The 72,089-nt window shown below is 41.6% G+C and overlaps 1 long non-coding RNA gene across 2 annotated transcripts; it reads left to right on the top strand.

Annotated features, from left to right (window-relative positions):
* Positions 1 to 13,496: 13,496 nt before the first annotated feature.
* Positions 13,497 to 39,948, top strand: LOC145354332 (uncharacterized). Of its 2 annotated transcripts, XR_013888843.1 has the most exons (4): positions 13,497 to 13,605; positions 15,202 to 15,320; positions 35,178 to 35,257; positions 35,404 to 39,948. It is a non-coding gene; the product is annotated as an uncharacterized LOC145354332 (long non-coding RNA). The 2 variants fall into 2 exon arrangements; XR_013888844.1 differs by lacking the exons at positions 13,497 to 13,605; positions 35,178 to 35,257 and having other exon boundaries at positions 15,207 to 15,320.
* The last annotated feature ends 32,141 nt before the right edge of the window (positions 39,949 to 72,089 follow it).

The following is a 72,089-nucleotide window of genomic DNA, read 5'->3' as shown; positions in this document are numbered from 1 at the left end:
GAAGGCAAGAAATGGGGGTGTGGGGATGGCCCTGGTGAGGTGTTCGTCTTCATCAATGATATGTTGAAGACTCCGGAGAAGATGTCGTAACTTCTCCGTTCCGGGGAAGTACTGGACGACGAAGGGTACTCTGTCCACTGTATCCCGTGTTTGTCTTCTGAGGAGGTCGGTGCGGTTTTTTGCTGTGGTGCATCGGAACTATCGATCGACGAGTCGAGCGCCATATCCTGTTCTAATGAGGGCATCTTTCAGCGTCTGGAGGTGTCTGTCACGATCCTCCTCATCTGAACAAATCCTATGTATACGGAGGGCTTGTCCATAGGGAATGGCTTCTTTAACATGTTTAGGGTGGAAGCTGGAGAAGTGGAGCATTGTGAGATTGTCTGTGGGCTTGCGGTACAATGAGGTGCTGAGGTGACCGTCCTTGATGGAGATGCATGTGTCCAAGAATGCAACTGATTCTGGGGAATAGTCCATGGTGAGTCTGATGGTGGGATGGAACTTGTTGATATCTTCATATAGTTGTTTCAGTGATTGTTCACCATGAGGCCAAAGGAAGAAAATGTCATCAATGTATGTAGTGTATAGCATCGGTTGAAGATTCTGTGCAGTGAAGAAGGCTTGTTCGAACCTGTGCATGAAGATGTTGGCGTATTGAGGTGCAAATTTGGTCCCCATGGCTGTTCCATGTGTCTGGATGAAAAACTGGTTGTTGAAGGTGAAGACATTGTGGTCCAGGATGAAGCGGATGAGTTGTAAAATTGCATCTGGAAACTGGCAGTTGTCAGCGTTGAGTGTTGAGGCAGTTGCAGTAATGCCATCGTTGTGGGGGATGTTGGTGTAGAGTGCCGAGACATCCATTGTGACAAGGAGTGTCCCTGGTTCATCTGCTCCATGTGTGCTGAGTTTCAGCAGGAAGTCCATAGTGTCACGACAAAAACTGGGGGTTCTTTGTACAATGGGTTTCAGGATGCCCTCGACGTAGCCGGAGAGGTTCTCACACAGAGTCCCATTGCCCGATACAATGGGACGGCCAAGTGTGTTTGCCTTGTGTATCTTTGGGAGGCAGTAGAGATCTCCAACACGGGGAGTATGTGGAATGAGAGCACGGCGGGTGCTCTGAAGGTCCAGATCAAAGATCTTGATCAGAGCGTTGAGTTGATGAGTGTGTTCTTTGGTCGGATCTGTGGGTAACTGTCTGTAGTGTTCCTCATTGTTTAGTTGTCGGTACACTTCTTTACAGTAATCCGTTCTGTTCAGGATGACGATGGCCCCTCCTTTGTCTGCTGGTTTGGTGACAATGTTGCGGTTGGTCTTGAGAGCATGAATGGCGTTGCATTGTGCTTGGGTGATGTTCAGAGCTGTCTTGTGAATGCAGCTGATGAATCCGGTGTTAATGCACCTCCTGATGGTTTGGGCATACATGTCCAGTCGAGGGCAGCGGCCTTCCGGAGGAGTCCAATTGGACTCCTTCCTCTTAGGTTGCTGCACTGCAGATCTCTCTGTCGGCTGTTCTGGTTCATTGGCTGTCTCAACGCCAGGGCCATCCCCACACCCCCACTTCTTGCCTTCAGACAACCACGCAACCTCAAACAGACCATTGTTCGCAGCAAACTACCCAGCCTTCAGGAGAACAGTGACCACAATACCACTCAACCCTGCCACAGCAACCTCTGCAAGACACGCTGGATCATCGACATGGATGACATCATCACACGTGAGAATACCATCCACCAGGTACATGGTACATACTCTTGCAACTCAGCCAATATTGTCTACCTGATACGTTGCAAGAAGGGATGTCCCGAAGCATGGTACATTGGGGAGACCATACAGACGCTACGACAACAGATGAATGAACATCACTCGACAATCACCAGGCAAGACTGTTCCCTTCCTGTTGGCGAACACTTCAGTGGTCACGGGCATTCAGCCTCTGACCTTCGGGTAAGCATTCTCCAAGGTGGCCTGCACGACACATGACAGCGCAGAGTCGCTGAACAGAGACTGATAGCCAAGTTCCGCACACATGAGGACGGTCTCAACAGGGATCTTGGGTTCATGTCGCACTATCTGTAACCCCCGTGACTTGCCTGGGTTTGCAAAACCTCACTTACTTTACTGTCTGGAGACAATACACATCTCTTTAACCTGTGATCAGTGCTCCTTCCACTCACATTGTCGGCCACTTTAAGACTTGAATAGCAGGTTAGATGTAAAGATTCGCATTCTAATCAGGAATCTGTAAACTGTCTGTGCTTTATATGCTCTGTCTGAGGCCAGAACTCTCCATTCACCTGATGAAGAGTTTAACCTCGAAAGCTTGTGAGCTTACTATCAAATAAATCGGTTGGACTTAAACCTGGCATTGTCAGACTTCTTACTGCGTTTACCCCAGTCCAACGCCGGCATCTCCACATCATGCCCACTGATGTGAACAGAGATTTCAAGGCTCACCAGTCCACTGCAGTGGAACTGGAAAATTTCAGTCATAAATTATGAGGTAAGTAAAACATTAGCTTATTTAGTCTATGTTTTAAATTTATTTTAAAAGGTATTTATTAATATAGGAATTTGGCAATATAAAGTATTTCAACTCACAGGATATTATGATCTTTCTGATAAGAAATGTCCTGCAAAACCTAAGTACAGCTTTTACATTGGATTTAATGGGAAAATCTTCTGGTTGTTTCACTTCAAATTGCAGCTTTCAGGAAGTCAACTTTACACTAAAGCTTGGGAAGCTTTAAGTTAGGACTTATTTTTACAATATCACAGATGGGGAATGATTTACTAGAAACAGTTAACACATTGCGAGAAATGCTGGAGCATCTAAAAGAGGAAATATGGAATGCAAGAAGTCAAGCCAAGCAGGCACAAGCTGAAAAATGGGTGGAAGACAGGCACATGGCAGCAGAAACACAGGGTTGTAACAGAGCTCAAGAAGGAAGTCACTGGCCGATGTCAACTGCCGCTTTAACTAGGAAGAGGCACAGCATGTTACCACCAAAGCAATACTGTGAATAATGTTTTTGAGAAAACAAGCTACTACAAGCCTCTTAATGTGTCCAATTTAATTGTAAAAGTTGTGTTAAACTTTTTTTGATTTAGACATAATAGAATAAAAGTAATGATTGGAAATTGTAAGAATGCATAGAGGCATTGTTTCTTCAAAGGAAAAGGAAAGTTATATTATTCAAAAAGATCAGGAACTATGATATGGTTCTATATTTAAAAAGGTTGCACGTTGCTTCAAAAACTGGTCCTGGTCCTATCACGCATTAAACTGAACTTTATTTTTGCCCTATAGGCAACTGCATCATTATATTCTGCACCCTATCCTTTCCTTTTCTCTGATGTAGTCTATGAATGGTTTGTCTGTAACAGCTCACAAGAAACAATACATTTCACTGAATTCACTGTGACAATAAGTCAATTCAATTCAATTCAATGAATTGATGATGATGTCATTAGCATGTTGCCACAAATTCTACTTTGCACAGGACGTCTTGTGACACAACACTGACATTGCAGCCCTGACTGAAAGTCGTCTTGCCAACATAGGTCAGTTGAGTGAAACTGGAGGTGGATACACTTTTTTCTGGAGTGGTCGCAGCAGCGATGAGCGTCATGATGCTGGAGTTGGATTCATCATTAGGAGTCACCTTGTTTGGAAACTGGATAGTCTACCCAAGGGTGTGAACGACCGGCTTATGACATTACAGCCTCCGCTACAGAACAGAAGTCAAGCCACCCTGATCAGCACCTATGCCCCCAAATGAACAACCGGACGAGATGAAAGACAAGTTCTACAAAGAACCAGATGCCCTACTATCAGCAGTGAGCAGCACCGATAAGCTGATCTTGCTTGGCGATTTCAATGCAAGAGTAGGGTGTGATTCTGCAATCTGGCAGGGAGTCATTGGGAAACATGGAGTGGGCAAGTGTAACAGTAATGGTAACTCTTAATGATGACCCGTGCAGCACACGACCTCCTCATCACCAACACAACCTTCCGTCTGCCTACGCGTAACAAGACCTCCTGGATGCACCCCTCGCTCTAAGCATTGGCATCTTATCGACTATGTCATTGTCAGGAGAAAAGACAGGCAGGATGTCAGAGTAACCAAGGCCATGTGTGGTGCTGACTGCTGGACAGATCACAGGCTCATTGTCTCCAAAATGAGGCTCTGCATCAGACCCAAGAGGCAACCACATGGAAGCAAGGTTATGAAAAGAATCAATGTGGCCAAGCTAAAGAACCCCAGCATAGCTTAAGCACTGGCTGAAGACTTAGAAATCAAGCTTGCTGACCTACACCTCACAGGTAGTGCTGAGGATGACTGGGAACGCTTCAGGGATGCTATCCATACATCTGCACTGAAGATGCTTGGCCCTCTACCTGCAAGCACCAAAACTGGTTTGATGAGAATGATGAGGAGATACAGGCTCTACTTGTTGAAAAGCACCGTCTTCATCAGGCCTGTCAGAATGACCCATCATCAGCTGCCAAGAAAAATGCCTTTACCAGTGCTCGCAGAACAGTCCAGAATAAACTGCAGGAGAAAAGACAGGCAGAATGTCAGAGTAACCAAGGCCATGTGTGGTGCTGACTGCCGGTCAGATCGCAGGCTAATTGTCTCCAAAATGAGGCTCAACATCAGACCCAAGAGGCGACCACAACGAAGCAAGGTTATGAAAAGAATCAATGTGGCCAAGCTAAAGAACCCCAGGATGCCTGGCTGAGTGCCAAGGCAGATGAAATACAGGGATACGTTGTCAGAAATGACTTGAAATGGTTCTATGAAGCCCTCAACATTCTCTACAGACCTCAATCTCTTGGGAGCTCCCCCCTCCTGAGTACAGGTTGTACAACTCTCATTACAGAGAGGGCTCAGATCCTGCAGAGATGGGCTGAACACTTTGAAGCCATCCTCAACCAACTGTCATCTATTAACGATGAGGCAATAGACAGGATTCCCCAGCTTGATATCAACAGAGCCATGGATGACCCACCGGTAGTAGCCGAAGTCACGAAAGCTGTCAGCCAGCTATCCAGTGGTAAAGCCCCAGGGGCAGATGCCAAACCCACAGAGATCTACAAACCTGCTGGTCCTGTACTTATCGAGAAGCTCACCAAGTTGTTCCAGTTCTTTTGGAAGCAAGGATCCATTCCTCAGGAACTTAAAGATGCTTCCATCGTACACCTCTACAAGAGGAAAAGCAATTAGCAAGAATGCAACAACCACCGAGGAATCTTGTGGCTTTCCATCACAGGAAAAACCCTCACAAGAATCCTGCTAAATCGCCTGGTCACTCATCTGGAGCTGGGCCTGCTTCCAGAGTCACAGTGTGGCTTCCGCAAAGGTCATGGGACTACTGACATGATTTTTGCTGTGCACCAACTTCAGGAGAAGTGTCAGGAGCAGAATTGCAAGCTCTATACAACCTTTATTGACCTCGCAAAAGCCTTTGACACTGTTAGCTAACAAGGGCCTGTGGACGATCATGTCAAAGTTCAGCTGCACCCCCAAATTCATACAGATGGTACGCCAGTTCTGTGATGGTATGATGGCCAGAGTACTGGATGGCGGAGAATCCTCTGAGCCGTTCCCAGTCATCAATGGCGTCAAACAGGGCTGTGTGCTCGCACCCACACTGTTCAGCATGATGTTTACTGCCACGCTGAATGATGCCTTCCAGGACAGTGTTGCTGGAATCAGCCTTAAGCATAGAGTGGATGGGAAGCTCTTAACCTGAGGAGACTTCAAACTATTACCAAAGTGAAGGAGACTGATCTGAGAGACTTCTTTGCTGGTGACTGTGCCCTGTATACTGGCTCAGAGCCAGAGATGCAAGTCAGTATGGACAAATTTTCCATGGCTTGTGACAACTTTGGACTCACTGTCAACATTAAAAAGACCGAAGTCATGCACCAGCCTGCTCCTCATGCACCATACACAGAACCCATAATCACAATCAAAGGGCAGAAACTACAGGCAGTGGACCAGTTTACTTATCTTGGCAGCACCCTCTCCCAAGCAGTGACTATTGATACAGAAGTAAACTGCAGAATAGCAAAGGCAAGTTCTGCTTTTGGTAGACTGCGCTCCACTGTATGGGAACGTCGAGGAATCAGCCCAGCAACAAAACTGAAGGACTACAGCGCTGTGGTACTCACTACCCTCCTATTTGCCTGTGAAACGTGGACTGTATCGAAGGCATGCAAGACAGCTCAATCATTTCCACATGACTTGTCTTCGCAGAATATTATGCATCTGTTGGCAAGACAAAGTACCAGACACTGAAGTTCTTTCAAGAGCAAGTCTACCATCAGTCCACACACTGCTGATGAGAGCGCAGACCCGGTGGGCAGGTCATGTCATCCATATGTCAGACAAGCGCATACCCAAGCAGCTCCTTTTTGGGGAACTCTCTGCTGGAAGATGCTCGCATGGAGGGCAGAAGAAACATTACAAAGACACACTCAAGGCCTCCCTGAAGTCGCTTGACATTGACACGACCACCTGGGAAATGCTGGCACAAAACCGCCCTACCTGGCGCTGCCTCATTCACAAAGGCTGTCAAGCTCACGAAGCAAGGTGTATTGCTGAAGCACAACTTAAGTGCAAGCTGTGCAAGTCCAGAGTCACCAACACAACAACTACAGTGTCTTCACAAGTCTGTCCAATAAGTGCCAGGACATTCCGTGCCCGAATTGGTCTGATCAGTCATCTTCCGACACACCGCAACCAGTCTCAAAATGACTAATGGTGTCGAGGTCCTCATCGATGACAATGGACGAACAACAACTTTGCAAAGGCAAGACCTCCTGGAATAAATCTGTTATTGTTAGTTTGAATCTACCTGTATAAACCATGGATTTTCTTTTTGTTAAAACCCACAACCACTAACATAGTTAGGACATTACAGGAAGAAAATGGGTGATGAGTCAGGATTTTGTTTCATCTAAAAAAAATTGAGAAAAGATCCTTAGTAGAAGACAAAATCATCGTGGGTCCTCACACTTGGAATATTAAAATGCTAGGGAAAAGCAATGATGGGATTGAAGATTGAAGTGTCAGTGTCGGAAGCCAAGTAAAAAAAAACTGGTTTTAAAAGAGGTGTTTTTTCAAGATCAGAGAAGGGCGAGATTTCAGGCATTATCTGATATATTTGAAAAGAGGTAACACTGGAACTGCTAAGTCAGTGGTCTGCAAGGTCAAAAGAGGAGTACTGGGAAGGAAGTATTAAAACAAATATACTGAGCTGTCTCAAGTTGCGAGTGTCTGCAAGAGAACTGGCGGGTCAGTTTGGATCCATGGGGCCTTTCGGTGAAGAAAATGAACCATGTAGAGTGTTTTCTATACTTCGTACAAATGAATAAAATTGCAAATGAATTGCTTGTGTCAGCTTTTTTCAGTAGAGTCATAGAGGTTTACAACATGGAAACTGGCCTTTTGGCCCAACTTGTCTCTGCTGCCCAGTTTTTACCATTAAGCTAGTTTCAATTGCCCGCATTTGGCCCTTATCCGTCTTTACCAATCGCACCCATATAACTGTCTAAATGCTTTTTAAAAGACAAAATTGTACTCACCTCCAATACTACCTCTGGCAGCTTGTTCCAGACACTCACACCCTCTGCATGAAAAAAGTATCTCTCTGGACTCTTTTGTATCTCTCCCCTCTCACCTTAAACCTATGCCCTCTAGAATTTGACTTCCTTACCTTTGGGAAAAGATGTTGACTATCTACCATATCAATGCCCCTAATTACTTTATAGATCTCTATAAGATCACCCCGAGGCATCCTACACTCCAGGGAGAAAAATCCCACTCTATCCTCTCCTTACAACTCAAACCATCAAGTTTCGGTCGTACACTAATAAATCTGTTCTGCACTCTTTCCAGTTTAATAATATCCATCCTATAGTAGAGTTACCAGAACTGTACACAGTATTCCAAGTGTGGTCGTACCAATGTCTTGTACGATGACTTGTAAAACATCCCAAATCCTGCATTCAATGTTCTGACCAATGAAACCAAGCATGCCAAAAGCTTTCTTCACCACCCTGTCCATCTGTGACTCCACTTTCAAGGAGCCATGAACCTGTACCCCTAGTGCCCTACCATTAATTGAATAAGTTCTGCTCTTGTCCAATCTATCAAAATGCATCATCTCACATTTATCTAAATTAAACTTCATCTGCCATTCATTAGCCCACTGGCCCAATTGATCAAGATCCCATTGCAATCCTAGATAACCTTCTTCACTGTCTACTATGCCACCAATCCTGGTGTCATCTGCAAACTTAATAACATGCTTCCTAAATTCTCACCCACATCAGTACATTAGAGAGTAAAACCTGTAATTTTCTCTGGAGGTTGGTTGATCTAGCAAAGTCTGAAACCAAAACTTATGATGACTTGACAAAAATCCTTGAAGAACATTACTCGCCAATGATACTGATCATTGTGGAATGATTCAGATTCCACTGAACGAATCAAGTGAAAGGTAAAAGCACTCCTGAGTTTGTGGCAATCTTAAAAAGACTGCACAATATTGTGAGTTTGAAGAGTTGTTAGAAAATTCTCGTTGAGATTGTCTGGTTTGTGGTCTCCAAAATGAGGCTATCCAAAGAAGATTGCTTACTAACATGCTTTGACTTTAAAAACAGCAGTAGAAATTGCAGTGTCAATGAAACTGGTTGCTAAAGAAACTTCACAATTTGGTGCAGTAATGAAGATTTCTCAATTGGAAACCCATAAGTCAAAACAGCAACAAGCATGTCATAGACATGTGAGTGAATGCTGGAGCAAGGATAGTCAAACAAGAATTGTGGCGAAATTGGTCAAATTGCAAAAGCTTGTTGGGCTAGGCCAGCTTCCCTTGAGAACGTTCTGCAAAAGGAGAATCTGGGTACCTTCAAGGAGAAGAACAAGGTACATTAGAGACAGTTACAACGAGTGACTGGTTTACTTCAATCATATCTGCCATGGAACCAAATGGTTCTGTTCATATTTGTGGTGATTTGATAACAACCATTAATCTGGTATTGTGGGCTGATCAATATCACTTCCTTTAATTGAAGATTTGTTTGCTGCATTATCAGGTGAGCAGAAATTCCGCAAGATTTATCTCTCACAATCATACTTACAGATGACTGTGAATCTCAAACAATACTTAACATTGAAGAAAATGTGGGACAGTGTCAATCCTTATTCAATGCTTGAATAAGAAATACACCATCATTGCCTCCTTTACATCCTTGCGAATGGCCTAAAATGCCATGGCAATGATTGTATGTAGATTTTGCTAGTCCATTTGAGGGTTATATGTTCTTAGTCATAACTGATGCACACTCAAAGGAATCAGAAGTTGTTATAATGAGATCGACTACATCTGGACAAACCATTGACAAACTTGAAATTTGTGCGAGATTTGGTAATTCAGAACAGATCATTAATGATAATGGTTCACAGTTTACTTCACAAGAGTTTGAGGATTATCTCAAAGTAAATGGTATTCAGTACATAAAATCCATACCTTACCATCCATCAACCAATGGATTAGCTAAAAGATTCATCCAATCACTGAAATATTCTTTAAAAGCTTCAAAAGAGCAAGGTTCGTTAGTGCATTGTGTAAATAGTTTTTGTCATCTTATACAAGCACTACTCATGCGACTATCCAAAGTTCATCTGCATTACCACTATTGAAGAGAAAGTTGACAACCACGTTTGACTTGTTATTTAGCTCCAGAAACTTCAGCAACAGTAGAGCGTCAACAACAAACTCAAGTTGTTAGATGAGAAGTGAAAGCAAAACAACACTCATTTCAACAAAGAGATGGAGAGTGCCTAATTTTGCCATAAGTAAGAAATAGGTATCGGCCATAGTTTTAGTAAAAACATCTCTAATTTCTTACACAGTTCAAACCCGAGATGAACTAGTTTGGTGATACCATGCTGACCAATTATTATCATCTCAAAATGATTTTTTAGAGTCATCTCCAGTAGTACCAACTTCTTTGGTCCCTAGTGTTGTGAATACTACCATAGGGACTGAACTGAATCTGAGTTGCCTGATGATTCTGTCTACACTGCTGCACCACATGAGAATGACACACAACTAGTTTCAAGAAGAGTGCCCACATAAGGGTGACCTAAAAGAAATCTATAAGATTATGAGGGGCATGGACAAAGTGGATAGTCAGAAGCCTTTTCCCAGGGTTAAAGAGTCAATTACTAGGGGAAATAGGTTTAAGGTGCGAGGGGCAAGGTTTAAAGGAAACGTACAAGGCAATTTTTTTTACACAGAGGGTGATGGGTGCCTGGAACTTGTTGCCGGGGGAGGTGATGGAAGCAGATACAATAGTGACTTTTAAAGGGCATCTTGACAGATACGTGAATAGGATGGGAATGGAGGGATATGATCCCCTGAGGAGTAGGATTTAGTTCAGTCAGGCACATGGTTGGTGCAGGCTTAGAGGGCCGGAAGACCTGTTCCTGTGCTGTAATTTTCTTTGTTCTTTATCATTCCAAATCATACTTCTAAGTTCAAGGACAGGCAAATGCCAGAATGTTGTATATAACTAACGAGGAATAGACATCCTCCTGATTGACTTTCTTATTAACTGTATAGAACAATTAATTTTGCATAGTACTGTGGCTAGAGTATTATTAATCCAATGTATAGCATCACAGTAATTTGTTGTCACGGCCACAGTATAAAGGGGGAGGCTGCTATACACCTAAAAGGGTTGCAGGTTGCTTTAAGAGCTGATGACATAATTTGATGGCGATGTCATTAGGGTATTGCCACAGGCTGTTCTATTTTCAGTTTGTAATCTGTACAGGCAAGACCACCTGGAATAAATCTTGTTTTTAATTTGAATTTACATATACAAACCACATCGTTTCTTTTTTGTTAGAACGATCAACCCCTAACATAGCGATTGCATTACAGTTCTCATGTGTATGTGTATATTTAGATCTAAATTGCCAAATCACCCCATCAACAATATATGAACTATATCCCATGGCAGCTTTAGCTTTTGTGTCTAAAATGTGTGATTATTTTGAACTTCTAGGAATCACAAGATGCAGAAAAAGTAGTTCGCTGCAATTTTCACCATATGTGCAGTAGCTCCTATTGCTTATGATAAAAGGTATGAGTTTATATATCATCATCAGAACTTTACTGAAATGATGTGATTTATTACTTAAAAATAGACTGGCAACAAAAGCATTTAAATACAAGGTGCTATGCTCATTTTCTCAGATTAGAATGAATCAAGTAAGGTTATAATTCAGAATAGGTTCATCCAAATCTGGATGTTTTGAAATTGGATGAATAAATAAGGATTTGGAGACAAAACATCAATCTTTATTTATTTTCTCTGTGTTTCATGCTCCAAACCCTCATTTGAACACAACAATAAACCAGTTCATGTTCAGCTGAAAATCTCCTATGATGAACATCACACACACACAGGCTGTGCACTCGCACATGATGTGGAGATGCCAGTGTTGGACTGGGGTAAACACAGCAAGAAGTCTCACAATACCAGGTTAAAGTCGAACAGGTTTATTTGTAGCAAACGCCACCCACCTGACGAAGGAACAGACAGTTCTGAAAGCTAGTGGCCTTTGCTACAAATAAACCTGTTGGACTTTAACCTGGTGTTGTGAGACTTCTCACTGTGCCACACTCTCACACACAGGTCTCAGTCTCTGTACTCTTTCTCCTTCACACACAGGCTCAGCCTCTCATACTCATGCACAGGGCTCAGTCTCTCGCTCTCTCTCTTTCTCACACACACAGGATTCAGTCTCTCTCTCTTTCTCACATGCTCAGGACTCAGTCTCTCTCTCCCTCACACACACACACACACAGGGCTCAGACCCTCAATCTCACACACACAGGGATCAGTCTCTTTCTCTCTCTCAGACACAAGGCTCAATCTCTCTCACACACTTAGGGACCAGTCTCTCACACACACACAGGGCTCAGTCTCTCTCTCAGTCACACACACAGGGCTCAGTCTCTCTCTCAGTCACACACACAGGGCTCAGTCTCTCTCTCTCTCAGTCACACACACAGGGCTCAGTCTCTCTCTCTCTCAGTCACACACACAGGGCTCAGTCTCTCTCTCTCTCAGTCACACACACAGGGCTCAGTCTCTCTCTCTCTCTCACACACAGGGCTCAGTCTCTCTCACTCTCACACACAGGGCTCAGTCTCTCTCTCTCTGTCACACACAGGGCTCAGTCACTCTCTCAGTCATACACACAGGGCTTAGTCTCTCAGTCACACACACAGGGCTCAGTCTCTCAGTCACACACACAGGGCTCAGTCTCTCAGTCACACACACAGGGCTCAGTCTCTCTCTCACACACAGGGATCAGTCTCTCTCTCACACACACAGGGATCAGTCTCTCTCTCACACACACAGGGATCAGTCTCTCTCTCACACACAGGGATCAGTCTCTCTCTCACACACACAGGGATCAGTCTCCCTCTCACACACACTGGGCTCAATCTCTCAGACACTGGGTTGGGTTTCTGGTATTTTTTGGCGCGGAATGTTGGAAAGCGTGACCTTCCACCCCGGCGGCTAAGAACCAATCAGCGAACAGCTCGTCTCGGAACCCAAAATATCCACGTCGGCAAAACTGGGAGAGAGAGAAATCCAGAGAGAGAGAGGGAGAATCCCGGAGAGAGAGAGAGAGGGAGCCGGGACCGAGACCCGGGAATCCAGGTCCGGGATCGAGATCGAGACGCAGCAGCGGGACCGGGACTGGGCTCTGGGGGCACTGGAGGCTGTGCTCTGGGCACTGGCACGGGGGGCCGGGCTGTGGCACTGGGGGGGCTGTGCACTGGGGGAGGGGCTGGGCTCTGGCACTGGGGGGGCTGTGCACTGGGGGAGGGGCTGGGCTCTGGCACTGGGGGGGCTGTGCATTGGGGGAGGGGCTGGGCTCTGGCACTGGGGGGGCTGTGCACTGGGGGAGGGGCTGGGCTCTGGCACTGGGGGGGCTGTGCACTGGGGGAGGGGCTGGGCTCTGGCACTGGGGGGGCTGTGCACTGGGGGAGGGGCTGGGCTCTGGCACTGGGGGGGTGCTGGGCTCAGGCACTGGGGGAGGGGCTGTGCACTGGGGGGGTGCTGGGCTCTGGCACTGGGGGAGGGGCTGTGCACTGGGGGGGTGCTGGGCTCTGGCACTGGGGGAGGGGCTGTGCACTGGGGGGGTGCTGGGCTCTGGCACTGGGGGGGCTGTGCACTGGGGGAGGGGCTGGGCTCAGGCACTGGGGGGGTGCTGGGCTCAGGCACTGGGGGAGGGGCTGGGCTCAGGCACTGGGGGGGTGCTGGGCTCTGGCACTGGGGGAGGGGCTGGGCACTGGGGGGGTGCTGGGCTGTGGCACTAGAGGCTGGGCTCTGGCACGGTGGGGGGGGGAGCTGGGCTTTGGGATTTGACTCTGGGGGCTGTGTTCTGAGGGCTGCACTTTGCGCTTCGCTCTGGGTTTGGCTCCTCACTCCAGGGCTAGGCTCTGGCACATAGTCTCTGCCCTGTTTCAATGGATTCTCAACTGGTATATCCACGGCTGGTATGTCCTGGATGTAGTCGAGTCCTGGTAATAATCTCGAAAATGGTAGTTCAACATTGCAAGAGATGCAATCACGTACAGTACAGAAGGAGGCCATTTGTCCCATCGAGCCTGCACCGATGACAATCGCACCAAGTTCCATCCCTGTAACCCCACGTATTTAGCTGCTAAGCCCCCTGCCACTAAGGGGCAATTTTGCATGGCCTGTCATCTTAACCTGCACATCTTTGGAGTGTGGGAGGAAACCAGAGCACCCGGAGGAAACTCACGTGGACTTGGGGAGAACATGCAGACTCCACACAGTCAGTAACCCAAGCCGGGAATCAAACCTGGGTCCCTGGTGCTGCAAGGCAGCAGTACTAACCACTTCAGCAATAATTGGAATAACTTTCCACTGGTGTAGTGAGTTGTCTGCAAGCTGTGGCTGTAGCTGTAACTTGTTAAAGTTTTGGTGTGTAACGTTGGACATGAGATCAGCACATTCTATCTTGCAATGGATTTAATTGTTAATTCTATTGTTGCTTCCAGAATAACAATTAAAATATTTAAATTAAAATAAAATTCACGCTGGTGCATGTGGAAGCTAATTTGAAATGTCTGTGTGCACATTTCAATGTTAACAACCCTTATGCGATGAATGTGTAACTCAGCTTTTACACTCGTGGGCACATAGTTATAATTTTAATATTTCTGTATTAGTGTTTTGATTTTTGGGATCTGGACCATAATTTGACCACATGTAAAATGGAGAGCTAATGGATTTAGAATGAATGTTAAAATGTCCACAGATCTGAATTTGTTTAATAGTAAATTTGTAGTAGTGCATAAAGTAGCTTCTTTTTTTTCCCCTTTTCTCCCCACACTTTGTATCATGTCGGAGTATCATTTTGCAGTTTCGTTGAAGGATGTGGGAATTTATTCTTTCAAGACAAAAGTTCTGTAACACTTCGACTCTGAGTAAATAGAAGTCAGTGCACTACAGAACTTTGTTTCGGAAGTCTGTTTCACTTTGGATCAAAGTTATAGATTGTAAGTTTCATTAAACATGCCAAGCCAATTTGAAGGGCTGTCATCTGCAATAACATGCTGTCGTGAATGGCTGGTACAACTTTAAAATTTAAATGTGCCATTTGATCAAATATTGCATCAATTGAGGTTGTCTTTGGACATTTTTCGTGTAATACTAAAGCACTTATTATGAATTACTGTAATTTTAAGAATTACATGCTGTATGTAAACTTTTTTAAATGTACGATGTACTCAGGATTTTTGCTTGGTTATATTGAAAAGATATTTGAATCTTCATATCCTCATCAAAATTCTTTCTTCATGCATGGGTATATCTTAATATTTACTTTCAAAGTGTCACTGCTTCTTAATCATTTGATTAGTAAAATTAGCTTTGTAAAGACCCAAAAAGAAGACAAAAGATAAACTTCTGATGAATCTTTTTCACTTATCTCATGCAAATCTCTTTTCTTCATTGCCAGAACAGAAATGTTAGAGTATCAGGATCAGCATCAAATTCTCCAAGGAATCCTGAGTCATTTTACTCTGAGTTTTTATTTTTAAATGTTTTGTTCTCCTTGATTTCAGCCACATCATGAACAACAAGTGATTAGTTCTCAGAACACTGCGATTGGTATTCCGAAACCAGTCATGAAGACATTCTTGAGATATTGTTGGGATGCAGTTGTTGGACTTGAACTTCTTGGGTGAGTTGTCTTGTTTCTGTTTGATGCCTTTCTCCGTTGAAAATTTTAGAATGGAAACCCTGATCTCTGCAGATAATTGACTGAGATCCTAAATGACACAGCAATTGAGTATCCCAATGTGCTGTGATTCTCCATGTGCTTCACAATAGTAAACAGTCAAATTATGTAATAGGTGTTGATTGTCATTAAGGTCATTTTAACGATCTTTATATGCACCTTAATATAGTTGTGATTACTAAATTACTGGACTTGTGAGTGGGAAAGACTTATTTTAAAGGATTTTGGTGATGTTGCCTCCCAGAGGCTCAAAGACTTATTTCCAGGCATGATTCCTGTTCTTATTTTGATCGCAGTTGTGATAGTAATAATGGGTGTAATAATTGGCTTTGGAGGGGAAGAATCTGCTAAATTTATTGGGTCTAATTACTGTTTGCTGACCATGTTCCTGATGTTATGATTTTCTCAAGTGTACAGAACCATACCATCCTGAGAATAAGGGCATAGGTGTATGTTGTGGGAAACATTTTAGTGCAGTTGTAATGTCCCCTTTGACCTAGTGGTCTGCTAAACTCATTGTCCTAGTTTACACTTGGACAGTGGCCACTTGGATGAGCTAATCGTTTCTTCAGCTTCTATGGAGCTATGCACCAGTGTGAATTGTTGCCATTCGAGCAAATGAAGAAAGTGAGAAAAAGAGGCAGAGAAGTGTTCCTCACTACAACCGATGATTTAAAAACCTCTGATGTCACACGTTGATTTCTGACCATACAGATTTAACCCAACTTGATTATTTTGGGTTAAAGTTGGAATGTGCCTGATTATATGTGTATGTTTTTTAAAGAGTAGATTGGATAGGCAAAGGAAACTGAAAACTAGAAACAGGAGTAGGCCATTCGGTCTTTTGAGCCTGTCCCGCCATTCATTTTGATGTGACTGATTATCAAATTCAGTACCCTGATCCCCCTTCCACACCACCGCCCCCACCACACACACCCCCCCCACACAAATTTCTCTTGATTCCTTTAGCCCATAGAGCTATATCCAATTTCTTTTTGAAATCAGACAATGTTTTGCCCTCGACTACATTCTGTGGTCGTGAATTCCACACATTCACCATGCTCTAGGTGAAGAAATTTCTCATTACCTCAGTTCTAAAAGGTTTACCCCTTATCCTCAAACTGTGACCCTCTAGTTCTGGACTCTCTAACCATTGTGAACATTCTTTCTGAATCTACCTGTCTAAACCTGTTAAAATTTTGTACGTTTCTATGAGATCCCCCCCTCATGTCTAAATTCCAGTGAATATAATCCTAAACCGACTTAGTCTCTCCTCATATGACGGACCTCCCATCCCAGGAATCAGCCTGGCAAACTTTCACTATACTCCCTCCATAGCAAGGACATCCTTCCTCAGATAAGGACACCAAAACTGCACACACTATTCCAGATGTGGCCTCACCAACACCCTATATAATTCCAGCAAAACATCCCTATCCCTGCAGAACAGATTTGAACTGATTCTTGATGACTTACTACAACAGCTTGAATTTATAAAGCATCTGAAAAGTAATAAAATGTTCTGCTGCGCTTTACTGGAAGGTTATCAAATAAAATAGCATTGAGTCAAATGAAGGGGTTAGTAGGACAGAGGGAGGTTTTATTGAGCTTGGCAGTTAATAAAGCCCCATTTTCCCCCCAGTTTAGGAGAAAGGAGGAATTACGTTTCAGAACAGCTGATTCCAATGACCTCTACCCTAACATACTTTGCTTTATGGTTCTTTTATCTGCAGAGAATCAGAGGATCCTTTTGTATAGTGCAGCCTGTTTTGGAAAGTAGTTGCCCAAAAACTTTAATTGGGTGACTTCTAAATCAGTTACAATCCATTCACAAATCTTTTTCTTTGGGCTACTATCTTAAAACCATCTACAGTACTGATGTAAAATGATGTATAATAAGACAATGTTATTTCAAAGAATTGAGAGTGTTATTTTCATTTGGACATTTGCTCAAGTCTCTTAAGGATGAAAGAGCAGTTTGTACATTGCAGCATGCAGTGCATTGCTGGCGTTTAAAGATGTGGTAGCATATTGAATCATATGGAACATTTTGTGCTATCTAGTAACGTTTGATATTGTGGGGAAAATGGATTATCTTATTTACAATATAAGATCAAAGTACTGCTGGCGATTTGTATGTGTTCAGTATGTGCAGCCTGAAAGCAGCATTGATTGGAGGTCAGAATTAAATGGGATCCCTTAATGGCATGCAAGAGCAGTACTTCATAGAACCATAGAATCCCTTCAGTGCAGAAAGAGGCCATTCAGCCCATTGAGCATCCACTGACCACAACCCTTCCAGGCCCTATCCATGTAACTAAGGGGCAACTTATCATGGATAATCCATCTAACCTGCACATCTTTGAAGCATGGGAGAAAACCGGAGAAGTTGGAGGAAACCCATGCAGGTATGGGGAAAACGTGCAAACTCCACACAAGACAGTTACCGAGGCCGGAATTGAACCCAGGTCCCTAGCACTGTGAAGCAGCAGTGCTCACCACTACTACCGTTGCTTTTAATAGGTTTCTTTCTCATTTTTTTATTTTGTCCTTTTTGAGTTCAACTTCTACAGCTAAGGATGGGCAAGCTGCTCTCTTTTCTGTCTCCAGACAATGTGAGTGACCTGGTTGAAGATGACTTTTTAAACTCTTTCTTCTTCTGTGGTATTGTTGCAATCAAACCCATCTTTCTCCCTTGAAAATGGTGCATTTCTGCTGCCAAGTTCTGTGTTGCCATGCTATAATTTTGAAGTTCTTTTTTAGCTCAGCTGGAGCTAAAGTAATTGGGAAAATATTTTGGGTGTTTCCCTATTTCTTGCAATGCCTGGAAGGACTGGATTGGGTTTCTTTTCTGAGGGACATATGCAGGATCCTTGTTAACTGCTTGTAGATAGACTGGTGCTTTAATGGCCTTGGGCAGCATATCAGATTTGCACAATGTGTTGGAGAATTTTCATTTGATACTAAACTGATGGGGACGGGCCAAAACCAAACCTATACTGATGTAATTTACTGTGAACTGAATTAATTAGTAGGTGTGTGCAATGATTTTTTTTCCACACCTATACTTGAAATTTTGAATTGTAGTGGGCAACTTGCTATGACAAGGGTGATGGTGTGGCACTTTCCTAGTCTGGAGCTGGGGTTGTATCTGATCTGTCTTTTTTTTGGTATAGTGGATGAATTGATACATATTTCATAATTGTCTAGGGATTCAAACCAAGATGTTTTGGAGGACACAGGGATGGAAGTTCAGATTCAATATTGTGCAGCACTTATTTCTTGTACATTTTGGCCTCCATGGCACTGGCTTTTGCATTCCCTAGTATATTTAAGAGGCGAGAGGGGAAATGTAAAGATTAAAGGATGAAAGGGCAGCTGGAAGTTTTTTTGAAACTTGTTTACAAAAGAAGTAAATAACCATGTGACTAAGTTGAAGGTTTAGATTATAAGTGTTACGAGTCCTTATTCTGTTTATCTCCCTTAAAGTTTAATTTTTAAGTTACATGACATCAAATTTCACTTGGTACAATTCCTTAAAAATGTTCCTATAGGCTAGTATCATCAAATCAAAGGAAACTTATGCAGTGTCATTATGTTGAATGGAATCGCAAAGATGGAAATATTCTGTGGTTTTGACCTCAATGGAACATAAAGGCAAATAAAGAACCACAAACCATAGCATTTCTGGATTAAACTTCATTGCCAGCACTGGAACAACTTTTGTATGTAGAACAAAATAGGGGAGGTATTTGAAAGGCTCAAACTTTAAAACCCTGAGCACTGAATTCCTGCAGATCTTAGTCATGGTATATTTGCTTTGTAATCAAATTAATGGGATGCAGATGAAGGACGTTCTGAGTTGCTGATAATGGCTGACTATTTGTGAACTACGCCATTGGTTTGGGCTATGTGTTGTTTTGTTTTAAAATACTCTTTTGGGGGTTGAATCGTACTGCATAACTATAATGAAAGCCAGTTTTTAAGACTCGGAGATTTGGAAACTACAAATGGAAACTTATGCAGTGTGCTTTTTAATTTTTGAATAATCTGATTCAGAGATTTGACTGCCAAAACCAAAGAAAGAAATACTTGCATTTATATAGCTCTTTGAAAACCACCAGATGTTCGGGGCGTTTTACAGCCAACGAGGTATTTTTGGAGTGTAGTCACAGTTTAATATAGGAAACATGGATTGCTTGCCTGAAGTAATTGACACTTCCATCCTGGGTAAAGCGTCTGACTATCCATCCTGTCAATGCCCCTCATAATTTTGTAGACCTTGTCAGTCAGCATGGCCTGTAGAGATAAAGGTTTTTTGGTAAATGAAGGAAATGTGAGATGCTGTATTTTTTTGATAAGTTTCAAGCCTTTAGTCTTCTAGTTCTTGCTGTGCTTTTGGTTGAATCTCAAGGAGATCTTTACCTAATTATATGTAAAAGATGTAAAATTGGAAGGTACACATCCAAGTGAGATTGATTCCAGCAGTTTAAAATGTGTGGCTATACCAGCCAAATATAGACAGATAAAGCGTGTCACATGGAGGCACTAGTTTACCCAGGATCAGGAGGTGTGAGTTGTAGGCCAGCCAGACCAGGTACAGTCACCAACAGGGAAGGTGAATTACCCAAGGGATGGATAGTACCTTTGCAGTTGCAGGTTCATAACACTGATATCTCAGAAGGTGAAATCATTTCCAAAGAGAAAGGCAAAGGAAACTGTTCATTTAATCTTACTCATGGTTTGTAGAAGTTCTGTAAACATTACTAACTACAAGTGTATAGATTTTAATATTTCATTAGAGAAGCTATTCAAAGCCTATTTAAGGAGTCGACTAAATGAATCTCATCATTTATATCAATTTCCAAAACTGATCTTAATTTATAATTCAGTAGTTACCATTTGAATGATTATTGCTTTTTTTATATAAGTATGCATGTGGACTTTGGGATTTTAAATTCTCTTGTGCTTTGTAAAAAAACAGGTTTACAGCCTTCTACTTCTGACAACATTAAGACATATTAGGATGAGAGTTCTTGCTCCTGATTGTTAAAAGCAACCATTTCCCTTTACTGCTGACATCTAGAACTGTTTCAGCACTAAAGGTGGTCATTCGGCCCATAGTGTCTGTACTGGCTCACAGTAAGAGCAGTGCACTCAGTGCCACTCACCTGCCTTTTCCCCATAGCCCTTGCAAATCTTTCCTCCTCAGATAATGATCCAAATTAGCTTTGAAAGCCACAATTGAATCTGCCTCTGGCATACACTCCGGCAGCACGTTCCCAATCCTAAGCATGTGCTGCGTAAGGACTTGTTTCCTAATGTGGTCATTGCTTCTTTTGCCTAACATCCGAAATTAGTGTTCTCCGGTTTTTCCACCAATGGGAGCAGTTTTTCCCTATCTACCCTATCTTAATCCTTGATTTTGAATGAACCTATCAACTCTGTTCTCGAGTTCTTCTCCAGGGAGAACAGCCTGAGCTTCTCCAATCTAAATATGGAATTGAAATTCCCCATATCTGGAACCATTATTACAAATCCTTCCTGTACTCTCTCCAATGCCTTCCCATCCTTTCTAAAGTGTAGTGCCCAGAACCAGACATGATACTCCAGTTGAGGCTGAACCAGCGTTTTGTACAGGTTTATCATAACTTTCTCTACTGTGTACCTCTGTAATGAAGCCTAGAATGCTGTACACTTTATTAATTATGCTGTCAACCTGCCCTGTCACTTTCAAGAGTGTCTACATGTATACCTCCAGGTCCCTCTGCTCCTGTGTCCTGGTTAGAAATGGACCCCTTTTTATATTGGCCCCAGATTTTCTGATTGCCAAATATTGGAGACTGGAAAAGACCCGAAAGTCTCAATACACGTGACTCCTTTGAAATTTTTTGGGATGTTTGAACTTCAGATGGATAATTTCCCTGTGCCCTGGATTCTCTACAAAAGCCTCCAATTCTGAATTTGATCCTGAGACTTTGGACAGTTCTGTGGGACTTACCTCAAAAGTTTCCCAGGAAATGTCAGTTGGACAGAAAAATCCTTGTCTTAATTCCTGGGAAGTACATAACTGAATCCCCACCCACCCCCCTCCCCCCTCCATCCCCAACTTGACCTGACTAGCCCTCACCCAACACCCCAGCCCCTGCTATCCTCCTCCAACCTACCTGCTACCCTACCCCTTTACACACTTACCTTCTTGTCCATAGCTTATCAAGTAAGCTTTGGAACATTTAAACTCTTTGCCTACCAGAATATGGTGCTGTAAAAAGGGGTGAGTGGCTAGTCTTCCCCCAACAGTCCAATGTTACAAAGGAGCAGTTCCATTTCAGGCATGCTCCAAATTTCTGTAAAAGTTGGGTTTGGAAGTCCCGGCCAGAAATGTGGAGCTGCAGAAAAGTAACAGTGGAACAGCAATCCGATGGTGATTGCCAATCCTTGGAAGACTCGGGTAATTGTTTCTGTCTTTGCACTTAAATTTCATCTGCCCCTTGAGTGCCCTTTCTATCAGTCTGCCTATGCCCTTTTGAAGTATAACCTTATGCTCATAACAATTCAGTGTTTGCAAATTTAGAGCTATATACTTAAAGAACAATGTCTTAATACTCCAACGAATGTTGGCAGTGAGGAGGACAGAAGAGACAATAAACTGAAGTACTTGGTAAAATCCTCGTGAAAATACAAATGGCAACTTGAAGAAATTTTGGCACAGAGTCAGAAGGATGGGTATGGTAGTTGAAAAAACAATCAACAGTGATGATATGAATAGTCTCATGTTGGAGTTGAGAGCAGGGATACACACTGGAGACGGCAGACGTAGAGAGAAGCTACGTGAGGGTATTTGGATGCAAAGAGAGGATGTTATTGTTGATCTTTGAGAAGCTTTTTAAGGTTTGGGATGATGCAAATGTAGGTCGATGTGTGGAAGACCGGAAGCATTTAGCTGCTGGTTATGTTGGTCTGGAGGTGTGAAGGTCACTGTAGTCTGATCTTTATTCTTGGGGAGTTTTGGGCAAGTTGTTAGGCAGGGGGTTTGGAATAATGCACCTTGTGGAGTACTGTGCAAATTTTGTAAGTTTCAGTGGTTGTCTCAGTGCTGTGTCCAGTCTTGCTCTCTGTAGAGGTGATGGCTTAGTGGTATCGGACTGGTAATCCAGAAATCCAGGGTAATCCTCTGGGGACCTGGGTTCGAATCCCACCATGGGAGATGGTCAAATTTGAATTCAATAAAAAATCTGGAATGAAATGTCTAATGGTGAACTTGAAACTATTGTCAATTGTTGTAAGATCCCATCTGGTTCAATGGTGTACCTTAAGGAAAGAAGTCTTCCATCTATACCAGGTCTGGCCTACAGGTGACTCCAGATTCACAGCAATATGGTTGCTTCTTAACTGCCCTCTGAAATGGCCCAGCAAGCCACTCCGTTCAAGGGGAGTTAGGGATGGGTAATAAATGCTGGCCCATATCCCTTGAATTAATAAAAGCAAACTTATGGAACGATGCCTGTCTTTGAGTATGCAGCAAAGATTCACGAGATTGATTGCAAGGATGAGATAGAATATAGGAGCAGCAGTAGGTCATTTGGTCCTTCGAGCCTGCTCCGTCATTCAGCATGATCATGGCTGATCCTCGATCTCAATACCCTACACCAGTGCTCTCCCCATATCCCTCAACACCTTTAGAGTCTAGAAATCTATTTCCTTCTAAAATGTATTCAGTGATTTGGCCTCCACAGCCTTCTATGGTGGAAAATTCCACAGGTTCACAACCCTCTTGAATCAACATATTTCTCCTCATCTCAGTCCTATCCTGAGACTGTGACCCCTTGTTCTAGACCCCCCAGCTAGAGGAAACAACATCCCTGCATTCAGTCTGTCCAGCCCTGTCAGAATTTTATACGTTTCAATTAGATCCCCTCTCATTCATCTAAATTCCCGTGAATACAGGCCCTCTCGACCCAGTCTCTTATATGACAATCCTGCCATCCTAGAAATCAGCCTAGTGAATCATCATTGACTACTTGTATGGCAAGTTTATCCTTTCTTAGATGAGAAGACCAAAACTGTACACACTACTCGAAGTGTAGTCTCACCAGGGCCCTGTACAGCTGCAAGATATCCTTACTCTTATTCAAGTCTCCTCTTGCAATGAAGGCCAATATACCATTTGCCTTCCTAACTGCTTGCTTGCTTTCAGTGAGTGGTGTACTAGGACACCCAAGCCCCTTTGGAGATCAACATTACCCAAACTGTCACCATTTAAATAATACTCAGCTGTTGTTTCTCCTTCCTAAGTGGATAACTTCACATTTATCCACATTACACTTCATCCGCCACACATTTGCCCACTTGTCTATATCACTTTGAAGCCTCTTAACATCGTCCATGGCACTCTCATTTCCATCAAGTTTCATGTCAGCAGCAAACTTGGAAATATTACTTTTGGTTCCCTCATCCAAATAATTGATGTATATTGTGAATAGCTGGGGTCCAAGCACTGATCCCTGCGGGCTTCCACAGTCACTACCTGACATTCTGAAAAGATGCATTTTTTTCCTACTCTTCGTCTGTCAGAGAGATTGAGTGGCATGGGCCTGGACCCTGGAATTCAGAAAAATATGATTCTGAGATGGTAGATGATGAGAGGCTGATTCCTCTGTGTGTCGTGTCTCCACATTGTAGAATTTGGATAAGGACTTAATTATTTAGGACTGAGTTGAAGAAAAATTACTTCATTCAAATGGTAGCGAATCTTTGGAATTCTTTACTATGAAGTTTGTGGATGCTCAGTCATTGCATATTTTTAAGGCCATCAATAGATTTCTGGACTCTAAAGGAAGTCAAGGCACATGTGGAGTGGGTGAAAAAAGACAGTAGGACTAGGGGGCACAGCCTCAAGATAAAAGGGGGGCGGTTTAGAACGGAGTTGAGGAGGAACTTCTTCACTCAAAGGGTGGTGAATCTCTGGAATTCTCTGCCCGTTGAAGTGGTGGAGGCTGCCTCGCTAAATATTTTTAAGACGCGGGTTGATGGGTTTTTGATAGGAGAGGGGATTAAGGGTTATGGGGAGAGGGCGGGAAAGTGGAACTGAGCAGCGACAGATCAGCCATGATCTTATTGAATGGCGGGGCAGGCTCGAAGGGCTGGATGGCCTACTCCTGCTCCTATTTCTTATGTTCTTATGTTCTTATGTGAAAAGTGGAGTTAAATTTGAAGATTGGTTGTCGTCACATTAAATGGTAGAGCAGGTTTGAGGGTGGTATGGCCCACTCTTGCTTTATATTTTATATATGTTGGGAATATTAGCAGAAGGGTTTCAAGGCAAGGTTTGGGGCATGAAATTTAGGCTTTGCTGGGGATGGGCACAGAAGCAGGGGCACTAAAAATAGCACGCTTGATGATTCCTCAGCCCCCTGAGCCTTTTTCCCCAGGAGTGGAAGGTGATGTGGCAGGGTTGTTCAAGGCCTATTAGGTTGCTTGTTGGAATTGACTGGGATTTTTCAGTAGGTCCTGCAATAATGGGAAACAATACTGCTGCCTGTGGATGGCCTTCCACTGGCAGACTCGGAAATAGTGCCATGGACAGGCATTCTGTGCTAGCCTAGGTTCAGCAGAACCTCTTACCCCACCACCCTCTGGCTGCAAAGGCCTTTATTTTATATTTGACAATGTTGGAGATGTTTTGCATTAATTTTGTGCACCCGCTCTCTCTCTCATCTGATCTGTTGTCCTGCTTTCATCTCATTGGTCCTCCAGCTTCAAGAACCTGCCCGCTCACCTTAATTTGTAATTGAACCCATACTCTGACCACAAAGTACCTAATTTGTGTAAAATCACATGTCAGTGACTGTTCCTTGCACAATATGAGCTCCTGCCTCTGATCTGAGCCCAATGGGGACAGAGCCAGGAACAAAAGTTTTAGTCTAGTATCTGACTACAGCCTCTCTCCCCTTGCCTATTTATTGTAATTCCCGGTAGTGAGTTTGTTGTGTGATTTTTGATTGGTTCCCTCATCTTCTGCTGTATGTGAGGATTGGCGTCTACTCTTACTTCTAATTTATTCCAATTCTTAGCTGAGAGCCCAGGTTTTGGTGCCAAAATTGTTGCAATGTAGTACTTTCCTGTTGTAACCAATTGAGGGTATTTGTTTTGCACATTTGTTAAAAAAATGTGAATTTAGATACTTTACTGAAAGGACAGACTGCAAAATTCTCCTCCTCTTTATTAAATTTTCATTGGAAGAATTGGTTTCACTCCAAAATTTTAAAGATTCAGATGTTTACTTCCCAAATTGCAGTTGATGTATATTTCAAAAAATTAAAAAGATACAATAATTTATTCACCATGGGTTGAAATGATTCTACCAGGGATTGATCATAAGCTTATTTGTATTTTTAAAAATTCATTTATTTGTCTACCTAAAATTGCCTTGAGAAGCGTCTGAGCTGCATTTGTCCAGGCGATTGAAGAATATTTCACCATGCTCCTGGGCTTGTGTGGTTTGTAGATGGTGTACATGCTTTGTGAGGGAGGAGGGAGTTGTCAGGAGATGAGTTATTTGCTCTTCTAGCTGCATCATTTAAGGTCCAGTGGTAACTCCCAGGATATTGATAGTGAAGATTCAATGATGGTAACAAAGTTTAATGTGGATGTCTCCATAAAGAGAGAATCTATAAGATGGTTAGATTCTCTCTTTGTAGAGACATCCATTCCATGACACTTGTGCGATTGTCACTTACAACTTCTTATTCCACGTCTGAATATTATCCAGCTTGTACTTCGGAGTCATAGCTAGTACTAAGGAAGATAAATTGTGATTGGAGACTAATCCTTTCCGCCATAGGGCATCACTGATTGAGTAGCCCAGGCTCCTGTGTTGTTATTCGGATACTGAAGCAGCCTGTGCTGACTTTCAGGAAGATCTGAACAAGGTTCAGGTTTGGGCTGAAAGTAATATTTGCTGGTAATATTTGCCTCACACAAGTGTCTGCCAATGACCACTTCTGAGAAGAGTGAATCTAATTGTCTCCCCTTGACTGTCAATGATATTATCACTGACATCATCAACATCCTGGGGTTAGCATTGACCATCAACTCCATGACCAGTCACATGAATACTGGCTGGTATTTTACAACCTCAAATTCTTCTGCAAGCCGTGCCCGCCCCAATTTTGGGGCGGGTGTGGCAGTAAAATTCTGGCCACTTTGTCTCCAAGACTAAGTCAGAGGCCGGAAATTCTGCAATGAGTAACTCACCTCCTGATATCCCAAAGCTTTGCTACAAAGCACAAGTCAGGAATGTGATGGAATATGCTTTTCTTATGCAAGGCTATGCAAAATGTTCAGTTGTAAATAATTACATTCAATTAGCCTCTAACAGATGGTAACTTAAAAGTTGTAGCTTCAGGTTAGTCTCAAATCTATTTTAGTAATAACTAGAATTGTTAGATCAGACTTCATCATGACATCAGAAGGTAGTTTAAATTTTGGAAACTTTGAAGTAACTTAAGTGATGAGTTTTTATTATTATTAAATGAGTGCTTGCATTTGAATTATCAACTAACATTTGCTACGATCCCTGAGGAAAGCAACAAACCAAAATAACCAGTTACTGAACAATCCCAATGAAAACTAATGGACAGATATCACTTTATAGCTTTTACTTTAATGATCAAATCAGTATAAATTAAACATGAATTAGCAGGTGAACAGGAGTAAGTATAGACTATAAACTGCACATTAAATAGTGATACAACAAAGATGGATCTCTCAAATTTACTGGGCAGTATATACAACATGAATTTCAGCCACACTGTCCTTCAAAGTTCTGAACTTTTTCAGGTAGAGTCGCAGCTCGTTTTCTTCAAAAGATTAGCTAACTTTTCTCATTTAATAGCTTCCAATCAATCCAAGTTCCACAGCTACAATCAATAACAAAATGGTGCACTTCTCCAGAACCAATCTTTGCTCTGCTTGTGGCAGTCTTGATAGCGTGAATCTGCCATTCTTACCTTTGTCCAACCCTTTGGTTGATTGGAGCTGCTGTCAAAGAACAAAGAACAAAGAACAACACAGCACGGGAAACAGGCCCTTCGGCCCAACGAGCCCGCGCCGCCGTCCTACTATCTGTCAGGACATATCTGCACTTTTCAACTGATGAGGCTAATTGGAATAAGTGGATGCTCTGATTTGTAGCTCCGGCTGCCTTCCTACAGATACAAGGAACTTTGAATAAACATCTGGCAATCTGGCACACCAGATCATTCTGGAATCTTCCTCCATACTAAACCTTCCAATCCAACAGTGTGAAGCTTGTGTGCAACCAGCAGACCATCTTGTGTGTTTGCAGGATTTTTGGGGGGGCTACCATAATGCTTTCATCTTGTGTCTTCCTGAGCTCCTCATGCCTTGAAACAGTCAGCAGATAGCTCCTTGGAGATGAGAGCTATCCACTGAAGATGGGCTGACAACATCCTTTAGAATCCTCGACAGGGAGAAGGATGGTCAAAATAAAAAACAGCAAATGCTGGATAAACTCAGCAGGTCTGGCAGTATCTGTGGTTGGAGAGACAGGCTTCATGTTTTGAGTCTGCATGACTCTTTAGAGAGATGACCAAATTTACTTATCTCCTAAGAATTGATTTCTTGCTGGATAATTCTCCTTGAGTATTTTTTTCTGTTTGTTCACGGGATGTGAGGATCACTGGCCAGGCCAGCATTTGTTTCTGATCCTTAATTGCCTTTGAGAAGGTGGTGGTGAGCTTCCTTAATTAAGCTGCTGCAGTTCATGTGGTGCAGGTGCACCCACAGTGCTGTTAAGGAGGGAGTTCCAGGATTTTGACCCAGTTACAGTGAAGGAACAGTGATATAGTTCCAAGTCAGGATGGTGTGTGACTTGAAGAGGAACTTTCAAGTGGTGGTGTTTCCATGTGTCTGCAGCTCTTATTCTTCTAGATGGTAGCAATCATAGGTTTGGAAGGGGCTATCAGAGGAGACATGGCAATGGTGTTGGCTATCTTGTGTGACAATATTCACGTGAGCCTGCTTGTCAACAGCAGGTTTCGATGCATAATGAGCATTTGTGGTTGCATTTGAATTTGTGTGAGTGGACTTTTGGCATGCTACCATTCCCTTTTAATTATTGACCACCTTATCCTGAATCGACCATTAGGAGGAAAAGCTCATTTATCATTGCCTACTGGTTTAACCTTGTGATCCTGTGACTAAACTCCATATCAATAAACACCTAGTTGTTTCTCACTGAGTCAAAATCAAGGAAAAAATCCAGTTTTGCCTCACTGCAGTTTTAGCATGTGTCCACTGTGTCCTTTTTTTTGTGTGGTATGAAACTATTGTGTAAAATCACTATATATTTTTCTGATTGAGATCTGCAGATACTAATGCCAAGAAAATGAATTGGAGTTATCAAAACAATATAGTGTGCATTTATATAGTCTCTATTGGCAAAATATCTTCTCCAATCTGGAGAAGGAGACATAAGGAGGGATTATTCGTCTATATGTGAATTTAAAGGAGTGTCTGACAGGGAAATGTCAGAATGTGATGCTCAGATTCTGAGGGAATGGTTGTCAGTAATGTAGCAAAGGGCACAGGATTGAAGGAGGCTATGGAATAATGTGGGAGCATGCAAGGCTCTGAATGGACATAAACAGTAAGAAGTCTCACGATACCAGACTGACGAAGGAGCAGCGTTCCAAAAGTTCATGATTCAAAATAAACCTGTTGGACTTTAACCTGGTGTTGTGAGACTTCTTACTGTGCCCACCCCAGACCAACACCAGCATCTCCAAATCAGGACATAAACAGGAGGAAGAAGATTATAAACTGGAGACATTGGGAAATCAATGTAGATTAGCGAGGATTGGGATGATGGGTGATGATTTAGTGATAGGACACAGTATTGGTTGAATTTAGGTTTGTGGAGCCCACCTTATTGAAAACTAAATTGGGATGTCTTAAATGTTTGTACTGTGGTTGCTTAAGTTTGTACAATGGCTTAATCATCAAGCATTTCTGAGAGGGGTGATGTTTGAGTGTAATTCTATCAGTCTCCTACAGAAACGAAACTTCTGCAGTTCATTATGAAAATTCCTAAACTGTTTGTAAAAAAACTGGAAATGGCTGCTCTGACCAAACCATAGATATGTTTTTGTAATATCTTAAATGAATATTAACACTGACCTACTTCTCAGAAGCATAGCTCTGAATATGTTGACATTGATTTAATCTAATCAACTGTTGTGTCCCAATGGGGGTACCCCTTTAAAATCATGGCACCAAAAGGACGAGGAAGAGTTTGGAAGAAATCATAGTATCTTGCACAGCTGTTAGATGTTCAGAAAGAGGGGACTTTCTTTCTCAGATGACTATATCTCTTTGTAGGATTTTAATTCTTCAGGTGGTCATCTCAAAGGAAAGGACAAACTGACTCACAGATGTTACACACTGCAAACGTAACCAATTGCTTCACCAATTTTTCCATTTGAAAATAATGGGGTCAGAGGCTATGTTGAAATGATTTATTCATCCGACCTTGGTCTGATGGAGCTTTCTTATATATTGGGATAAGCAGATTGACAACTTCACTGCTTCTTGTTCAAATAACCAATCTTTGTATGTGAAGCTGGTCATCAGGTATTGATTGACTGTTTGATGCTAGGAGAATATCTTGAGCCCACTCCACTCTTATCACACGCTCTCTGCTCATGTCATTTGCTAGTGAGTGGGAATTCCCCATTTCCTGTCCCCCATCAAAGGCATTGAAGCTAATTGTCATTTCTGACCAACCAGCAGGGTGTGTAGACCCAGGGGCACCACAGAATCCCTGTCCTAGAAGATCTCTGTCTGGCTTCAGGCAGTTAGCTAGATCTGCAAAGACCACTGTACACGTGGATCTTATTGTTTAGAAAAAATAACCCCACTGCTCAGCCATCCTGCCACAAGCTTATTTCAGGCAGCCAAAGGGGGCTTTAATGGAGCCATCGAATCCCTACAGTGCAGAAGGAAGCCATTTGGCCCTTTGAACCTCCACAGACAATAGGAACATAAGAAATAGGAGCAGGAGTAGGCCATCCGGCCCCTCGAGCCTGCCCCGCCATTCAACAAGATCATGGCTGATCTGTTGTGGCTCAGTTCCACATTCCCGCCCTCTCCCCATAACCCTTAATCCCCTCTCTTATCAAAAACCCATCAACCCTCTTCTTAAAAATATTTAGCGAGGTAGCCTCCACCACTTCAACAGGCAGAGAATTCCAGAGATTCACCACCCTTTGAGTGAAGAAGTTCTTCCTCAACTCCGTTCTAAACCGCCCCCCTTTTATCTTGAGGCTGTGCCCCCTAGTCCTACTGTCCTTTCTGAGCGGGAAGAGTCTCTCCACCTCTATCCTATCCATCCCATTCATCATCTTATACGTCTCAATGAGATCTCCCCTCATTCTTCTAAACTCTAACGAGTACAAGCCTAGTTTATTCAGCCTCTCCTCGTAGCTCAACCCCCTCAACTCCGGCATCAGCCTAGTAAACCTCCTCTGCACTCCCTCCAAGGCCAAAATATCCTTGCGTAAGTACGGCGCCCAAAACTGCACACAGTACTCCAGCTGCAGCCTCACCAATGCCCTATACAGCCGCAGCAAGACCTCCCTACTTTTATATTCAATCCCCCTCGCTATGAAGGCCAGCATCCCATTCGCCTTCCTGACCACCTGCTGCACCCGCAAGCTGGGTTTTTGCGACTCATGCACAAGGACCCCGAGGTCCCTCTGCACCGCCGCCTGCTGCAGTTTTTCTCCACGTAAGTAATAGTCCTTCCTACCATTATTCCTACCAAAGTGGACCACCTCGCACTTGCCAACATTAAATTCCATTTGCCAGTTCCTGGCCCATTCGCCCAGCCTATCTAGATCCTTCTGCAGACTCTCCACACCCTCCGCACAATTTGCCTTTCCACCAATCTTGGTGTCATCAGCAAATTTCGACACCATACAAATAATCCTACCCAGCCCCTATATATCCCTGTAACCCCATGTGTTTCCCGTGCTAGTCCCCCTGACACTACGGGACAATTTAGCATGGCCAATCAACCTAACCTAAACATCTTTGGACTCTGGGAGGAACTGGAGCATCCAGAGGAAACCCACGCAGGCACTAGGAGAACATGTAAACTCTGCATCGACAGTGACCCAAGGTCAGAATCAAACCCAGATCCCTGGCATTGTGAGGCAGAGGTGTTAGCCACTGTGGCACTTTAGTCAGATCAGCCAATTAGCTGTGCATTCCTCTACAAGGCAAGTCTTTGCCAAGGCAACTGTGAAACCACTGCCTGAGGCGCCCATCGCAGTTTTCCAAAGTGCCAGATTGCCCAGTTCATAAATATGCAGCTCGTTTGCACTGGCAGGCTATGTGGGTTTATAAAATTCTGTTATGGTGCTTTGTTCTTCACAATTTCAGCTCTATTTCAACACTGGATGTAAGGGGCAGAATGACTGTTTAATGACCATGGGATTTCTTTATTTATTCATTTATGGGATGTGGATATCACTGGCGAGGCCAGCATTTGTAGCCCATCCCTAATTGCTCTTGCAATGGTGGCCACCTTCAGCGATTGCAATCCATGTGGCATTAGGAAGGGAGTTCCAGGATTTTGACCCAGCTACAGTGCAGGAAAGGCAGGCGATATAGTTTGAAGTTAGGATGGTGTGTGCCTTGGAGGGGAACTTGCAGGTTGCACTGTTTCCATGCATTCTTGCTAGTCCTATGTCTCAAGATAGGTTTTGTAGGATCACCAGTTGCTCAGAGGAACACTACAATGAAGTACATGTGAAGATAATGATAAACGTTGCACAAGCCATTGTGATGGTCAAAAGAAGGTTCTGATTTGGATAGGTCTCGGGGTACTTTGCATTTGCATACAGCACTAACTTGCAAATTGTGATATGTTATGTGCTTCACAACTTTGCTATTCTGAAAGGACTATTGATAGATCTGCAGACAATGTCAGTCAGAGAGCCTGATGATGTCCCTTCTGCTGCTCGAACCTGCCCCATGAAGAATAGGAAGGAAGTGCCGTGGCAACTGCTGCTGGAAAGTGGAGAGGTCTATTCAGCATACCACAGAGGAATGGAATCTTATTCAGAAATTTCAGTCCAACAAAAATCTGCCTTCTTTTACCAACCACTATTTGTGTTTAAATGAAATCTTTGCTCATCACACATACCCATGGTTGAATGTCACTTTCATTAATAATCAGTTGTGCTTTATGAATGAAAATAAATTGTACAGGAGAAATGGGCTGTGCCCAAATCAGTTAAGTGAAAATGGGCTAATTCTGCGGTTGGTTAGATCCAGTGCAAACAATGCTCATGAGAACATTAGCCAGAAAATTATGGTGTTAGGTGGGGAGCTTAACCATGCATCCCTGCTGCCCCCAAGGGTTTCTGGGTCTATTACAATCTATAGTTCCAGCTGATGTTACTACTGGATAGTTAGGTCCCAGATTGGAACCTTGGCTCAATAGACCGTAACTTGTTTTTAAAATTTAGCAACGTGGACGAACAGAATCAATTGTAACAAACGATTAAAACATTTATTAAACATGAAAAGATTGACTATAACACAATACTCCTTCAGCCCATTTACATCTGCACAGATATACACAGATTTTTAAAGATAATACAAGTTACACAATATATCTTGTACTGTAATGTTCTTGGTAAGTATACAGTCTATGTAGGCCAACTGTTATCAGACACACCACATTCTGAAACCAAGTGGCAGATGCCACCAAATACAACTTCTGTGGATTTCTCATCAAATCTTCCTAGATGGTTATCACACTGAGCTAACTGGTTTCATTGGAACATTACTTCCACCCAAGTGTTTCCATACTCCACTCTTGGATAAATAGGCCTTGGAATCTTCTCCCAAGCAACATTTTCTCTCTGATAACTTCACCAAGGATCCGGCTCCAGGATTTCATTCTCTCCTTTCAGTGTTCCTCTGACTTGAATTACCATGTGCATTGAAGCTTCCACACATTTTCAGCCATGCCAACAGAACACCACTTCTTCACTCGGCTATATTAAGATGTCACCAAACTTTTGATTTATCTCTGATGTCTGGCTTCTCACTTTAAATCTGGGTCTTGCAATTGTCTCTTTAACTTGGAACACATTCTCTACTTTTTACTTTAACTTAACCCAACAGGACATTTTTCAACTTCTTTGTTCCTTTAATTTAGCTATCTTCCTGAGATATACTTATTGCCCCAACTCCCTTGTTTCTGGACTTTCTTTGGGGAACTCTGCTCTTTGCAGCTCCCTTGTCCTGTCCAGCCGCTTCTAGGTCCAGCTTAAAACTAAACACCAAATTTCTTTCTAACTTAGGGTGGCCCCAGTTGCTAATATTTATTTAAACCCTATTTGTTTTCACATCATAAACCCTTTAGTTGCAATGCAAGCACATTTTAATGTTACTAAAACCCATAGACATGCAGGCATCTTTGTTTAACAAAAACACATTAAACTTAAAGCTATACCTTGTTTCCAATACTCACAAATATTAGTACAGATTATTTTAAAACTACAGTGCAGCCCCATTATAATGCGATGGTTGGGGCCCATAAAATGTTATCGTGAAAAAAGCGGGGTCACGCTAAATCGGGGTTCAAGAAAATCAGCATTTAAACTGACCCAATGTTGGCCTAACATCCTAAAACACCCCTATTATCACCCTATTTGGCTCACCTTTTTGCACATTTACCATCTGGCAAGTAAATTACCTTTTAATTGAAGAATTCCACAAATAAATCATTGTTACAGTAGAAAATAAAACAAATTAATTTAGAGTAAAGCTTTTTAATAAACAAAACAAAGTTTATTTCTTAAAAAAGTGATTGAAGAGCAAAAAAAGGGGCCAGTGATTCATTGCGTTATATCTGAATTCGGACTAAATCGGGGTTTCACTGTACCTATGTTTCTTGAAAGGTCTCAGCAATTTTCCTACTCCAATGTATTCCAGCCTTTTTATGTCAGAACTCTTTCAAAGCTGCTGAGAAAATTCTATGCTGCACTGAAGGTAACTAAACATCTTTCTTAAAATCTGCCCTTTTCTTGACCATTTTTCAGCTTATGCCATGATTCTGCACACTCATTTTGAATGCACTGTGGCAGCACTTTGGATGCAGAGGGAGCGCATAGCTCTCTGGCAGTCATTGTGTACAACCAGCACGTACAACTCACTTCACATACGCTTGCTTTATGTGCATATCACTTCTGTAGGAAAAAAGCTACGTGGACAGAAACGTGGGGGACAGTGCGGGGTGCGTTAGGGCTGTACTCAGAACCCTGATGGGCCACAGGTTTAACACCACTGCTATATGCTGTTATCTACTTTGAAAGCTAGCATTGTGCATAAAATGAACTAAGTAGTAATTCAATGACTTCAATTTAAAATTGAATTCTGAAACCTACACAATGTATTTTATAAAATAAATGTCAGTGTAGTAAGTGCTTTTTTCACCAAGTAAATACTGTGATTTTGACTTATATAATCCATTTGACCTTTTGTATTTGGAAACATTAAGACCTAAGGTCATTCTGCTATATTAATGGTACTTAACATAATTATTGATAATTTTTTTAATGTAATACACTTGGAGATAAACGGGTAGTTTTATTAAATGAATAAAACATGAGGAAAAACATTTTCTGTGTATGGCTTTTGGGCTGTACTAGCTTGATGAGAAGTGTTATCAGTTTTTTTTCCTCTCTTGCTCTTTTATAGTTGTCTGTGGCTCCATAGGTCCAACGCCGGCATCTCCACATCGTGGCTGCATAGATCCAGGTGTTTGATCTGCTCTGCAGGTAATAGTGAAATTAGCAGTGGTGAAAAGTGCATTCATCTCTCTCTCACAAGAGGAACAAAAGGAAACCAAAATGGTTATTTTAAAGCTGCTTAAATTTTTCAAGAAGTTATAATTTAATAAATTTTATTTCTATTGTTTTCACAGGGGTGACTGCAACTTTAATGATCAGGATAGACTGGAGAAATTGGGACAGTTTCTCTTGAGAGAAGAAAGCTGAAAGGAAACTTGTGAGAGATACTCAAGCTCCTGAGGGATATGGACAGGTTAAGTTATGAGAAACTATTCCCCCTCAAGAGAGTATCAAGAGCTAGAGGGCATGGATTCAAAATAATTAGCAAAAGGAGTAAAAGTGATGTGGAGCTTTTGTTTACCCAGAAGGTGGTTGGAGACTGGAACAAACTTCCTGAGACGGTTGTGTGGTGCAGATTTGATTTGAGGTATTCAAAAAGGAATCGGATTGTTATCTGGAAAGAAAGAATGTGCAAGGTTATGGGGCTAAGGCACGGGAGTGGGATTGGATAGAATGCCCTATTCAGAGAGTTAATGTGGATTTGATGGGCCAACAAGCTTCCTTCTGCACTGCCAGAATTCCTGTAATTCATAAAAGTGCCAAGGTCTGGAAATTACTGAGAAATGCATCAATTTTCAGATAAACTAGCAGATTTCCCCCAGAGGATGAATTGTTTATGTAACAAGTAATGTGTTCATAGGGGAAATATCACAGGAATTAAGTGAATCCCAGGAAGTGTTCGAATCTATTATGATTGGATTTGTGACACTTGATATAGTGAAGATAGGAATTTGGTTGGAGCATTTAGACCATAAGACATCAGAGCAGAATTAGGCCACTCAGCCCATCAAGTCTGCTCTGCCATTCATTCATAGCTGACATTTTTCCTCATCCCTATTCTCCTGCCTTTTCCCCATAACTCCTGACCTCTTTATTAATCAAGAACCTATCTATCTTGGTCTTAAAGACACTCAATGATCTGGCCTCCTTCTGAGGCAAAGAGTTCCACAGATTCACTCTCAGCTGAAGAAATTCCTTTTCATCTTTGCTTTCAAGGATTGTCCCTTTAATCTAATTTTAAACACTAATTTAACAATATCACCGTCAGTAATTTCCAAGCGCAAGTCTCATTGGATAATGGACATTTGGTTAGTAAATATAAAATTATTTTAACGCTGTTGAATGACAAAGCAAGTTCAACATGCCACATGGCTAATACTATGTTAATGTCACATTTAGGCTTAGTTTGCCCTTTGACATCCAGCACAACTATTTGATTCCCAAGAACCACAATGGTCAAATTCATTAGTCAAAATATGTAGACCTGTTCAATGTATGAATTAACCTGTATTCCTCTCTTAGAAGCTAATCCACATGCTGTGCCTTTCTAGTTCTCACTGTTTAATTTCATGTTCTGAGCATTTGCATTTTGTTATCGACATCTGTTTTGCCATTAGGAAAAACAATTAGGACCACTGCATGCACCCTTTTCTTCAATGTGCATGTGGTTTGTATGTGTCTGTCTATTCCTCTTACCAGTCCTCCCATGAAATAAATTTCCCCAAGTTGCTTCACTGGGTGTTCATGCGGCAGATAGTTCATGGCTGAGTAAGTCTGTTTCACTGCTTGATTTACAGTCAGTATGGTGCAAAGGGAAATTTGTATTGTCAGTATCATTTTGTCTCATTATCTGTTCCACAAAATGTGTGCTGACCTTTAAAATGAATCACCAATCCAAGTTACAAATGGCAAACTTTAGGTTCTGAAAGATAATGGATTCCTCATAAGGGTAATAATATTCAAAAGGTTAATAATCCTGAATATATCTTTGGTTTTATTGACCGATATACACTTTTCCCAGCTTTCATGGATGGGTCCATTAATAATGTCATGAGTTGGTGCAGCCATAATCTCTCATCTTCTCACCTTATGCTTTGCCTAACAATTCTTTATCAGGTTTGAAAGCAAACATACAGACAGTGACATGTTCAATGATACAATGAGATCTGGGCACCAATTGAATAACTTTCTCTCCTCCAATTTTCTCCTTCAGTTTCCATCTTTAGGCTTGTGCTTGTAAGTAGGAACCACTGCTTAGGGGCAAGAAGTCTCTTGTTCATTTCTCTTTTCCTCCCTATTTTAGGGACTGTCATTATAGACCAATAATAGCACTTTAAATGCTGCCCTCAGTTAGGTTAGCTCAGCACTAGGGCCTTGCTGGTCCGTAAAACTCAGTAACCTGGCATTTCAAATGAAAGGAAAGGTTTAAAAACAAACATCTGCAGAAGGCTAGCTGTAATAAGTTACAGCTTATAAAGTTACAGAGTGGGCTGTGATCCAGGAATTTCCTTTTTTTGCATGTCACTTTCATGTCTGAACAGATAAGAGCATGCATCATTCTGCACTGTTGAGATGTCATTCTATTGCTAGTTTGATAGACATTCCTGTCTAGTTACATGTGTCAACCCATCATCGTTTTGATCTTTGGTAAATGTGCCCCAATATATTAATTGATCTGTATGACTCTTGGACACAAAAGCTTTCTGTTGATCTGCACCAAAAAGGCTCAAAACGTTGGGGTTCTCTTTGGGACTGCCCATACTTCTCATTTGTCAAGGGCTGCTGGGTCCATCACAATTGTTCACAATCTTTCCCTATCCCATAGAATATGTTTATTTTTGTCTGTCCAAAATTTTCTGGCAGTCAAAATCTTCAATGAATCTCTTTTTGGGCTCTGTGGACCAGAATCAGAAACTGTGAAATCTGCTGAGCAGTTCAGTTCTCTTTATTTGTATGTCTGCAACTTGTTGTTACATACCATCATGTTTGTTTACCTGGTGTTCATCTTGAGTACATAGCAGTTGCTTACAATAGCTAGTCTGTCTACCAGTTCATTTAATTTGCTTTCATTCTTGGCTCTGCGTAGGGAGTCACCTCAGAGCATTAAGCTTCTGTTTTCAGCCCATGGACCCCTTTCTCGAGGTCCACACAAATGTCAGCAATGGTCTCTTCCCCACCACCTCATCAATTAACTCAACACACCCTTTAATGTTGAGGGCAATGCTGATCACCAGATAAAAGAAAGGAGTGTTCTACTAACCATCTCCAGTTGTACAAGAAAATTTACCCAAATTAACTCCAGAATAAAATGAGTCTTTGTTTATTTGTATTTACCACTTGTGTCCAGCTGTGACCATTCTGATTATGAAGTGTGTAAAACTGTTATACAAATGGTCACAACTAATCTTATCAATATATCCTTCTGCAAAACTAAGAAAATTTATTACAATTATCCCAGTATTTAAAAGTATAAAATCTTTTAATTTAAAAACCTGATTATATTTATACCATGTCCATTAGTTGTTGAATGATTGACTTTTTTGTTTGTGGTAACAAAATTCATTAGACCTTAACGCCTTCCTATTTCTTTCTACTTTTATAGGTCTCCTTGGGTATTGATACATTCACTGATTCACTCCTATTACCTAACTGTTGCTTACATTTCCTATCTGGTCCTGTGGATATCAGGAAACTCCGAATAAGTTTTATTTCTTTATCTGCTTGCCTGGAATTAGCTTTGATACCCGGGACTGGGCACACTTTAGCCTCCTAACTGCCACTCTGACTTCTGTTTGGTGGCACAGCATTAATCTCCAATGTGTGATCAGAGAGATTTTCCTTTAGGATGCCATGTTAAGAAGATTCATCAGAGTTCTATCACAATTTGAGAAGATTATCTTCTGTCCTCTCATTCTGATTTCCATCTCTTTGCCTCCTTAAGTTCTGCCTTTTTTTTTGTCTCCTCTCACTTTCAATTTCAGTCATTTTAATGATTTCAGATTATTTGAGAGATCTTGGCTACAATGTCCAAGAATTTAACTTGCCTTAAAATTCTGCCCTGCATTGATAATCTTCAGTATAACGGTCTGGTGAATCAATGTGGTTTGATAGTTCTCTGAAAATGTTAAGTATTTGATGTCCCTCGCTTTCCTTTCATATTTGAATGGACTGAATTATTTTGGGAGACTGTGAGCCCATTGATATTTCTGTTTGGAATATTGAATTTAAATAGAAGGTGCAGGTGTTTTGTGTCTGCATTGTAATCAATAAAATAATTTCAAATGCTTAGAATATTGATTTTAGCCCTGAAATATAAACATCATGTAACTTCCTGACTCCCAGTGTAGGATTTGGGGAGTATCCCAAAGATTTGCTAGGAAATTTCTGAGTTCCCAGTTAAGTGCTTACAGAGCACAATTGTCCAGAAGTCACTCTTGGACAAATGTGCTGCACTGGGAGCCATCTGACAAAGTTAAATCACTAACTTTGGATGGTTCTGCCAGTTTTGCATGCGCTTAAAACTTCAGCAGACCTACTTTAAATATCCAGACCAATCTATCACAGGACATACGTCCATGGGATTCTCCTCATTCCCCTGTGCCCACAACCCAGACTTTACATGTGGCATTCTTAAAAGTCTTTGAATCTTTTAATTTAGAATATGGAAACTGAAAATGTAATTGGGAAGAAGAGGTCAGAACTTCTTGAAGCATGACTTTTGATACCTCATTGCATGAGGTTGAGCAAAGGAAAGTTCACGTTTTTGGCCGTGGAAAATCCTAACCATATTCTTCTGCTTTGTTTACTTCCTTTATAATTAATCATATTTAAATGTTGTGTTGCAGTGATTCAATAAAGCATTTATATAATTTCACATTTAAATGGTGTGTTTTGATGTTTCAAGCACTGCTGCCTCATAGCACCAGGAACCTGAGTTCAATTCTGGCCTTGGCCATTGTGTGTGCACAGTATCTGTGTCTGCATGGATTTCCTCCGGGTGCTCTGATTATCTCCCACAGTCCGAAATTGTGCAGGTTAGGTAGATTGGCTATGCTAAATTGTGTCTTAGTGTCCAGAAGCAAGAGATTAGACATGGTAAATATGGGGTTACAAGGATAGGGCCTTGGTGGGATGCTCTAAGTCAGTGCAGACTCGATGGGTCAAATGGCCTCCTGCACTGTGGGGATTCTATTCCATAATAAAGCAATTGTAGAATTTTATAAGTCTAATGGCAAATATTTATTAACAAAAATTATGTTAAAGTTACTTTAGTAGCTGCAGTATGACATTTTTGTTTTGCAATAAAACATTCTGTATCGACAGTCATGGTAAAATATTTTTTACATCAACACAACAGTTCTGTCGTCTTTCTGTCAACAACAAGGTGAGGGAGGGATGGGAGTAGGGGAAGGTGAAAAGGGAAAGAAGAGAGGGGAAGGAGCGGTTTGGACATATTAATTGTAAATTTTACATGTAGCTGACTTTTCTCATGATCCAAGTGCCTTTATCAAAGCCTCAAAAGAATTTCAGTGATTTTAAGAAGCCAAGCTAAAATCGTGAGGTTCAAACGTTAGTGGAACTTGACTCCAGATTTTCACTCTACCCAGGATTCTGCAATATCTGTCAGAGAAATTGTTCACATCAGCTTGCTGGAGGCTTGCATACATCAACTAAGGGACTAAACTTTCCTAAAGCAGTTGAATTAATTACTGAGGCTTGTAAGGATCGACATTACATTCAAACAAATATATTGCAATATCTTTAGCTGAAGCTTTTTACATAATCCATTCTATCCGTTATAGTTCCTTACAATATATAAATCATAGTTTAAAAAAATCATCTTTCTTTCACCTCCTGTTAAGCATTATGGACACTACTACAAAAGATTAGCCCAACAAAAAAAATGTTCAGATAAGTCTCCTGCTTCTGTTTGCTGATTCTGAAGGATAAAAAAATTGTAAATCAGGTGTGAATACTTGAACAATTCAGCACTAACTTGGCCTGGTTGTCCCGATATTGGTTATTTGCATTCAGCTGTTTCAGCAAAACACTTGCAGAAAACAACTGGAATGAGGGTTCGAAAGCAGCGTGCTTTTAGCGTGCGTGTCTGCGCAAGGATTTCTGTATTGTCCTCCCACACACGTGCGTGCACAATTGCTGTTAGTCAAGATTCAGGACAGAAGTTGTGGAGCAAGGTCTCCCCCTAATCCGTCATGACCTCCCCAGTGTCTGACTCCACTCAATTTCCACCCCCCACCTGCCAAGTCGATCACTAATTCTTTGCCTTTTGCCGATGCAATCCTCCCTACCACCAAATCCCATCCACTTCCCTTCTCCCTGGCCTGTAAATTTCACTGGGCCCTTTTATCCAACCTGCTTTGTCACACCCAGGGGGGTAGAAAAGGGCACATGGCCTCTGAGGTTGCTGGAGTTACATCACACTATAGCCTATGGAGACTTTTTTTCCCTGCAGACTCCAAGCAGCTCCAGAGACTGGAAGTTCCAATAAAGTTTTCCAGAGATGGTTAGACCAGTATTTTTGCCTATTCCTATTTGCCCTTGAAAAAGGTGGTGGTGAGCTGCCTTCTTGAACTGCTGCAATCCCTGAAGTGTAAGTACATCACAATGCTGTTGGGGAGGGCCATGACTTTCCAGTGCTAGTAGGAAATTGTGGCCCATTATATCTGGGCTGAAGTGACCCTGTGAACCTAGCATTTTATCTCTGTTGGCGGGTTTTTGGCAAATGATGCTTGCCCATTATTTGCGAAAACTTCCTAGAATCACAAAGTTCAAGTTTAAAATAATGCATAAGTTTTCCACTTTATTTTTTTCTAGAGTCCTGTTGTATGATTTCTGTCTGCATCTATGAGTTAACAACGGGGTGCATATTCTACTAGTGAGTTGATTGAAAATAAAAGCCCCGTTGTGTAAATAAAGTTCATACACAACAGTTCATGATCTGTATGAGCATTTATTTCAGACCAGATATAACTATATCCACTTCTCAAAGTCACTAATGAGTCTTACTTATTCCATTTGTCTAGGAATTCACAAGGCTTGCATGGATTCATTCTCTCTTGGATTTCTGTACTAGACACCATGGGTAATTTAACTGAATCTTCCACGTAGCAAACACAAAGTACTTCACACTTTACACTTGAGCTTTCATGGCACGTTCTTGCAAAGAAGGATTCTTTTAAATATGAGACTGTGCCACAGTGTGTTGCTTGTGCTTACCAATTGGAGCTTGATGGGATGCAGTTTTATCACTGATAACCCAACACAATCACTTCCTAATTTCAATAGTTTTGCAGAAGGTGAAGAAAAAAAACTCAGCTCATGTTCCACATAAAGGAAGAGAGAGAGAGAGAGAAAGGGGCTGGTAAGTCTCTCTGTGTCAGTCTCCTGGTGACCAGTTAATTTATGTACTCCATCCTGGGAAGATTTGGGAGATGAAGGAGTGATCTATAATGGGGTGGAAAATAATAAAAATGAGGATAAGAAAGAAAAAATATTGTTTTCTTCCAATTGATTTTTTTCAAAGTTTATTTATTATTGTTACAAGTAAGCTTATGTTAACACTGCAGTGAAGTTCCAGTGAAAATCTCCAAATTGCCATACTCCAGTGCCTGTTCGTGTACACTAAGGGAGAATTTAGCACAGCCAATGTACCTAATTATCTTTTGAACTGTGGGAGGAGACTGGAGCACCTGGAGTAAACCCACTCAGATACGGGGAGAAAGTGCAGATTCCGCACAGACAGTGACCCAAGCTGGGAATCAAACCTGGATCCCTGCCACAGACAGCAGTGTTAACCACTGTGCCACACAAACTCACAATAATGAATCATATAAGTAACACACAGAAGATTAAAATTTGACTCATCTTTTTCTTAGCATTCTGGATATTTCCAAGGCTTTTTAAAAATATTAAATGATTTTTAAATAGAAGTTAGCAATAATAAATCTGAAATAAAGAAAATTCTGGAAATACTCAAGTTCAGGTGGGGAGTAAAACAGGTAATATTTCAAAGGTTACTGACCTGAAATGCAGCTAGTTACTCTTCCTTTCAAACAGTTCAATCTTGTAGCAGTTACTTATTTATTTTTTGTTTTTATTCCAATTCAATCAAATCAAGTCCAATTCAGAGTCTCAACAAGTTGAGACATTCCCAATCTAAGCTGTCAAGTAGGTGCTCTCACCTCCTGTCTTGGGCTTGATCTACATGATCCAAGCTGATTGGAGTAGGTATAGCTCCTCTTCCAAGGCTTGATCTCATTTGCATCTTAGCCAAAAGACCGAGATGCCGCTTTTAAAAATTGCTTCAAGTGAAGCTAAAATGTAACCTAATGACTTCAACCAGGTACAGCATGTCGATACTACACTTGATCTTAGCCAAAAGACTGAGATTTGATATTGCTGTTGCCTGGTGTCCTGCTGAAATGTCAATCACTTGCTCTGTGAAACTTGATGCCCTCATTAGTTTCCCCAATCACTTTCCCCAGACTCTATGAATTAGCTATAATTGAGTATACTTCTGGTTGCTCTGTTATAAGAAGGATGTTATTCACCTGCAAAAGGTGGAAAAAAAGATTTACAAGGATGTTACTGGGACTGGAAGGTTTGGATTATGAGGCTGGATTGGCTGGGACTTTTTTCCTGGAGCATAGGAGAATGAGGGATGACCTTATACAGATTCATAAATTCGTGAGGGCATAATAAGATGAATAGCTAAGGTAGTCCCAAGTTAGGGGAGTCCCAAACTAGAGGGCATAAACTTAAGGTGAGAGGGGAAGATTTAAAAGGATCCTGAAGGCAACTTTTTCACACAGAGGGTGGTGCGTATATAGATTGAGCTGCCAGAGGTAAAGGCAGCTACAATTACAACATTTAAAAGATATTTGAATAGGTACATGGATGGGAAAAGTTCAGAGGGATATGGGCTAAACACAGGCAAATGGGACCAGTTCAGTTTAGGAAACCTGGTCGGTTTCTATGTTGTATATCTCTATGACTACGACTGTACAGCCTGGCTTTTGTTCTGCACAAACAAAGCTTTCAGCAATGGGAAAAATAGAGAGTTTGAGTGGCAATATCAACAGGGCAATGGGAAAAGTAGTAGAATAGCTTATTTAACTGACAATATTAAATAGGTTACCTGAGCAGGATCCAAGGCAGTCTATTTCCAAGTATGAAATGAGAAGCACAGAATATCTTCAGGCAATGGGGCAGCACAGTAGTTAGCACTGCTGCTTCACAGTGCCAGGGACACAGGTTCGATTCCTGGCTTGGGTTCCTGGCTGTGTGGAGTTTTGCACATCCTCCCCATGCCTGCATGGGTTTCCTTGGGGTGCTCTGGTTTTCCCCCACATTCTGAAAGATGTGCCGGTTAGGTGCATTGACCTGAACAGGCACCGGAATGTGGCAACTAGGGGAATTTCACAGTAACTTCATTACAGCATTAATGTAAGCCTTACTTGTGACTAATAAACTTTAAACAATGTACACTGCAGGTTAAGTTTGAAAACATGATGCTCAGATTAATTTACATATGATATTGGTAAATTATGTAAATATGATTGCAACATTTGATTCTTGGAGGCCATGTGAACTGTTTATTTGTCTTGATTCTTGGCTCCATCAAAATTATTACATAATTAATTGGCCAACTCTGCCCAAGCCTGAAGACTTCCAGTTTCATGGCTGCTCTGAAATTTGCAGTTTTCTTGGAAATAGTTAGAACGTAGTTTGCACACCAGGGTTTTGGCAACCCAGAATATTAGACATTTGAGTTTTACAGCTTTTCTTCATTTGTCTTAAGTGCTCTGTCCTGTGATTGGGAAATGAGATGGGAGTTAAGAGATTATTTGTCAAGGCCCTCAAAATAAAGTGAAGTGCACCTGAATTAAGTTCAGTTGCTTGGATAATACAGGCACTGGTTGTAAACTTTTCAAGTTCTAAAGTTTATTTATTAGTGTCACAAGTAGGCTTACATTAACGATGCAATGAAATTACTGCGAAAAATCCCTAATTACTGTACTCTGACCACTCTTCAGGTAGACTGAGAGCTAATTTTAGTGTGGCCAATGCACCTAACCAGCACATCTTTCAGACTGTGGGAGGAAACTGGAACACCTGGAGGAAACCTGTGCAGACATGACGAGAATGCAAACTCCACACAATGTTCCAAGCTGGGAATCAAACCTGGGTCCCTGGCACTGTAGGGCAGCAGTGCTAACCACTGTGCCACCCAGAATGGCAGTCAATGCATTCATTATGGCTGAATATAGTCAAGAGTGTTCTCCTGCAGAGGACTCTCAATAACCACAGTAGTCACTTGGTCTATAGCTCAGTTGGGCAGCCATGCAGCTTTGCAGGTGCAAATGTTTGGCTGTACATACATTTTTAAAGTTAAAGTTTATTTATTAGTCACAAGTAAGGCTTACATTAACACTGCAATGAAGTTACTGTGAAATTCCTCCAGTCGCCACAGTCCAGCACCTGTTTGGGTCAATTCACCTAACCAGCATCCGGTGGAAACCCACGCAGACACAGAGAGAACGTGCAAACTCCACATAGACAGTGACCTAATCCAGGAATTGAACCCAGGTCCTTGGCGCTGCATTTTTTATTATTGTCTTGAGATATGTGCATCACCAACATAGCCACCTTTTATTAGGATTGAGAAGGTAGTGGGGAGCACCTTCTTGCATTACTGCAGCCCAGGTGGTGTACAAAGAACAAAGAAAATTACAACACAGGAACAGGCCCTCCGGCCCTCCAAGCCTGCACCGACCATGCTGCCTGACTTAGCTAAAACTCTCTACGCTTCCGGGAATCATGTCCCTCTATTCCCATCTCATTCATGTACTTGTCAAGATGCCCCTTAAAAGTCACTAACATATCCACTTCCACTACCTCCTCTGGCAACGAGTTCCAGGCACCCACCACTCTAAAAAAAAATCTGCCTCGTGCATCTTTTAAAACTTGTCCCTCGCACCTTAAACCTATGCCCCCTAGTAATTGACTCTTCCACCCCGGGGAAAAAGCTTCTGACTATCCACTCCGTCCATGATTCTCATAATCTTGTAGACTTCTATAGGTCTCCCCTCAATCTCGCTCCAATGAGAACAAATCAAGTTTCTCCAACCTCCCCTCATAGCTAATGCCCTCCATATCAGGCATCTTTTCTGTACCCTCTCCAAAGCCTCCACATCCTACTGGCAGTATGGTGACCAGAATTGAACACTATATTACCAAGTGCGGCCTCACTAAGGTTCTATAAAGCGTCAACATGACTTGCCAATTTTTAAACCCAATACCCTGGTGGATGAAGGCAAGCATGCCGTATGCCTTCCTGACTACCTTCTCCACCTGCATTTCCACTTTGTGACCTGTGTACCTGTACACCCAGATCCCTTTGCCTATCAATACTCCTAAGGGTTCTGCCATTTATTGTATATTTCCTATCTGTATTTGACCTTCCAAAATGCATTACTTCACATTTGTCTGGATTAAACACCATCTGCCATCTATCCGCCCAAGTCTCCAACTGATCTATACCCTACTGTATCCTCTGATGTAGGTATACCACAATATCATGAGGGAGGGAGTTTTTGATCCAGCAGTGATGAAGGAATGGCAATATATTTCAGGATAGTTTGTGGTGGAGAGGAAACTTACAAATGGTGGTGATCCCACCAGTCCTTGTTCCTTGAGGTCGGACGGATCGTGGGTTCAGAAGATGCTGCTGTGTATCTTGTAGATGATGCACACTGTATGCTGGGTGGTGAAGGGAGTGAATGTTTAAGCTGATGGATGGGGTGCCAATCAAGTAGATTGCTTTATCATGGATGCTGTTAAGCCATGACCCTGAATTTAGCAAGCTGTCTGATACTCTTTTAAACAATTTCATGAAGTACAATGTCACATGTGCCCCTATATTTTTGGGAACATTATTTTTTAACTTTCGCTTGATTGGAAATTTTGCGATTTGAAATTTGAAATGAGACAGAACAAACTATTACATCTTCCAAGGTGGAGGTGAAAATACAAACCACCCTCAGGACAGTGTAAAAAGAGATATTTTTTATAATTCTCAGACTCATTGAAGCTCTTCACTGTCCAAGGAAGAGACGTTTATGTGAGTGTAGATTGGCTCCTCATTGTTTATAACTTAAATAGTTAATACATTTGGATTGGCAAAAGACATATCCTTGTGAAACAGAAACTTAAACTTTGTGACCAACCCAGGAGGTTAAATAGAGGGGAAATCAGTGCACAGCTTCTTGCCTGGTTGTAACAGGATTGGGACTTCTCCAGATTGTTCCCACAGACTGACAAAAGAATTGAAGTGGGGAACATAAACAGACAAATTAGCCGCACTGAAGTACCTGTTGTTTACTCTGAGTTAACTCGGTCTATGGCCAACCAAACTCTGTCAGAGGAAGTTGAGGTGGCATTTCACTGGTTATCTGAGACCTTTCTCAGGAGTCTGGAGGACCCTAAGGGGTAATGAGTAAGCTCTTCCTCGGTTGTGGCTTGGCAAGCTGAACTGTGGTTAACAATGTTAATTCAGACTGCCCAAAGTGAAGCGGAGGTGCTGACAAGGAGACCCCCCCCTCACAGCCCTGCAAACGAGGAGTGGACAGCAATCCACCTGGCAATGGTGTTGCTGAGATACTGTGGGGACTTGTTATGATTAACATCTGTAAACCCAGTGGCTGGGCATGTTGTTTTACAAAAAGCCCAAACTCACATCAGCCAATAGTTTTACTGGTTACAACTCCACAAGGACGTGGCAAGGTTTTGCAGAACCTGCAACACTCATCTGGTTGCGGAAAAGTCTGCAATAAAAACGGTATCTATGATCCCTGTGCTGGCTTTTGAGGAGATATTCAGCAAAGTGCTGGTGGACTATGTGGCACCCCTGTCCAAAGTGAAAGGGGGAGGGGTGCGACCAGTAAATCCTTACCATCATGGACATGGCTCCTCACTTCCTACAGGCTGGTCCCCAATAACCAAATCTGCCAAAGCAGAGCTGAGGAATTGATTCAATTCATTGCCAGGTATGGTCTGTCCACCCAGAACCAGTCAGATCAGAGTTCAAATTTCATGTCCAAAATATTCCAAGAGGTTATGGGTAAACTGGGTGTGAACCACAAGAAAGTCCATTGACCTTGGGTTGGATTTTCTTGTTTTGGGGCGAGCGTGGCCAGAGAATCCCACCTGCAGTGTTTTGGCATCAACTGCTTTCTGTAGTAGAGAATTCCATAAGCTCACCACTCTCTGGAGAATGAAATTTCTTCTCATCGGAGTCCTAGGTAGTTTACAATATATCCTGAGACTGCGACTTTCCCCAGCCATCAGAAACACCCTTCTTGCAGCTATCCTGTCTAGTCCTATTAGGATTTTATTGGTTTCTATGAGATTCCCTCCCGTTCTTCTAAACTCAAACTCCATCAAATACAATCCTAATCGACTCAATCTCTCCTCATACGCAAGTCCCACCATCCTAGGAATCAGTCTGGTAAACCTTTGCTGTACTCCCGCCATAACAAGAACATCCTTCCTCAGGTAGAAAGACCTGGGCGACTAAAACTGCAAACAATATTCCAGCTCTAGTCTCACCAAGGCCCTGTATAACTGCAGTGAGACTGCTTGAATTAGTTTATGGGCACCAAATGCAAGGGCCTCTGAAACTAATGAAGTAAAGGTTTTGAGAAAAGAATGAGGAAATCTTCATGTTAGACTATGTAGCTGTATTCTGGAGGCAACTGACATCCTGTGGAGTTCCTTGAGAACACTTAATCTCCCAAACAGCTATGAAGAAATAGACAGACAAACAGGCCAAGGCCACAATCTTTCAGGCAGGATACCATGTTTCTACCAGTACCTTAAACAATTAAAAGTGGCCCTCACAGAGTAGCAAAGAACCTCTGGGAAACAAAGGCTGTGTCGTGTCAACATGATAAAGCACATCACAGTCAAGAGGGGGGTCTGGCTGGTAACAGTCTGTCCCATTGCTACTGAGCTGAAATCTGATGGTAGCAGTAGTGATGAATTAGAGGGAGATGTGGGTGAAGCCCACACTAAACCCCCATATTGTCTGGCTAACATGTACAGAAACTCTAGTGAATTTGGACACTTATTTACCCTCTGAAATGCCACCTAGAACCATAAACAGACACGACAAGGCTGTTCAAGGCATTTAAAAGCCTATGTAGAGAGAAACCTGGCTGCACCATCCTAGCTCTGTGCGATGTGGTTGTGGGGGAGGTCCATAAGGCAACATCCTTGTTATTTAGGCCCGGAAAAGCTGACCCAAGTCCAGGAGATTAATACATGCTCTAGAACAAACATAGAGACCCTAGCAGCAGTGGCTGGAGCTCCCCAGTTGTGCTTGTGTGCAAGCTGGATAGCTCCAGAAGGTTCTGCATTGACCACTGAAAAGTTAATGCAGACCAGAACTGAATCGTAGCCCATGTCCTGCTGGAAGATTGCATAGGTAGGGTAGGTCAAGCAGCTTACATTACAAAGATAGATTTACTCAAAGGAAAGCAGCAGGTTTCCTTGACTGCCCACATGAAGGATACCTTAGCCTTTCTGACTCTGAAAGGGTTATACCAGTCTTGAGTCATGCCATTTGAATTCCAAAATGCCCCAGCCATCTGGCTGATGAACTACACAGTTGTGGATTTATCCAATTATACAGTGTACCTCAACAACCTCAGTAACAACTGGGAAACTCACTGAGAGCAACTGAAAGGTTTCTAGAAATTACAGCCAGCTGACTTATTGGTCAATCTCACAAAGAGAGATTCTGCTAAGGCTCAAATGACCTGAGGACACATGGTAGGTCAGGGATAAGTAATGCCCAGAGCTGCAAAGATACAAGCTTTTCATTCCCACAATAAAATGGGAGGTCATTGTGTGACCTAATCATGAGATTGTGTGAATTCCACCATTAATTCATCCCAAACTTCAGTACTGTAGCCATCAGTGAAAGTAGAACGGACAGAGAGATGAGTTCTGATTTGAGGTTACTATTAGATCAGCCATCATCTTATTAAATGGCAGAGCAAGTTCGAGGGGCTAAATGACTCCTTTGTACAGCTTTTGAGAAACGAAAAGCCATTTTAATATTGACCAGCTCCAGAATTTAGGGAAGTATTTAAAGCAGCAAACAATGTGAGTAACACTGCGTTCAGGGCTGTTCTTCTCCAGGCAGACGAATCAGGAACAGAGAAACCAATCAGACACTTTTCCAAATAATTGAAGCCAACAACAGAGACAGTACTCCACAGCAGAGAAAAAAACCCTATGTTTATTAGTGGTTTCCAAACACTTTGAGATATAGGTCCAACATGGATACTGTCACAATGATGCATTACAGCCCCAAATTACTTACAGGCCGATTGAATTTCAAATGGGAGACATGTGTTTTTAAAGAAATACAAGTAACAAGACCAAGCCTCCACAGCCACCCAAAGATTCCCCGCATTCTGGGTGAAGAAATTCCTCCTCATTGCGGTCTTATTCTGAACAGTGGTCTAGACCCCCAACCAAGGGAAACATCCTTCCTGAATCTACCATTTCAAGTCCTATAAGAACTTTTTGTTGCAATGAGATCACCTTTCATCTTCTAAGCTCCTCCTAGGACAATTCTGCCATCATAAGGGTCAGGTCTGGTGAACTTTAGTTGCACTCCCTGCTAGGCAAGTATATTGTTTCTTGGATAAGGAGACCAAAACTGCTCACAATACTCCAATTGTTGTCTCGCCAAAGTTCTGTACAATTATATCAAGATATCTTTACTCCTGCAATCAAATCCTCTTGCAATACAAGCCAACATATCATTTGCCTTCCTAATTTCCAAGTGTGACAGTACTGGCACATTTTGATCCTGTAGTACTCAGATTGCCCTGCAGAAACTTGAGGGAGTAGTCTCACAACACCAGGTTAAAATCCAACACCTAACAAAGGGGCAAACCCCAAAAGCTAGTGGTGTTTACTACGAAATAAACCTGTTGGACTTTAACCTGGTGTTGTGAGACTTCTTACTGTGTTTACCCCAGTCCAACACCAGCATCTCCACATCGAAACTTGAGAGAGCCAATGCATTCAGGAAGTATGTGAACAGTTGTTAAAGTGCTGTGTACATTTCACTTGTGACATTGAAACAAGGTTGTAGTGAAGTGTTGTTGGGCATATATTGCAAGGTGACATTATAAAACTATGCAAAAAGTGTTTGCATGTATATTGTAGCAACCTTTTAAAGAGCTGTAATTTTTCACAATTAATGAAAATGTAACACTGAGGGCTAATAATTGGATGCAGGCAATTATCAACATCCTGGGGGTTACTTTTGATCAGAAACTACTGGACTATCCTATAAATTCAGTGGTAACAATACAGCGGTACAGAGGTTGGAAGTTTTGTGGCGAATAATTCACTTCTTGTCTTTCAAAGGTCAGTCCACCATTTACAAGGCTCAAGTCAGGAGTGTGATGGAATATTCCCCATTTGCCTGAATGAGTGCAGTTCCAACAACATTTGAGAGACTCAACAAAGTAGTCAATTGATTGGCATCCCATCCATAAATATTCACTCCCCCCACTACTGAATGAACAGTGGGAGCAGTGTGACCCATCTCCTTCAATAGCACCTTCCAAACCTGCAACCTGTACTCTCTATAAGGATAATGGCAGCATATGCATATGCATTAGTACACCACCACCAACCTACAAATTCACCTCCAAACACACACCATGCTGACTTGGAACTACATCTCCATGCCTTTACTGTTGCTGGATCAAAATCCTGCACCTCTGTTCCCAACAGCACTGGACTGCACAACCACATTCTCTAGTACAAATAGGCGGGATGGTAATAAATGCTGGTTTTATCGGTGACTTCCATATTCGATGAGTTTTAAAAATTGGCACGGGGATTGTGAATGCACATGTATGCCACACCTGATGGAAGTGTGCATTCAACAAGCCAACACTTGTGCTGGCTGTTCACCTTTATGGTTATGTTGTGCAATTGATTGCTAAATGTGCTCGAGTGGCTGCGTGTACATTCAGGTCAAATTCATTTGAGGACAACACCAATTAAAACTAACCTGCACTACTTTAACACAAACATGCAGCTCTTAAAGGGGAGGTGCTTTCTGGTTGCAGCAAGTGTCGAGAAAAGTTTTGCAAGCATGAAGAATTTGAGCAATGGGGCAAAAGAAAATGTGACCAAGAAATGGATAAAAAGGGGAAAATAGAATGAGAGTAAACAAGCCAGGAATATAAAAGCAGCATGGTGGCACAGTGGTTAGCACTGCTGCCTCACAGCACTGGGGACTAGGGTTCACTTCCTGGCTTGGGTCATTGCAGAATCTGCACATTTACCCCATGACTGTGTGGGTTTCCTCCAGGTACTCCGATTTCTTCCCACAGTCTGAAAAATGTGCAGGTTAGGTGTATTGGCTATGCTAAATTCTTCCTCACTGTACTCGAATAGGTGCTGGAGTGGGGCAACTAGGGGATTTTCACAGTAACTTCATTGCAGTGTTAACACAAAAGCCTACTTGTGACACTAATAAATAAACTTTAAATTTAACAGTTAAGTATATAAAAAGAGTACTCAAGTAAACACTGGTCCGTTAGAGGTGGAGACAAGAGAAATTAGCTTGGAGAATGCGGAAATGAGAGGCATTGAGCAAGTATTTTGTCTCCAAAGTAGAATGTACAAATTGCAACCCAGAAACAGAAGGTAATCAAGGAGTTAATAAGCATGAGAAAGTTAAATTAATTAAATATCAGAGAAAAAATGCTAGAAAACCTTAACAGATCAAAAGGCGACAAATCCCCAGTACCTGATGGTTTAATCCTAGCGCTCTAAAAGTGATAGCTGCAGAAATAGTGGATGTGTTTGTTGTGATTTTTCTAAAATTCCCAAGATTTGAGAACTATCCCATTGGATTGGAAGTTGGAAAATCTAACACTGCAATTCAAGACAAGGGGGAGAGAAAAAACAGGGAATTACAGGACAGTTTACTTGACATCAGTGAGGAAAACACTGATATCTATTGTTAAGGAAGACTAAAGATTGAACTTCAAAAAAAATCATAGAATGAACAAGAGTCAACGTGGTTTTATGCAAGGATAATACCAGTTGGCAAATTTATTGGACATTTTTGAGAAGTGAGCTAGCAGGATAAATAAAGGGAAGGCAGTACTGTAGAATCATAGGACACCTACAGTGTAAAATGAGGCCATTGAGTCTGCACCGACTTCCGACAGAGCATCTGATCCAGACCTTCTCGTCCACCCTATCCCCCTAACCTACACATCTTTGGATATTAAGGGACGATTTAGCATGGCCAATCCACCTAACCTGCACGTTTGCATTGGGGGTGAAACTGAAGCACTCAGAGGATATCCATGCAGACATGGGGAGAACATACAAACTCCAAAGATGTAATACACTTTGATTTCCAAAAGCCATTCAGTAAAGTGCCACACAAAAAGTAAAGTTACAAATGAAAGGCTCATGGATTTGGGGATAATATATTAGAATGGATAGATGGGGAGTGAGAATAATATATTTGAATTAGTTGATGGTACAAAGTTAGGTGGGAGTGTAAGCTGTGAGGTGGACACAAAGATGCTGCAAAGAGAAAAAGATAGGTTAAGTGAATGGGCAACAGGATAGTGAATGGAGTATAATGTGAGGAAGTATGAGGTTATTCACAATGTTGTTAGAAAGGAATGGACTACAAAGAAGTCATATGACAATTATAAAAAGCATTTGAGAGACCACATCTGGAATGGATGAGGTTTCGGTCTCCTTACTTCAAGAAAGAAAGAAATAATTCAAACATGGTGATTGGCATGGCCACAACTAGAAATTGTCAGGAGTAAATCTCTCCATTTCCCCTTCTCACTGCTCCTGCCTTGTCAAAACCAGTGTGTGGCCACACAGCTGGATTTAGTAGCTTCTGTTTACCATATTGGCGATTTCTATGCTAGTGACACTGGCACTGCTCTTGCCAAAGAGTGGTCTTCCTTCCAACAAGGAGCTGCTTTCTGTAGGAAAATAGTTTTGCCTTTCCGACACCTTTGCTGAAGGGACATCCATGTAAACTGAAGGATGACACAGTGGCTCATCACCACTTCTCAAGGGCAATGAGGAATGGGCAACAAATTCTGGCTTTGCAAATGATACCCACATCCCATGACAGAACAGCTGTGGCACTGGGGTCATAATTAAACCAGTTACCAATTAGGTTTTACAACAAACTGTTATGATCCCCATTATGAAACTAGTCAATTGGTCAATTTGATTAAGTTTATTAAATAAAGAAATTAACAACAGAGTTCTATCTTCTGTAATTTTTAATTTAACATGGATTAGAACCAATGTAAATTACACATGACTTGACAGGTAAATGATACTTCAAATAAAAAGTAAATTTCACTTTATAAAGCCAATACAATAAAGATACATTGGGCTATAACTTCTGGGCTCTCTGCCGTCAGATTCCAGGGTACTCCAAAAACATGCAGGGAAATCCTTCTCAGAACTCCCCAGGTAAGCATTTGCAGGCAATTTGCCACACATGCCAACTTCACCTGGACAACTGCATTGCACTGGGAACCATCCAAAAATAGAATTCAAGTTGCTAACTTCAAGTGATTCAGACTGTGTTATACCAATTGTTGCTTCAAAACAGTTTTAAGAATTAAAACCCCTTCCAACTCTGGGCAACTATTGTAAACACCCAGGCCAATTCCCACATGGGACACCCCTTACACTCCTGACTAACCACCTCCTCAGAGTATTCCATTTTCCCAAGCCCCTCCCCCATGGGGACTTACCCATGAGGAAGTCTTGAATTGTACCTCCCCACTGACTCAACTCTCACTCCCCCACACTGACCCAAATCCCACCAACTTATCTGACAATCCAGACCCCCTCTGAGCTCCAATTCCCCCACACCCCAAATCCTAACCACTTACTTTGGACACTTAACTTGTCATCAATTGTCCTGTCAATTTCAATTAGATCTTTATATTTATCCAATTTGTGACGGCTAGTACTGTAAAAATAAGTAGCATGTCCTTCACCTGTGTACTGATTGCCTTCACTCTCCAGCTCCTTTGTAGTTCTTTGTGCCTGCCAGGCTCATAGCTTCTTTCTGAACTTCCTTCCTTCTGGTATTGCTTCCGGGTCAAAGGTCACCAGGTCACATGGACCAGTATTTCTGACCATCCATGAAAATTACATCTGATCCCTTTACAATTGATGCAAGCTCTCAAAAAACCCTTTCAAACCTTTTTTTGTATAAACAATTGCAGATTCCACAGCCCTTTTAAAGAAATTATAAATGTTCCTCAAATGTCAAAGGTCATCATGAAGCCATCAGCCTCTGGGTCATTTTTTACAGATTGTTATTCCAAGATTAAAGCTCTAAATCTGCCATAGTGGAATTTGAACTCATGGGGTGAAAGTTTGTAGTTGTTTACACGGGAGGATCTTCTGGTTCCACCAATGACGCACACCCATTACAGGTTTCCTAGTGACGAAGGGTGCAGTCAGTGGGAAATCTGACAGCCCCCTGTCTGGCCAACAGTGTGCTGCCTCCCACAACATAAAACGGGCTGCGGAGAGGCCAGAAAATCCCCCTCCTTCCATGTTCGATGAATTACTAGGCCAGTACCATTGCTTGATACTAGCATATCCCCTGTCTTCATCACTTAATGAAGTAAAAATTCCTAATACTGCAGTTTATTTCACACGGTACATTAATGATGTGTCAAAGATACACTGAGGAACCTCTATGCTCTGTTCAACTTCAGTCAAACTGATGGTCCTGGAATGGAATGGAATTAATTAATCGGATAACTCACTTGGGGAAGTATTTCAAGACACTAATTTAACACTGGATTCAGTTGATGTTGATGAAATACAGACAGTACAGTAACCTTCTCTGAATCCACAATGTCACGCTGCCTTATTCCACACTTTGAACCATCTATTATTGTATATTTATAAAACGTTTGAGAGCTTAGTGAAATAATTTGCATCCTCGTTCTATAGTGGAAATAACACAGTCTTTGTTGTTTTGCTGTAAATGTTCTCACAGAAGATGTTCTTCATAACATAAAGTAGCTTATTTACTTACAGAATTTCAACTCAGTTAACCCATTTTCTTCTGATTCTCAGCTTTTTATTTCTTGAACTCAGTGGCTCCACTTTTGATGCTGAATTTTTTTTTTAACACTGCTGCTTCACTGCACCAGGGACCTGGGTTCAATTCCTGGCTTGAGCCACTGTCTGTGTAGTCTGCATATTCTCCCTGTGTCTATGTGGGTTTCCTCTGAGTGCTCTGGTTTCCTCCCACAGACCAAAAGCTGTGCTGGTTATATGCATTGGCCATACTACATTCTCCCTCAGTGTATCCAAACAGGCACCGGAGTGTGACGACTAGGGGATTTTCACAGTAACTTCATTGTTAATGTAAGCCTACTTGTGACAGTAATAAATAAATAAACTTTTTTTCCATGAAGGCATTGAGTGAATTAACCTGTGACACAGGCGTTATTTACTCCATGAATCAGTTCTGTTATTATTTGTATACAGATTTTAAAAAAAATTATCTTCTCCATGTTTTTTGATGTTGCAGTTGGTTATTGGACTTGAACAACAAGGCAGCCACAGCTTCTCCTTCCCTCATTACTTCTACCAAATGGCCATTCTTGATATGTGAGACTGGAAAGTAAGTGCAGTCAGGCTATTTGACTGGAGGGGCATCATAGCCAATTAAGATCCCCCCTGCACCTGATGCCCGACATGTAGGCTGAAATTTTATTGGAACGAGGGAAGCCCTGACACTAGGATCAAAGTCTGACCCCACAGGGATGGATGGTGGGGGTGAATTTAAAAGACTGCTGCAGGGACCACTGTCCAATTGAGTATGGTGACCTGCCTCTCAGTGCTGGTGGCCCGATCAGAGGGCTGACAATGTGACAGGCTCAGCAGTGCCACCAGAGGCTGCAGGGAGAGGGCACCTCCATGTTGAGGCACCCTTGATGGGTGGGTAAGAATTCTGTTTTGGCAGGCAATTCTTGGTGATCGGGGATGGAAATGAACCCATCAACAGCAGTGCCAGAACTATGGGAATGGTAATTGTTGGTGGGAGGAAGGAGGTCTCCGAGAGCCATGTAGAAGCTACAAGGGGTGGCCTACATACAGCTGAGAAGACGTTGGTTGGTTACCTCGATATATCTGACAATCCCCCCATGTGGAGATGCTGTCTCAGTGCTTGTTAAATGCCAGCAGGCCAAAATAAGATCAACAATTCGTCAATGAATTGAACTAATTGACCACCTCCCTCCAGTTATAGGGAATGTGCTATACTACAGGAGGACACTGAGCTTCCAATCACCATTTTACCAGCCCTCAGGATGGCTCATCTACAAAGAGGTGATAGTATTCAGCCTCTGCTTGCTACCTTGTGCTGAAGGAGAATATTCAAGGTGATTTTTTTCTAACCTAGGGATGGGAAACGCTCATGATAAGATGGCACATTACCCCCACTTCTTTCAATTTCAGCTAAACCAGCACAGATCATGGATCAAGCAAAGGCTATTGAATAAACTCAAAGCTGTGGAAATTCAGGGTGAATTCTGGGGATGGTAAGCAACTGGCTGAAGGATAGAAGATGAGGAGTACTCATTCAAGGAGTTATGTTAAGTCTGGTTTTTGATTTGATTCATTTCATTATTGTCACATCTATTAGTATACAGTAAAAAGTATTGTCTCTTGCATGCTACACAGACAAAGCATACCATTCATAGAGAAGGAAAGGAGAGAGTGCAGGATGAGGTGTTACAGTCATAGCTAGGGTGTAGAGAAAAATCAACTTAATGCAAAGAAGGTCCGTTCAAAAGTTTAATAGTAAGAGGGAAGAAGGTGTTCTTGAGTTGGTCAGTTCTGACCTCGGACTTTTGTATCTTTTTCTCGACGGAAGAAGGTGGAAGAGAGAATGTCCAGGGTGCATGGGGCCCTTAATTATGCTAGCTGCTTTTCTGAGGCAGCGGGAAGTTTAGACAGAGTCAATGGATGGGAGACTGGTTTGAGTGATGGACTATGTTATATTCATGACCCTTTGTAGTGTATTGTGGTCTTGGATAGAGCAGGAGCCATACCAAGCTGTGATACAACCAGAAAGGATGCTTCCTGTGGTGCATTTATAAAGGTTGGTGAGAGTTGTAGCAGACACGTTGAATTTCCATAGCCTCCTGAGAAAGTAGAAGCATTGGTGGACTTTCTTAACTATAGTGTCAGAGTTGAGGATCCAGGACAGATTGTTGATTATCTGAACACTGAGAAACTTGAAGCGCTCGACCATTTCCACTTCATCACCATTGATGTAGGCAGGGACATGTCCTCCACTAAGCTTCCTAAAGTCGATGACTATCTCCTTCATTTTATTGACATTTTAGGTGGATGAGTACTGAATCGGATGTCTCGGGGTTCAGTTCTGGAATTACTATTGTAGCTAATTTTCATAAATGACCCAGATTCAAATTTTTTTCAGGTTATGGAAGAGGCAGCTGAGAAATTGGAGATTGGATAAAATTTGTAAGTGTGCAGGACAATGGCAGCTGAAACTAAATGTGAATAACTGTAAAGTACTAATATAGGGAGAAAAAATAAACATGATGAACTCCCTGAAAGGTGTTGAAATACTGTAGGAAGAAGCTGTCAGAAACCTAGGAATCGTAGACTCAACAGTCAAAATATTGAACCAAAACAAGACAGAAATCAGCAAAGTCAATAAGATATTGACCATGTTGCCAACCATAGGAAATAGCAGTCAAACTTTATCCTTAGCTGGCTAATCAGCACATAAATATTGCATCCAGGTCTGGCCACCAAGAAGCAAGAGGGACAATTAGAGGCAGTGTTCAGGAAGGCAATGAGATTGATCCCTCATGGTGGGGGCCTGAGGTATGAGGAAAGGTGTGGAGACTTGAACTGTTCAGGCTGGGGAGGAGGCATCTGAGAGATGCTGTGGAATATATAACAACAACAACTTGGACCACTAATGTGGTAAATCATCCAAAGGCACCTCATAGGAGCATTATTAAATGAGATGTGACACTAATCCACATGAAGAAATATTGGAACAGATCTCACTGTCAAATTAATAACGAGGCTAATGATGCTCAGAGTTATTTTTACACCCAAGGATGTGCAGGTTAGGTTGATTGGTCATGCTCAATTGACCCTTAGTGTCGGGGGAACTAGCAGTGTGAATATGTGGGGTCATGGGGATAGAGCCTGGGTGGGATTGTTGTCAGTGCAGATTTGATGGGCCGAATGGCCTCCTTCTGCACTGTAGAGATTCTGATTTTATGATCCACAGTACATCATCTCGGGCAAGGGTAGATGTCTGATTAAATACCCCACCCAAAAGTTGCCTTCTGAGATGCCCTCTTCCCTTGTTAGTATTGTGAAAAATCTCACAATCTCTTGTTTTTTGTGCCTGATTTGATTGAATTCATGCAGTCTAATTTACTCATCCTGGTGTTATTTATTTCTCAATCCTACAACCTGATTAATGAAGGAGTTACCATGTTGGTAGTTTCGATTTCCTGTGCACCATCCCTCCCACACTCCACCCAGCTTCCCTGCTGTCATGTCATCAGCTTGCATTTCAATGACTCTGCAGGCAAAATGTTTTTGACCTGAAAGGTACGAGTAGAAAATCTAACCAAAAGCAGATATTGTTAGATGCCCTATTATTGCAGGTTCTGGCCCATTGGAGGAATTTACAGAGATAGAGAATGACCAGGCCATGGTCAACAAGCGTGACAATGTTTAAATGCACTGCCAAGCCAGAAGTCAGTGAAGATTGGACAGCACAGAGGTGAAGGGTGAACATAACTTGGTGCTAGTTAAGACTTGAAGAGCTGCAGCTTGGATTAATTCAACTTTTTGAATGGTGTCAACCAGCCTGAGAGACAGAGTGTAATGGGATATTTGTTAAGGGTATAGAAAAAGTGAATCTGGGAATATTACTTTGAAATGCAGGAGTTGCATAAAGGAGGAATACAAGATCAAACAAGTGAAAGGCTGTTTTGGGATTGGAACCAGCAACTGCTTATTCAGAGAAGGAATGATCAATATGTGAAATAAACCTCCAGGTAAGTTAATGGAGGATAAACAAATTGCCTGGAATCATTTCATAAACAATTGGATGTTACAGTGGAATGTTAGCAACTCTCTGGATGGATGAATTAAGATGGGCCGAATGGCTTTTTTGATCTGTGATTATCTTATTATTTCCTTGGTCTGTATGACTCATTAGTCTACCATTGATATATTTATCAACTAATCCATTAATCTGTTGCTATTTGACTTTGTACCTGGTAAATATTGAAATTTGTGCTTTGGCCCAGGAACTGACCTGCTTTTCAGACTTAAAATACTCACAAACTTTGCCGTGTAGCAGGGATTGTGTGAAGTAAAACATTTGAGGACATCCTAGTCTCTTCTCAGATCTATTTTGTCGAGTATGAGAGAATTATCTAGAGTTAATTTTAATGTAGGATTGTCTAGTTGGGGTAGATTTCAGGTTTAACCAGTCCTATCAGCCAGAAATAAGTGCAAAACAGATCATAAATATATTTTGCATAACCTTTGTACTTTTAGTGACTGTTGTATCTGGTTGCATTTACATTGTGAATTTTAACCCATGTTCTTCCAAAAGTTTTAACATTTCTTCCTTATTGCAAGAACTGGGCACATAATTTATACAATTATAAAACCAGAATTTGTGGGAGTTTGAGTAGTTATGACATATTTGTATTGTAGAGAGTAAAATTAATATTTAATATAACTAACACAATCCATAAGTAATTTGAGTCAAGCTATTATTCAGCTTCCTGATCTTAGACCCCATTTCTTTTTATTTTCTAATTCACCTACCCCTGCACATTAACTTCTTCCAGATTTTGTATTTTAAGCTCCATGATGCAGAGGGACAACCCTTTTTGGGAAGTACTTATTTTTTGCTTCTAATGAAGTCCACATTCACTCAGGCCTCAACTTCACCCTGGGAAGTGATGTCCAGGTGATGGAATGTTCCTTTAATGCATTTCTAAGTCAGAGATACCATCTGTGGAAATCAAATGTTGCACTTCCCCTCCCCCATCCGAGGAAGAATTGCTCTCCTAACAGACAGAGTGCCATCTACCGGCTGGTTTTAGTAACAGTGAAACATGGCCAGTAATAACAGAGTGCAAATAGTAATCATATCTGGGGCAACAACAAGGTCTTTTGAAATACACAGTTTACAAGTCAAATTTCTAAAAGTTCAGATACTGCTTTGGGATGGCTTCACTCTATAAGTTTTAAAATAAAAACTCTACCTCATATTACCAGTTCAACACCATTAAAAAGACTGAGTTGCAATTTCTAGGACCTGATTACAGAACTAACTCCTTAAATTGCCAAATTCCAATATATTTGTTGTTGACAGTTCTTAGGGGGAGTGAGCTAATGTGATACTGGTGAAAAGATCATGTCCATCAAATTTCCTCAGTTGGTGTATTTACATAAATAAACATTAGTACAGGCTGAGTAAAATTAAATGGTTTGTGTTGTTTGACTAATAGCTACTATTTCTGGTTAAAGTTTTCAACTGATGTATATAAGTTCTACGTTTTTAGATTCAACTTAAAATTAAAACAATCTTTAAAGGATAAATTTCAGGAATATTGAGGTATATCTTGGATTGGTTTCAACTTTGTTACATAATAATTTAGCTATGGTATAAAAGAAGCAAATAATGGGATGTTTAAAACAATGTTCTAGCTGGAATTTTAGCACCCCACCTGTAACAGGAGTCAGAGCGCGCAAGAGGCAGACAATGGGAAGGTCTGTTGACCTTGGGTGGGATTTTACAGTTTTGGGACATGCAAGGCTGCAAAATCCTGCAATGTCTCCTCTGATTATACTCTCTTCTGAAATAAAATTAGTTTTTAATATTTGTCATTCACGAATCTTGCAATATGAGCTTATCACACGCTCTATAACCAGTGACGCTCACATTCTGTAAGTGTATAAAAGAAATTATGCTCCACTCTCAACTCCACTACAGGACATAATCAGCATTGACACTTCTGAGCAGTACTGTGAGGGGTGACCACATTGGAGTAGGGGCTGTCTTTTGGGCATGGTGTTTTCTCCACCTGTTCAGGTGGATGTCAAAAAGATCTATGGCATTTTTTTCACAGGAGAACAGGATGTTTCTTCTGATGTTTCAGGCGATATTCCTATCTTGACCAACACCAGGAGAGACAGTTTGAACAGACATTCATCTCATTTGTTGTTTTGTCTGATATGGCTCTCTGTAAGTTAAGTGCCACATTTTCTTATGCAAGTCTTTTCTGAATCATTTATCTTAAATATTTTCCATCTCGTACTCATAAGCCAGCAGCATCATTTACAAATCCATGTTCAATCTTCTCGCTTTCATTCTGACAAACAGAATGGCAGAGATCTCTCTCATTAGATACCTCAATGTCAACTTTGTACCAAGAGAAATAAGCACCACAAAGTTATTCTTATTATTAATAATAATTTCCATAATTCACATCCATATATAAATCCCCCAATAAGTTGCTCACCAAGTCCATTTTTGATCTTGTTTCTGTACCAAGTTTAAAATGTTAAAGTCAATGTGATGAACGCTGTGTGTTTACATGATTTTCCACTATCTACAAGTGCATATCCCAGGTGTACTATTAAGATGATTGTATGAAAATACACAAACCAATTTATGTAATAAAATACCTTTTATAAACAATTTTAAAGTCATTCTGACTATTTAAATAGTTTTGTGGGAGACATTTCCTCTGCCAGACACTTACAGGTGCTAAAGAGTGGATCATTAATTGACTTATTTATTCGATTAGTTAACACATGAACATTTACAAAGCTGCAAGTGAGGCAATCAAGCAACCTGCTGCTTAAGTATGCATTGTGTTTATGGACTGCAAAACTATACACTGACATAAATTATCATTATCATACCCTTAAACAGAATGAGTTTCCATATAAGTTAATGGGGTTGAAAAACGGTTCTTAAAACACTATATACTTAATTGGTTAGACTGTTTTTCTTAATGAAGATTGAAACTAGGGACCACTCTAGGTAGTGATAAAAATCTGGTGGTCTTTAATAAACCTTTGTTAACAATTGTTGCCAGCATCAGTTGATGTTAGTATCTATCGCTCTACCAAGAATCTTTTCAGTCACATATGCCTATAATATTACTCATGTATGCATATAACGCCATTCAAGTCCAAATATCATTCCGTATTAATCACATACCATTGCAGACTAATCAGATCAACTCATTCTCCACTCTCTTTGGCACCATTATAGTCGTTCTTTCTGTTAATCCTCTTCTTCATTTGTAGAGTGGCACAATGGCACATTGATTAGCATTGCTGCCTCATAGTGCCAGGGACCTGGGTTCAGTTCTGGCCTCGGGTCTCTGTTTGTGTGGAGTTTGCACATCCTCCCTGTGTGTGCATGGGTTTCCTCCGGGTGCTCCAGTTTCCTTCCACAGTCCAAAGATGTGCAGGTTATGTTGATTGGTTGTGGTAAATTGACCCTACTGTCACGGGGATTAGCAGGGTAAATATGTGGAGTTATTGGAATAGAACCTGGGTGGGATTGTGGTCGGTGAAGACACAATGGGCTGAATGGTTCCTGGGTCAGTGTTTCTCACAGCTGACTGGCTCACACATTCTGACACTTACCCCACTCCTGCTAGAATTCTACTGACAGCCAGTACTTTCTAGCTCTGGCCACAATGACACATTGTGCCTTTAATCCATTCGCATTCACTGTGAAACTTTTACCCTGCACCTATTCTACGCTGAAACACCGCTCAATTTCCTCCTTTAGTTCACAGGTCGTTATGTGGGATATCTGTTTAAACACCTTGTGGGGGAGTAGATCTGGGTCTGTCTTCTGGCATGTAATGTATTTATTCTGCGAATACAAACACATACAAAAATAAAACTGATTGAAGCTTTTCATTCAAGTAGTTACCAAATGGTCTGAAATAGAATGTTTTATAATTGATACCCAATAAGTAAATTGCAAGTCAACAAAATAGGGAGATGCTGATAACACAATAGGTCATGAGAGGAAAGGCTGAGCCCAAAAATATATCACTGACTTGAAATGCACGTATAGATATATTATTATATTTCTGTAATCAGACACAGGGTGAAAAGAATAGTCAAGTAAATTGCAAGCAAATAGTTGCAGGAGGTACTGTAAGTTTACCGGTGAATTAAAGTTTTAGTATGCTATGTGACTCAAGCAGATGTAACGATATTTCATTAGCTTAACGCCATGGGGAAAAAAATCTTACACTTATTAAACATGAAGGTTGCTCAACTCAGTTTATAGATTAATCAAGGGCCCTTTTTGGGCCACCTGGCCAATACAAACAGCATACTGTGCATTTACCTACTGAGTTATTAGGGTAATTTAACACCAGATTTTTAAAATAAAACAAAATAGGGAGAATAATAAAACAATGTTCTGCTTTTGTTTGCTATTTTACATATAGCCTAGTCATTGGGTTCTCATTTTTTTGGCTATTTTGATACACAACCCAATTCATTTATGAACCTGCACAATGATTTTCATTGGGCCGCTGGATTTTTTTTCTAAGTGATAAACTAATGGTGCCAGCTGTTCAATTCACTTCGACTTAGCCACGAAGCTGGCATTTTCTACTCGATTTCCCAGTCATTCAAGAACCATTTAGGAGTAGCACCCTCTACAGGGCACTGTGTAAATGTGGCAAGCGACTGCCATAACCATTCAGATTGAAACCTCATTATAAAACGGTGCAGAGTCTGAACCAAGAAGTCAGAAAAATGAATTCAAATTCAAATCAGGTAGAGAAAGTGAAGTAAGAGGAAAAGGAGAATTGGGAGAAACAACAATAAACTTTTAAACTTTTCGTTTCTTTTTTATATTTCTAAATCAGCAACGTCATTTCAATTTGTAGGAATGAGGGTTCATATTTGTAAAAGTAAATTTTCTTTGCCAAAGTAGTTTGATTATTAATAGTTATGAATTGCCATACTTGTTAAAGATTGCTTATAATGAAATGCACAAATCCTAAGTTTTAATGTCATGTTCGACCATGATCATTGTGTGTAGAGTCATACAGCGAGATTTTACAGCCTCACTTGGGAGATTTCCATTATCAGACCCCCGCTCGCCCTGATTACGTGGCGGGCGAGGTGATAGAATTCCAGCCATAAAGTCATACAGTGCAGAAAAGGCCCTTTGTCCCATCAAGTGTGCACCAACAAGAACCAGCACTAACGTCACGCTAATCCTGTTTTCCAGCACTTGTCCCATAGTGCGTAGGCAATGTAATTTCATGTGTTATCATACGTTTGAATGTTGAATCTTTTGGCAAGGTGCCAGTGGAACAAAGCTTGTCACAGAGCAGGACAACTTGCACAGCAACTTGCAGATTTCTGCACTCAAGCATACATTTGTGGAAGCTGGAGGTTGCTGTGCAATTTACTCTTTAATAACTGTGCGCTATTAAACTGATGGCCTTAACATTATTCCCGTAAAATCTTGGCCAATATATTCAGCAAAAAGTGTATCAAAAATTAAGTTGGCATCTATCTCACTTTACAAATGGTACAGAATCCCATTAGAAAAGAATTTGCTTCCAGTCCTACTTTGTCCTCAGAACAAGTCTCACCCAGGCTCCAACCTCAAAGTTCACAGGGAGATCTATGTGTTGCCTGCCCTGCGAGCAAACACTGCTGAGTAATGTTTATATATGGATAATTGCTGTGGAATACGAATAGCTGCCGCAGTTTGTTTTGGCAATATTTCTGTTTTAATAAAATTCAATTGAGTATCCATAAAATCCTCTCCTGGTCCTCCATCATTTGCTGAACATCATTGAATTCCAGCAAAAAACAAAACCTAGGGAATATAAGGGTGTTGTCATGTGGTTGAATCACAGTTATGAATGCCCTTTAGCGAAGGAAAGCTGCTGTCCTTACCCGGTCTGGTCTATGTGTTACTCCAGAACGACAGCAATGTAATTCACTCTCAACTGCCCTCCAGCAAATAGGGATGGGCAATACATGTTGGCCAGCCAGCGACACCCATGGACCAAGAATGAATAAAAAAAGACATATCACTGACAAAGTTGAAATTGCAGTAGGCTTATTCTTTCCGACAAATGAAACCTCAAACCCGCAGGAATTCAGAGGCAATTACAAAATAAAGTTGCTCAAAATGACACCACTTTTACTTACTGTATCATTATGTATTAATTTTAGTCTTTTGTATAATTATTTCAAGTGTGGGAGTGATTTATCATTTTATGATTGTTTGTGGTAAAAATGCCCACGAGGTAATTTTTGTCTCCTCTACCTCCTAAATATAGGTTTTTAAACCAAATGTGTTCCTCATTTCTATGATAGTATTTGCCTGCCTTTGTAGCATTAGCTTTCAGTACTCATCATATAATTCAGCATCAGCTGTGGTTCAGTTGGTGGCATTCTTACCCCAGATGGATGTGGGTTCAAATCCCAATCCAGAGACTTCAGTACATAAATCTAGGCTGACACTGAGACAGTGGTGTGCTGCTGCTGAAGGTGCTGTCTTTCAGGAGGCCCAGTCTGCTCTCCCTCAGGTGGCCATAAACAGAATCATAGAATCCCTACAGTACAGAAGGGAGCCATTCGGCCCATTGAGTCTGCACCAACTTTCTGACTCTCCGAAAGAACATCTTCCAAAGGTCCCACCCCACCACCCCACCACCCCACCACCCACTCACGATCCTCGTAACCCACAGATTTAACATGACCAATCCGCCTAACCTGCACATCTTTAGAGTGTGGGAGGAAACTGGGGCACCCGGAGGAAACACACGTAGGCATGAGGAGAATGTGCAAACTCCACCCAGTCATTCACCCAAGGCCAGAATCGAACCCAGCTCCCTGGCACTGTGAGACAGCAGTGCTGACCACTGTGCTAGCCATGATTCCTGGTTTTATTAGAAGAGCAGTAAGTTATCCACGGTGTCCTGGGCAATATTTATCACTTATCAGAGGTTATTATCACATTGCTGTTTGTGGAATCTTGTGTGTATTTCCCATACTGTACCATTGACTGTCCTTCATTGGTTGGGAAGTGTTTTGGAACATCGTGTGATTGTAAAAGGCAGCATATGAGGGCAAGTGAATACGGTAGAGAAAAATAAGTTCAAACATCCAATTTAGAAAAGCTCATGTCGTCACAATAGGTCGTTTCTATGCTACATTCTTTCTGGTATATCAAATCTTGTGTGGGCATACGAACAGTTTTGCTATTTAAGGAAATGTCTTCACATTTAATTTTGTGATTGATGGTTTTTCAGTGTAGTTGGCAATGTAGGATCTTGTCTCCATTATATAGTTTATGTTGCTGTCAGGCTCTGTGGAACCGTTAATGTACTTTAACATGCTTTAATCTACAGTGGAGGAACTTCTTAAAATATTATTGGCATTGTTGACAAAGCCAGCATTTATTGCCCACTTCATAGAAGCTGATGGTGCGCTTTCTTCTTTGTTGTGTTTGGATTTAGTGGAGTGACTCCTTGCAGCAAGCAGCCATATTCGTGTGGGACTGAAGTGATATATAGGCCAGACCAGATAAGCGTGACAATTCACTCCCCTAAAGGACATTATTGAATCAGAGAGGATTATAAATGACAATCTGACAGCTTCTTACTTCCAGATTTTAAGAAATGCTGAATTCAAATTTCATGGTGGAATCTTCAATTTTCGCTCTCTGCTATGACTTGTGGACAAATTGATAGCTTCTGATATTAAAAAACCAAATACTGCAAATGCTGGAAATCGGCTAATGCAAGGTGAGAGCAATGGCTTTCATTAATTTCAAAATGTGTCAATTGATTTTAAGGAGTCTTTAAGTTTCAATCTTGCAGAAGATTTTCCTTAGAGGGATCAGATTTTAAGGACTTCTGTTGTCAAAGATGTGAAGGAACTGTATCAAAAGTGAATTTTAGAGGGGTTTTAAGGAATTAGATGTTCCGGATACCTTTCAGACAGTAAGAAGTGTGACAAGCTTCACGGTCGCTAAAAATACCAGCAGTGCAAGGGTTACAACATTTCTCTTTTTTTGGAGCCAGACCATACGTGGTGTCGGAGTGCCCTCTACTGATCGTTTTGTGCACATCACTTAGCGTCTGCATAACCATCCAAATGCCTAACAATTTATTGAGTTTTCAATTTTGTTTTGCTTCATTACCGTTGCTTGAATATTCATTGATTATTTTAGTTCACAAATGCAGTTCATGGCATTAAAAAAGAATTAGGAAATTGATGATGAAAGTTTGCTTTTTTTTTGTTTTTTTCGGAAATTGAACCAAAAAATTCTATTAATGTGAGAAGTATATGTGTTAGTATTTCACATGATTAGATATTTTCTGTAAAGATGATTACATTTTGTCTTTTTTAAAAACTACTACATTTTAGTTGTTCAATGATAATAAGTGTACCATGTGCTCCAGACAAGACACAGTCTACAGCATAGTCAGTGAAATGATTGCTCTCCAAGCAGATGGTGTGTCCCGGGGCAGTAGTCTGTTACTCGAGCTTGTCGGCATACTGCTGTTGAAGCTGAGCTTGGGCTGTATTTTCTCATGGTAATTAGAGAGAGCACTGCACTCGGGCTGGAGATCCAGCTTGGGGCAAACTAAAAACTGGTATAGTTGGATTTCAAGCACACCTTTTACAAACTACTAATTATAGAGTCGTGCCCAAATGTAGCTCGCCTTTGGAGAATTTGACATAGTTCTTGTCTTTCCTTCAATTTTTCTCCTCTTGTCCCCTGTCCCCTGAGGGCAGTGGACCAAATTAAGGTACGAAATTCAAAACAGAAAATGCTGCAAAGACTCAGCGGGTCTGACAGCGTCTGCGGAGAGAGAAACAGTTAATGTTTGAAGTCGGCGACCGGGCTGCCCAGATCACAGCTGGGAAACATTCGGCTACATTTTCCCAGTGGGTCGCGATCAAGCTCAGTTCTGTAGTGGCCGTGATGGCACGATGCCAGCTGGGTTCTGGAGTCAGGAGGTGGGTAGTGTCACTGACTGTGTTCGCAGTGTGGTCAGCAAGGCTGGCAGCAGGAGGCACCTTCAGTAGGAAAGTAGTAGTTACCACTTGCAGCAAGACTCACATTAGCGGAGGCACCAGTCTCCATGAAGTGGTTGCAGTGGGTGGCATGCCTTCGGCTTGGGGAAACCAGAGCACTGCAATTTTAATGTTGGAAACGGAATACAAGGCCTCACATTGTTGGCAGCTCAGACCTCCCATTATGAAGTTGCATTCGCTCCATTTCCAGGCCCCTTCGGTGGTGGTCTGTGGGTAAAATTTTCATCTATTTCAACAATTAGTTTATTTATTAGTGTCACAAATAGGCTTACATTAACACCGCAATGAAATTACTGCGGATTGCCATGCTCATGTGGCCTCGGATGTATTTTTTATGTAAATAAAGGTTTTGGGCTGTAACTATTTTAGACACCAAGTACAACCTGGTGTCAAAAGTGTGTAGCTGGGATTGAGTGGATTGTGACAGCTGTTAGCGAGCTAGCAGCTGAGAAAAACGGCAGAGAATAATTCAAACTTCAGTTGCAACTTTGTCCAGGATATTGACTGCTGGGTGAATCAGTATGGCTTCAAGTATTCCAGCAACTGTTTCTATGGGCGGTGAAAGGAGATTTGAGATTGAATTGAAAATTCTTTTAGTCTCAATGCCAGAATTATGAGATTTCCACAGAATTGAACAGGAACCCAGAACATATAAGAGCAGCAACTCCATTATCATTCCTGGGGAAATAGCATTAGAGTAGAGCACCCTGGATCTCACTGAGGCATAATATAAAATTGTAAAGGACTTGAAGATCCATTTTGAGCCTTTGACTAATGTAATTTCTGAACGCTGTGTTCAACACCAGAGCTCAGGAACAGAAGGTGAATATTGGTCAGTATTTGACTGCTCTGAAACATCTCGCTGAACCTTGTGAGTTTGAGAAACTGCAGGATGATCTGATCAGTGATGTGATTGTCTTCGGAACAAGGTATCCCATCATGACAGTACGTCTGCTGAGAAAAGAGAAACTTACTCTCAAGAAAGCTATTGACATGTGCAGGAGGTCTGAAGTGGTTAATCATTTGAAGAGTATTGATGGGAGAGGCGATGATGCTTTGCACTTTGCTGAGAGGCAGTTCAGACTTTCCAAGCACAAGATAATGGAGAAAGGGAAGAATCAATAACAGAGAAGACCAGCAGAAATGTCACAGGCAGCGTACTGGATATAAGTATTGCAGAGGACACCACACCAAAGGAAAGGATACGTATCCAGTATAGGGAAAGCAGTGCTCTGACTGCAAGAAATTGAACCACTTTGCACACAGTTGTTGGAAAGAAGAAAAACAAAACTATAAAGATAGTTGCTGGAGAGATGTCGGGTGTTGATTTTGATTAATCATTCTATACCCTAGAACGAGTCGGCACTGTCAAAGAAAAAAATGGTTTGCCGCTATAAGAATGAAGATTGCAGAGGGACAGCATTGAGTTAATGTGTCAGACAGACACTGGTGCAACATCATGAGCTTCACAGACTTGTGTGAAATAATTCAAGATGGTGACCAAAGAATGAAGCTGTTGAAGGTAAAGTTGAAGTTATATGATGGACCGATGCTCAGAACAAACCAAGCTGAGAGCTCAATGCAATGGGAAGAAAGAAGATCTTCAGTTCCAGATAGAAGATTCTAAGCAAAATCCCCTCATCTCAACTGGAACAAGGCAAAAAATTGGACTGGTTATCACCCATGTACCAGAAGAGATCTGCAGTGTTTCACACGACACAAAGCCACTGACTGCTGAACAGATCCTATCAACTTACAAAGATGTTTTCACAGATCTTGGATTTCTTCTTGGAAGTTGATGAGATTGTGAGACTAACTCAGCATCTTCCAAGGACAATTGCAGCTGCCTTCAATTCCAGAAAGACAAGATAGAGGAGCTTCAAAAGATGGGAGTAATCAAGAAGGTGACAAATCCTACAGACTGGATTAGCATCCTGGTCACAGTGAAAAAAATTGTATAGATAAGAATATGCTTGGAAACAAAGGATCTCAATAAGATTTGAAAAGATCTCATTATTTTAACTATTGAAGAAATTTTACTGCAACTTCCAAGACAAAGGCTTTTGCTACCCTCCATACAAAGGCTGATTACTGGCAAGTGAGGCTGGATGGAAGCAGCAGTTTTCTGACTATGTCCTGGATCCATTTGGGAGGTACAGATGGTTGGTTGTACATGCTGTTTGGCATTTTTACTGGTCTAGAAGAGTATCAATGCAGGCATCATGAGATAGTCAATGATCTTCCAGGAGTGGAAACAATTGTGGATGATCTAATAGTCTGTGGATGTAGAAGGAAGTCTTCACAGACCATGACCAGAATCTAGTGAAACTGCCAGACTGAGGTTCTCAGATGAATTTGAAACTGAACAAAAGAAATTGTAACCAATGATGACTGCAGCCAAGTACATAGGTTATATACTGATGAAGAAAGGAATTCATCCTGATCCTGCTAAGGTGGGAGCCATAGCAGAGATGCAGCAGCCAACAGAGGTGAAGGCAGTCCGAAGAATTGTTGAAGTTGTGAATTATCTGGCCAAGTTTTTGCTCAATTTGTCATCAGAGTGTGAACTTCTACATAAATTCACTGCAAAGTGGGATTGGGATAGAACAAAAAATAACTTTTTGGGACAGAACAAAAAATAACAGTCCAAAGATGTGCGGGTTAGGTTGATTGGCCATGCTAA

This window comes from Carcharhinus amblyrhynchos, chromosome 2, assembly GCF_965287045.1.
Source record: "Carcharhinus amblyrhynchos chromosome 2, sCarAmb.v2.hapA, whole genome shotgun sequence".
Classification (NCBI taxonomy): Eukaryota; Metazoa; Chordata; class Chondrichthyes; order Carcharhiniformes; family Carcharhinidae; genus Carcharhinus; species Carcharhinus amblyrhynchos.
This window is presented reverse-complemented; position numbering and strand designations above follow the sequence as displayed.